The following is a 72089-nucleotide window of genomic DNA, read 5'->3' on the forward strand; positions in this document are numbered from 1 at the left end:
GAAGCACAAGACCTGTCTCTGAGGTTAATCTGTAAATCAATCTGTTTCCACCCGTCTACACACATCCCTCTAGCAACCACTTGCTGCACATACTTTCCACAATCTCCCCTCTCCCTTTTAAAAGGCATCTCGAAACGTCTCTGACCATCACTGGGACTTTGGGTAATCATTCTTGTGGTTCTCCCCCCATGCACATGGTATTTGGGAATAAACCTTTCTCTTATTAATGTACCATAATTGTGCGTTGATCTTTCAGCAAACCAACTAAGGGAAAATGGCAGGATTCTTTTTTTTTTTTAGAGACATTCTCACTTTGTCACCTGGGTAGAGTGTCGTGGCATCACAGCTCACAGCAACCTCTAGCTCCTGGGCTTAGGTGATTCTCTTGCCTCAGCCTTCGGAGTAGCTGGGAGTACAGGTGCCCGCTACAATGCCCGGCTATTTTATTGTTGCAGTTTGGCCGAGGCCGGGTTTGAACCCACTACCCTTGGTATATGGGGCCAGTGCCCTACTCAGTGATCCACAGGTGCCGCTCAAAGAGTAGGTTTCTCCTGTGATCCCTGCACAGGGCTTTGTTACACTCTTTAATCTAATTCAAGGGTATGTTTTCCTGTCTTTCCAAGGCCTTATACAAGGGTTTAGGAATCCATACCGGGCAGAAACTTGTCACATTCAGACATCTCCAAGGCTGTCTTTTAGTTGCAGGGGTTAGAAAATGTAATATTAAATTGTTTCTATTTTAGGCTCAGTGCCCGTACCAAGGTGGTTACAGTGCCAGCCACATACACCAAAGTTAGTCGGTTTGAACCCAGCCCGGGCCAGGTAACCCACAATGACAACAGCAACAAAAAATTAGCTGGGCATTGTGGCTGACACCTGCAGTCCCAGCTGCCTGGGAGGCTGAGGCATGAGGATTGCTTGAGCCCAAAAGTTTGAGGTTGCTGTGAACCGTGATGCCACAGCACTCTACCAAGGGTCACATAGTGAGACTCTGACTCAACAAAAAAAATTGTTTCTATTTTTTAATAGGCTGCATTGTCCAGGCTTTGAAAACCTGGTTTTCTTTGAAAACCAAGAAATTTCACTTTCTACAGACAGATTTGAGCTTTTTGTTTTGATACCTAAATGCCCCATTTAGCTAAATGGTTCAGTGTTAATGTTGGTTTATTTAGGCATTCCTGAGAGTCCAGACAGGTGATAAATCATTTACCTGTTTTAAAGTGCATTCTTTTTTTTTTTTGACAGAGTCTCACTTTGTTACCTTTGGTAGAGTGCCATGGCATCACAGCTCACAGCAACCTCAAACTCTTGGGTGTAAGTGATTCTCTTGTCTCAGCCTCCAAAGAAGCTGGAACTGTAGGTGCCCACCACAATGCCTGGCTATGTTTAGAGTCAGTGTCTCTCTGGCTCAGGTTGGTCTTGAGCTCAGGCAATTCATCCACATGAGCCTCCCAGAGTGCTAGGATTACAATCATGAACCACCACACCCAGCCTTAAAGTGCATTCTAAGTTCACAAATAGCTAAAGAAGATTGTGGGAGTGTTTATCTCTACCAAAATGCCTATAATTCTAGCAATCTGCAAAGTCTAGGGGGGTAGATCGCTTGAACTTGGGAGTTCAAGACCAGCCTGAGCAACGGTGAGCCCCTGACTCTAAAAAATAGCGGGGCATTGTGGTTGGGTATCTGTAGAGAGCCAGCTGTGAGGGGCAGGCCTCCTGCAGCTTGGGAGAACATCCAGGGGACAACCCCCCCTGTATCAGTCCTCCTCAACAGATAACAAATTTTCTCCAAGTTTCAACTTTTTACCCAGCAGAAGAAAAACCTATTTTCCTTAAAACTTTAGTTTTTTTTTTTTTTTTAACTTCACAGCTGCACTTCAAAGCAGTCATGTACATTTTCCAGCTAATCTTTAGATGTGTAGTATTGCCCATATTTCAGAGGTCACACAGTCATAATAGATTATGTTTACCTGGGAATTTGTGCCTGTTTCTCTTCTCATAATTAAGTTGAACATGTGTCTTACTTCCTTGAAAAACAACTTTGTAATGCCTCCTTAAAAATAAAGCTGTTCGGGCACTTGGGTGCTGGTGATAGAGAAAAAGAGCCCAGTCCTCCAATTCTGTCTTTGACACTCAATTCCACCTCTGTCTTTCACATCTTTGTCTTTCTGGTTTTATTTCATCTATTTTATTTCATTATTTCCCACTGATCCTACTCTAGTTCATTTACTTTTCTTGCTGGGTCTTGACATATCTGTAGTCCCAGCTACTTGGGAGGCTGAGGCAAGAGGATTGCTTGAGCCCAGGAGTTTGAGGTTTCTGTGAACTATGCTGCCAGGGCACTCTACCCAGGGTGACAAAGTGAAACTCTGACTCAAAAAAAAAGGAAACCAAATTCAAGAACTGATTGGGTACAGTTATGCATTGACTATCCAGGTGAAACCTTTCTGGTTTCCTAATCAGGGGATCATGCAGTTTACAATTGGTTAAGCCTAACTTAGTTCCTGCTAAGTTAATGTTGGGGTGCAGAAAATAATTCTTTTTGTTTTTTGAGAGAGAGTCTTACCTTGTCACCTTAAGTAGAGTGCGGTGGCATCACAGCTCACAGCAACCTCAAATTCTTGGGCTTAAGTGATTCTCTTGCTTCAGCCTCCTGAGTAGCTGGGGCTACAGGCACCCGCCAGAATGCCTGGGTATTTTTTGGTTGCAGTTGTCATTGTTTAGCTGGCCCAGGCTGGGCTCAAACCCGCCAGCCTCAGTATATGTGGCCAGCACCCTACTCATTGAGCCACAGGCACTGAGCCCAGAAAATAATTCTTACTTTTTTTTTTTTTCCAGTTTTTGTCCGGGGCTGGGTTTGAACTCGCCACTTCTGTCATATGGGGCTGGCACCCTACTCCTTTGAGCCACGGTGCCGTCCTTTTTTATTTATTTATTTATTTATTTTTTCACAAAATACTGGTGCCGTGGCAAGCGCCTGTATTCCCAGCGGCTTCCGGAGGCTGAGGCAGTGGGGTGCCCGCAGCCCAAGTCTGAGGTTGCGGTGAGCTACCACGCCCACTGCACTCTGCTCAGGGGCATAGGGTGGGACCCTGTCTCAACAACAACAACAAAAAAGTAAAGAAACAGAAAATAATTCTTAAAAAAATTGTAGCTTAGACAGGCTGAGTGCTTTTGAAAGTGGGAAGCTTTTTGGAAATAAGCCTGAATATCAAGGCCGTTATAACGTAGTCTTTCTCCTCTCATCACAAGAATAGGGAATGGACTCTCTAACAGATCTTTATGTAACAAAGAAAGCTTCTTCCCCAAATAAAAACAGTTGCCTTCTATTGTTTTCCTGTTACCTCCTTATCTGCTGCAGATAGAGTATTCAGCCACTCTTAATTTTATTTTTTTTATTTTTTTAATTGTTTGGGATTCATTGAGGGTACAGAGAATTAGGTTACACCGATTGCATTTGTTAGATAGAGTCCCTCATTATAATTGTGTGCCACCCCCAAGAGGTGTACCGTACACCGCGACACTGCATTCCCCACCTTCCTCCCTTCTCCCCACTTGCTGCATTCCCCTAACCGCCTTGTTTTACTTCATCTACTGCCTTCATATTAGAAGAGAGTACATTGGATTTTTCCTCCTTTATTCTTGTGATGCTTTACTAAGAAGAATGTGTTCCAACTCCATCCAGGTTAATACAAAAGATGTACAGTGTCCATCTTTTTTAGTGGCTGAATAGTATTCCATGGTATACATATACCACAGCTTGTTAATCCATTCCTGGGTTGGTGGGCATTTAGGCTGTTGCCACATTTTGGCGATTGTAAATACAGCTCCGATAAACAGTCTAGTGCAAGTGTTTTTATAATAGAAGGATTTTTTTTTTTCTTTTGGGTAAAGTCCCTCTTAGTAATGGGATTGCAGGATCAAATGGGTTGTCTAATTTGAGTTCTCTGAGGATTCTCCATACTTCTTTACAAAAAGGTTGTCTTACTTTGCAGTTCACCAGTAGTGTTAAAGTGTTCCCTTCTCTCCACATCCATGCCAGCATCTGCAGCTTTGAGACTTTGTGATGTGGGCCATTCTCACTGGGGTTAGGTAATATCTCAGGGTAGTTTTGATTTGCATATCTCTGATGATCAAGGACATTGAGAATTATTCATGTTTATTAGCCATTTATCTGTCTTCTTCGGGGAAGGTTCTTTTCATGTCTCTTGCCCATTTATACAAGGGATTATTGGCTCTTTTTTTGTTGATTAATTTGAATTCTCTATAGATCCTAGTTATCAAGCTTTTGTCCAATTGATGATATGCAAATGTATTTCCCCATTCTGAAGGTTGTCTATTTGCTTTGGTTGTTGTTTCCTTAGCTGTACAGAAGCTTTTCAGCTTACTTAAGTCCCATTTGTTTGTTTCTGTTGTTGTTGCAATTGCCATGGAAATCCTCTTCATTAAGTCTTTCCACAGGCTGATAACTTGTAGTATTTTCCCCATACCTTCTTTGAGGATTTTTATTGTTTCATGCCTTAAATTTAAATCTTATTCATCTTGAATCAATTTTTGTAAGTGGTGATAGTTGCAGATCCAGTTTCAGTCTTTTATATGTGGTTATCCAGTTCTCCCAGCACCATTTATTGAATAGGGATTCTTTTCCCCGGTATATGTTATTTGGTTTATTGAAGATCAGGTGGCTGTAATGTTTGTTTCATCTCATGGTTTTCTATTCAGTTCCAAAAATCAATGTCTCTGTTTTTGTTCCAATACCATGCTATTTTGATCACTATGGCTTGCAGAAATAGCCGAAATTCTGGTAGGGTGATACCTCTGGCTTTGTTTGTATTACTGAAGGTTGCCTTTGATATATAGGATTTCTTTTGGTTCCGTACAAAATGAACAATTATTTTTTACAGTTTTTGAAAGTATGATGATGGTATTTTAATAGGGATTGCCCTCAATCTATAGATTGCTTTCCATAGAATTGACATTTTTACTATTTTTTTTTTTTTTTTTTTTTGCTAGAGCCAGGTTTGAACCTGTCACCTCTAGTATATGGGGCCAGCGCCTTACTCCTTGAGCCACAGGTGCTGCCCAACATTTTCACAATGTTGATTCTTCCCAGCCATGAGCCTGGTATGTTCTTCCATTTGTTAATGTTTTCTACTATTTCTTTTCTTAGGGTTTGGTTTCATAATTCTGTTTGTAGAATGTCCTTCACCTCTTTTGTCATGGATATTTCTAGGTATTTCATTTTTTTCAAGCTACCGTGAAGGGAATTGTGTCTTTGGTTAGCTTCTCATCTTGGTTGTTATTGGCCTATACAAAGGCTACTGATTTGTGGACATCGATTTTATATCCTAAGAAATTGCTGTATTTTTTTTTTTTTTTTTGAGACAGAGTCTCAACTTGTTGCCCTCAGTAGAGTGCTGTAACAATCATACCTCACAGCAACCTCCAGCTATTGGGCTTAGGCGATTCTCTTGCCTCAGCCTCCTGAGTAGCTGGGACTAGAGGCACTGACCACAATGCCCAGCTATTTTTGTTGTTGTTGTTGCAGTTTGGCAGGGACTGGGTTCGAATCCACCACCCTTGCTATATGGGGCTTGTGCCTACTCACTGAGCCACAGGTGCTGCCTGCCAATTTCTTTTTTTTTTTTTTTTTTGTAGAGACAGAGTTTCACTTTATTGCCCTCAGTAGAGTGCCGTGGCGTCACACAGCTCACAGCAACCTCCAACTCCTGGGTTTAGGCGATTCTCCTGCCTCAGCCTCCCGAGTAGCTGGGACTACAGGCGCCCGCCACAAGGCCCGGCTATGCCAATTTCTTTTTTAATGGACATGGGAGCAATCTCTTCCAAGTTGCCATCTTATAAAGGTCCTTGGGAACAGAGATCTCTATGTTGGGTATTGATGGTAATGTAATCCACCCCCATGCTACTCCACCTTTATGGTGCACACTTTCTGAACACTTTTTTTCTCTTTTTTTTTTTTGGCAGTTTTGGCTGGGGCTGGGTTTGAACCTGCCATCCCTAGTATATGGGGTCAGCACCCTACTCCTTGAGCCACAGGCGCTGCCCCGAACACTCTTTCTTGAATTCATTCCTTATTATCCCCACAAGTAATTTTCCCTACTAGGTAGAGATATTCTGCCAAAATTGCAAGCAACCTTGACAATTCCTGCTGGTCCCCACTCTTACTACCCATCCTACTCCTCTCCAACGACTCCCCAACAATCCCTCCAGTCTCTCATTCTGACCTCCCTGTAAATCCTATTGTAACACTACACACTTTTCCAAATATTTCTTTTTCCCTTACCTAATCCTGAAGATACCTAGTTTATTGATAACAGTTCTTTTAAGCCCACTGCTCACTCCATTGCTAAGACAGTGTCTTTTTCCCACATTATTACCTCTATTACTTTGCCCCCGGGCACTTTCTTGCAACAACTCTTAGCCCTCACTATTAAGCTCCTTCCCATATGGCCTTACTCTGTATTCACTCCACCCCTCACAAACCCCTTTTGTAGTACTTTTAAAATAATGTATGGCAGAACTATTATTCTAGACCCTGGCCCTTTCCCAGACTCTATCATAGAAAACTATTTTTGCATCCTCCAGGAAACTAGACACGAACTTAAAATAACAATCAATCAGCTTTTACCCCAACCCTCAGCAGAGAGAGTCACAGACCATTTGGCAGGGCAACAAATTCTCCTCAAATCTCCCTTGCCCTGCAAGATTTTATCTCCTCATTGGACAGGCCCTACCACAATTCGGTACAGCATCCCCACAGCTATTCACCTTGTGGACTCCCCAGATTGGATTCACTGATCTGGAATAAAACTGTGTCCTACTGAGGCAAGAGAATAAAAGCAGAGCTAAAATCTGTCCTAGTCACTCTGTACAGGCATTTGCCACACAGTCTGTAATGCTCCTGCCTCTACTGCTGCAGATGCCTCTGTTATCTATATGCCCTTCCTTTGGTATGTAGTAACCTTCCTTTCCTAGGTAGTAAGCTTGTAACTTCCTTAACCTTCCTTCCTCTACTGCAGCAGATGTCTCTGTTATCTATATGCCCTTCCCTTGGTATGTGCTGGGTGTAGGTAGTAACCTTGTAACTTCCTTAACCTTCCTTCCTCTTTGAGGACTGGTAACCCACCCAGTACCAAAGGGCAAGGGCCAACCCGACCTTCTCTTGAGTCCCAAGACTTTCACGTCTTTCACATCTCTCACATCCTTCAAAACTTTCACATGTATCCAATCCCTAAAAAATGTATAAAAGCAATGCAAGAGATTGAGTCAGGCGGCTCAGTTTTGGGGACACTAGACTGCCGAGTCTCCGAGCCAGAGAACAAAGCCGCTTCCTCTTCCAACTGGTGCCTGGAGTCTTCTGCCTGCCCTGGTTTCCTGCTACACTACAGGAAATCTTCCAAAGCTGAAAAGCTATCATTGGAAGTCACAAGTACTATCCTGCATCACCTTAAACTCACCAGGATCCTTGAAGAATCCACTTCCTAATAAATGCAAAACACTTCTCCCTGATTTTTTCCTTTTCTCTATAACTTTTCTCAGGATGCCTGGCGACTCTCACATGTTCAAAGTGGGAACGACCTCCTTAAAGCCTCTAAAAATCTGTGGCTATAAGGCACCTTCCAAGACTTTCTCCCTGAAGAAATCCAATTTTCTTTCTTCTTTTTTTCCTTCTGGCTGCCCCTCCTATCAATTTTGGCCTTTCTCCCCTACCCATCAATCTCAATTAATGATAAAGTCACTAATTATAATCCTTCTCGTTCTGCAAGTCCTTGCTTCATCTCTTGACTTATTGAACAATCACCTGAAAACTGCTCATACCATTGCCCTATGATACCACCTAAATACCAAGCACCTCAACCTGAAGAAAAAATAAAGAATTCCTGTAAACACCATTCCTCTCCCCCTCCCATTCTTTTTACAGGCAGCCCACTCAGTCCCTCCCCGCTGCAAGAAGCCCTTGAAGAGAAGCCATGCCCATCACCCTACCTCCTTATAATAAACTAAAAAGGCTGGTATGATAGATCAGGTGTACCTGCCCAGACAGGGTCAAGTTCATAGCCCGCCCAGAGAGAGTCAGACTCCTGTCCTTCCCAGGAAATAGAAATGCCACCAATCCTGACTGCCCTAACCCTTTAAATCCCTGTCCGCCATAGCCCACGTGTTGATTTCTACCTGGTCAGGAATCTCACCCCACCTGTACTCGAGGTGGAATAAAGGCCACTTAAACTGCATGAATTGGATCTTCATTTTCCTTTCATCTCGCGTCTTGGAATGATTTTATCTTTGGGTCCGGAACCTTTCAGTAACAAGTTCACGTTTACTAGCAAATATCTTGTTTAATCTTGGACTATTATCTTTATTTGAATTATACAACCAACCTAATAATAAAAAACCCACAAGGGGGGTTCAATGTTGCTCTCTCCACATATAGCCAGTTACTGGGAGTAGGAAGTTTGTCAATGCAAAAATGCTTTATTTCAGAAGGCGCATCAAGTGGGACGGGGAGGCAGAGACACCTCAAATCCCCCTGTCAGATTAGCAGGGTCAAGGGGGTTTTACGGAGGTGAAAATGAATAATGCATAAGGGTAGTGAACCTGATAATGTTTGCGGTGGAGTGCAGGGCACACAAGCACAGTGAGGAATCATGCTAGTACATACATTCCATGAACAAAAAATGGTGGTCACATCCCTCCCCAGAGTGGGAATTTTAGTGCTATAATGAGCTAGGCTTCATAGTGGTCATTCTTTTACCCTGTGCACAGGCGCAGAGGCTCTTGAGCACAATCTGTGCTGGTGTGTCACTCATCTTGTCTTTCTCTGGACGATCGAGTAGTGTAAAGCTCTGCAGTGATCTCAGGGCTGCAAGGAGGTTCTGATGTTTCTGGGAAAAAAACTCACTAGAATTGCATCGTGGACAGAAAGTTACAAAGTTCTGCTCAGCAGTTTGTCCTGAGAGCTCTCTCTCTCCTCTCCTTTCTCTAAGGCTGCCATTGCTGGGCTGTTGGGGCCGAGATAACACTCACCGTTTCAGTCTGGTCATGTCAAGGACACTTAGCTGAGTGCTTCAGTCATAATGTGAACACTGAAAACTTTGAAATATGAGAGAACAAAGACACTTGAGAATTATGACAATTTTAGTTAAAGCCAGTTAAACTAAACAGCTGGCGTTGTGTCTGATGACTTTAGTCCCATCTACTTGGGAGGCTGAGGCAAGAGAATAGCTTAAGCCCAAGAGTTTAAGGTTGCTATGAGCTGTGATGCCTTATCACTCTACCGAGGGAGGCATAGTGAGACTCTGTCTCAAAAAAAAGAAAGAAAGAAAGAGAGAAATATTATTTGCACATTCTTTTATGAGTTTTGATGCAAATGAAAAGACACTTTTTTTTCAAATGCTTTGTTTTTTTTATGTTTTCCATTAGGTGCTGTCTTCTTTTTTTCAACCTAAGTGTTCTTTGTTATACAGTCAGAGGACACTGGCCATGATTTCATAAAATATCATACTCTGCTTCTTACTAACATTTTAAATTTTGATGCTCTTTTTTCTGAAGGGATACATGCATTTCTTTTCTTTTCTTTAGAGACAGAGTCTCACTTTGTCACTCTCAGTAGAGTGCCATGACATCACAGCTCACAGCAACCTCCAGGTCTTGGGCTTAGGTGATTCTCTTGCCTCAGCCTCCTGAGTAGCTGGGACTACAGGTGCCTGCCACAACGCGCAGCTATTTTTTTTGTTGCAGTTTGGCCAGGGCCATGTTTCAACTGGCGACCCTGGGTATATGGGGCTGGTACCCTACTCACTGAGCCACACGTACCACCCCATATATTTCTTTTTTGAGACAGAGTCTCACTATGTTGTCCTCGGTAGAGTGCTGTGACATCACAGCTCATAGCAATCTCAAACTCTTGGGCTTCAGTCTCAGCCTCTCAAGTAAGCTGGAACTAGAAGAGTCAACCACAATGCCTGGCTATTTTTTGGTTGCAGTTGTCATTGTTGTTTAGCAGGCCCAGGCCAGGCTCGGACCTGCCAGCTTGGGTGTATGTGGCTGGTGCCCTACTCACTGAGCTATGGGCGCCAAGCCTCCTTTTTATAGTTTTTAATTAATCGTCTACTCGGACGGTGCTTGTGGCTCAGTGAGTAGGGCGCTGGTCCCATATGCCGGAGGTGGCCTGTTCAAACCCAGCCCCTGCCAAAAACCACAAAAAAAAAAAAAAAAAAAAAAAAATTAATTGTCTATTCAGTAGAGCTAAAATGTTAGATGTTGCATTCTCTTCCCCTTGTCTGAAAACTGAGCAAAATAATCATTCTCCTGTTTTATGTATTATTTTCAATTCTATGTATTTTTTTCTATCTTGTATTTTTCAGAAGAAAGTTCTTTGGTGTATCTGTGTGTTCCTATCATATTTTTATAAATACTCTTGGTTTATAAATGTTTATTTCTAAAGATAGATTTTGTCACTTTAAATTTTTAGGGTAAATATTGATTTAATGTAATGCATTATGTGGGTCGCGTGACTTCTGTGGTTATAGAACTGTAGGATTTCAATCACAAAAATTAATGAACACATTACTTTAAATTACATAAAGAAATTATTTAGACTGGACACTGTGACTAATGCCTATAATCTTAGCACCCTGGGAGGCTGAAGTTGGTTAATGGCATGAGTTTAGAAGTTTAAGGCCAGCCTAAGCAAGAGTGAGACTCTGTCTCTACTGAAAATAAAAACATTTGCCATGCAGAATGTTGCACATTTATAGTCACAGCTACTAGGGAGGCTGAGGTAGGAGGATACCTTGAGGCCAAGAGTTTGAAGTTGTTGTGAGCTGTGACACCACAGCACTGTACCAATGGTGACAGAGTAATTCTCAAAATGAAAATAAAGAAGGGCAGCGCCTGTGGCTCTTTGAGTAGGGCATCCCCATATACTGAGGGTGGCGTGTTCAAACCCAGCCCCCACCAAACGGCCACAAAAAAATAGCTGGTGTTCTGCTGGGCACCGTAGTCCCAGCTAATTGAGGCTGAAGCAAGAGAATTGCCTAAGCCCAAGAGCTGGAGGTTGCTGTGAGCTGTGACACCATGGCACTCTACCGAGGGCGATAAAGTGAAACTCTGTCTCTAAAAAAAAAGGAAAGAAAAAAAGAAAATTATTTATTTTTGTTAGGTATGATGACAGTGTTTTCCAAATAATTTTTGAAATTATTAAATACAGTTAGTGAAATACCTACAAACTAAATAATGGGATCTTTTATATTTACATACCAAATAAAGGCAAGATGATAAAAATTTTGAAAGCATCTTGTTTGGTAGTACTTGTGATGGGTTTCATTATATTATTATTTCTGTGTGCATGTCTATTATATCATAAATAAAGAAAAAAGTGTTCTTTTTTTCTTTTTTTAGAGACAGAGTCTCACTTCGTTGCCCTGGGTAGAGTGCCGTGGCATCACACAGCTCACAGCAACCTCCAACTCCTGGGCTCAAGTGACTCTCCTGCCTCCGCCTCCCAAGTAGCTGGGATTACAGGCGCCTGCCATAACACCAGGCTATTTTTGGGTTGCAGCCATTGTTTAGCAGGCCTAGGCTGGATACAAACCCGTCAGCTCAGTTCTATGTGGCAGGCACCTTAGCCACTTGAGCCACAGGCGCCAAGCCAAGACACAAGTTTTTTAAAGCTAGGTCAGGAGTCTGTCTACCTTCTACTGTGAGCACCATGGACATCCTCTTCCTCCAGGCTAGCTCCATTTTTATTGCATGCAGCATTGTTTTAAACGTCAGTCTAGTGAAGGAAGGCTACCACTTACGTCATGGTTCTTGCTATGCTTGCACTTTCTAACCAAACTATTTCTTTTCTTCTCCTTCTTTTATTTTGTAGAGACAGAGTCTCACTTTATTGCCCTCTGTAGAGTTCGGTGGCGTCACACAGCTCACAGCAACCTCCAACACCTGAGCTTAGGCTATCCTCTTCCCTCAGCCTCCCAAGTAACTGGGACAACAGGCACCTGCCACAATGGCCGGCTATTTTTTTGTTGCAGTTCGGTGGGGTTGGGTTTGAACCCGCCACCCTCAGTATATGGGGCCAGCGCCCTACTCACTGAGCCACAGGCCCCACCCCAAACTATTTCTTTAATTAACTACATTAATTAGACTGATTTACCTTTTACTATTGTTGCTCTAAGTTATTTATGATCTTAGCACAACAGAACATGGGACAGGGAACACAGTCCAGGTGCAGGATGTCAAAGCAGACCTCAATTAGGCCACAGGCACCAATCACAGGAGTAGCAATTAACACTCAAGTAGCCTTGAGCTCACACAGACTGACCCTTCTGACCATACCAAGGTCCTGACAAAAGAAAGAAGATATTTTCCTCCTTATCTAGTCCAAAGTGACTCTTGTTCTCTTTAACGAGGGTTAAATATTCTGCATTCCCTAACTCCCCCCAAACACTCACTCTCTCTCAGAGGCCAGCTCCACCTGGGGCCAGCCTGGCCTGCTCACTGACCTCCCAGTGGAGTTGTGTGGGTGAAGGGGTGAGGTTTCAGCAAAACAGCCTCTATGGCAGGGGTCCACAAACTGCAGCCCGCGGGCCACATGAGGCAGTGTGATTGTATTTGTTCCCGTTTTTTTTTTTTTTTTTTTTTTTTTGTAGAGACAGAGTCTCACTTTATGGCCCTTGGTAGAGTACCATGGCCTCACACAGCTCACAGCAACCTCCAACTCCTGGGCTTAAGCGATTCTCTTGCCTCAGCCTCCCGAGTAGCTGGGACTACAGGCATCTGCAACGCTAGGCTATTTTTTGGTTGCATTTTGGCCGGGGCCGGGTTTGAACCCGCCATCCTCGATATATGGGGCCGTCGCCAAACCGCCTGAACCACAGGCGCCGCACCCCGTTTTCTTTTTTAACTTCAAAATAAGATATGTGCAGTGTGCATAGGAATTTGTTCATAGTTTTTTTTGTTTTTTTTTTTTTTTTTAACTGCAGTTCTGCCCTCCAACAATCTGAGGGATAGTGAATTGGCCCCCTGTTAAAAAAGTTTGAGGACGCCTGCCTAAGAGGCCAAGTCTCCGCATTGCATTTTGCAACAGGCTTTGGATTTTTCTTTTCCTTTTTTCTTTTCTTTCTTCCTTTTTGTAAAATTATTTATTTATTTTTTAATTTTTTTTTGCAGTTTTTGGCAGGGACTAGGTTTGACCCGCCACCTCTGGCATACGGGCCGGCGCCCTACTCCTTTGAGCCACAGGCACCGTCCCTTTCGTTTTTTTTTTTTAGACAGAGCATCACTATGTCACCCTGGGTAGAGTGCCGTGGCATCACAGCTCACAGCAACCTTAAACTCTTGGGTTCACATGATTCTTTTTTCTCAGCCTCCCAAGTAGCCAGGACTACAGGAGACCACGACAATGCCCAGCTATTTTTTTTTTTTTTTTTTTGGCTGGGGCCAGGGTTGAGTTTGAACCCACCACCCCCGGCATTTGGTGCCAGCGCCCTACTCCTTTGAACCAGAGGTGCTGCCCCCTATTTTTTTTTAAGCCTCCCTAGTAGCGGGGACTACAGGCGCCCACTAAAATGCCCAGCTATTTTTATTGTTGTTGTGGTTGCAGTTTGGCTGGGGCTGGGTTCGAATCCACCACCCTCAGTATATGGGGCCAGCGCCCTACTCACTGAGCCACAGGTGCCACCCCTGGCTATTTTTTTTTAAGAGACAAGGTCTCACTCTGGCTCAGGCTGGTCTTGAACCCTTGAGCTCAGGCAATCTATCCACCTTAGCCTTCCAAGTGCTAGGATTACATGAAGTGAGCCACTTGACCAGGACCTATATAATTTTTTTTTTTTTGTAGAGACAGAGTCTCACTTTGTAGCCCTTGGTAGAGTGCTGTGGCATCACAGATCACAGCAACTTTCAGCTCTTGGGCTTAGGCAATTCTCTTGCCTCAGCCTCCCAAGTAGCTAGGACCACAGGTGCTTACCACCACAACACCCGGCTATTTTTTTTGCAGTTTGGCTGGGGCTGGGTTTGAACCTGCCACCCTCAGTATACGGCCTGGTAGCCTACTCACTGAGCCACAGGCACCGCCCTATAATTGTTAATACCTTGTTTCCATGACTGGAAAACATGTATTTACTGTGTGTGTATATATAAACACATACATATTTATATATAATTAAAATCAATAAATTGATATATTTTATATTCAGGGTTAAATACAAATATCCGTCAGGCAGAGCTGCATCCCGGAGAAGACACAAAGCCTTGTGTAAAGAGAGCTATGGGGTTTGTTAGGTGAAGTCCATTTGGTAGCTGAGCTCTTCACCCAGGAGGTGCACCGTGTACTCCTACATTGTGCCTGTTAGTTGGGAGCTTAAATACTACCTCCTGCAATGCCAACCCCCTAGCTGGAGACTAGAGGTAATTTCACTCTTCTCTGAACTGTCATAGCCTTTGCTTGTAACTCTCAATGTTGTTCATCTGTCAAGTTACTCAGTTATTTATGTGCATGTTTTTGTTTGGAGACACAGTCTCACTTGGTCACCCTTGGTGCCATGGCATCTTAGTTCACAGCAACCTCAAACTCTTGGGTTCAATAATCCTCTTGCCTCAGCCTTTCAAGTAGTTGGGAATACAGGCACTTGCCACAACGCCGGCTACTTTTTAGAGAAAGGTGGGGGTTCTCTCTGGCTCAGCCTGGTCTCAAACCTGTAAATTCACGCAATCTGGGCCTCTCTAAGTGCCTGGCCACCTTGCCCAGCTATGTTTTTACTTAGACATCATGACGTATGTTGAAAACGCCTTCAGGCTCTGCACCTGTAGCTCAGCGGCTAGGGCACCAGCCACATATACTGGGGCTGGCGGGGTGGAATCCAGCCTGGGCCTGCCAAACAACAGTGACAACCACAACCAAAAAATGGCCAGGAGTTGTGGCAGGCGCCAGTAGTCCCAACTACTTGGGAGGCTGAAGCAAGAGAATCGCTTAAGCCCAAGAGTTAGAGGTTGCTGTGAACTGTTATGCCACGGCACTCTACCCAGGGCGATATAGTGAGACTCTGTCTCAAAAAAAAAAAAAAAAGTTTCGGCACCTGTGGCTCAAGCGGCTAAGGCGCCAGCCACATACATCTGAGCTGGAGGGTTCGAATCCAGCCTGGGCCCGCCAAACAATGACGGCTGCAACCAAAAAAATAAAAGTAGCCGGGCGTAGTGGCAGGCGCCTGTAGTCCCAGCTACTTGGGAGGCGGAGGGAGAATTGCTTGAGCCCAGGAGTTGGAGCTTCCTGTAAGCTGTGATGCCACACACTCTACTCAGGGTGACCAGCTTGATGCTCTGTCTCAAAAAAAAAAAAAAAAATGCGGCTCCTGTGGCTCAAAGGAGTAGGGTGCCAGCCCCATATACCAAAGGTGGTGTGTTCAAACCCAGTCCTGGCCAAAAACTGAAAAATAATAATAATAATAATAAAAAAGAAAGAAAGAAAATGCCTTCAAAGCAGAGTCTAACTCCTATTTAAATAATAGGTTCCCAAGTGCAGCACAGAATAAACACTCAGTAAACAGATTTTCATTCTTTTAGTTGAAATTTGTTGAACACCTACTCTATGGCGAGCACAGTGGCCCTGGAACATAGAGGTGAATAAAGTCATGGTCCTGACACCAAATTTCGCTCTTCATTAGGTTCTTGGTCTTGATGATTGGAAGAACAGATCAGTGGTAAGACAGGATTTATTTGCAGAAAAGAATACAGAAGCGCCAGAGCTCCTGGCAGAGAGAAAAAACCCAAGTCGGGAGAGAAAAGCTCTCTGTCTCTGGGCTTTTTGTCAAGGGGCACATATAGCAGTATGGGGCCCTCTGTAGTTACATTTAGCATGTCTGGGACAATGTGTCTGGGTCTTAAATGAATGGCTACAATCCTTTTCTTTCCCAGGCCTGGGAAATGGGCCCCCCTGCCCACTTTCCAGCCCGCTGGTTCTGCTGCTTGCTGCCACAGCACCAACATCGCCAAGGCGGAGGTAGCAGGTCCGCACCCCCCAGCTCCAGGAGCTGGCTGGGATGCCACTTATCGGGTAGCAGTCCCTGCTGTTAATATAAAAAAAAAAAAGTGTTGTTGTCTTGTCCCAGAGCATTCCTGTCACTCAAGGTCAGAGAGGTGGGGCTTGAGGCTATCCAGTCCGGGATGCTCCAAAGTGAACTGACTAATGAGACGCACAGCCAGAAAGAAGGAGGCGGGTCCAGCGATCGGAGCAGTTTTTGTCTCTTCTGCTGGGCCCTGAGCTGGTGTCCGCTTTTCAGCTGTTGCTACTCCGGGAGTATCTAGGTGTCTCTGCAGCAGCTCTGTCAGCCTGTGACCTGCAGGTACTGGAAGATCTGTAGGGAGGACGCCGGGACATCCGGAAGCTGGGAAATGGTGAGTACAGAAGACTGGTGTCCTGGGAGGGGGAGGGGCGTGGTTGTAACCGGAAGTGACTGTGGCTGACCTTTCAATTTCACTTCAGTTTTACAGTCTTCAGATTGAACTTTGCCACTGGCACCCTTGGCCCTCAGGACCCTGTGGGCAAGAGGTGGAGTGGGGCAGGCAGCGGGGACTGTGCCTCCGGGCCCTTCCTGGAGCTGTTACTTGGACCATGGCCCCGGGCTCTCTTTGAGCGGTGTCCCTCCCACGTGGGGACAATGGAAAGGTCCTGAGGAAGAATCCCAGCTGGGTGTGTGGGGCTTGTTCATGGGAGGGGCTGTAGTCTGTGGGGCCCCCAGTTTCTCCATTCTCCTGTTAAACGTAAACTTAGGTCCCAGGGCGGTGGCTTCCTCTGTTGGGGAACTCAAAGTCTCTGAGTTGCCTGTCGTTGTTGTTAAACGCAGAGACAGGGAATTGATTCGTAAAAAAGATTGTTGGATGTCCCGACCCGCGGGACAGCAACGGGGGACGCAGGAACCACCTAAGGGAGAAAAACAAACAAGGGGCGCGAGAAAGGCTGACAAAACAGTTTTCTTTTTTTTTTTTTTTGGTTTTTGGCCGGGGCTAGGTTTGAACCTGCCACCTCCGGCATATGGGACCGGCGCCCTGCTCACTGAGCCACAGGTGCCGCCCGACAAAACAGTTTTCTGATCAAGTCTCAAACTTTATTGAAAAACTTGTGCCTTATAAGCATTATGGGGAAAGAGGGTGTGTCTTGTCGGGAGGTTCAGAGGAGTTGTCAACTGGGGATTGGCTAAAATAAGCAAGATGGGGCATAAGGTGATTGGTTGGCTAGTTGCTGGGTGAAGTTACCGCGTAAAGGTGAAACTTTTTTACTTAAAGAGGAAGTAGGGCTGAGCTGTGCCTTATATGCCTTCCGACAGTTGGAAGAGCTAGTAATTCCGGAGAACAGTGAGAGTACATTTTTTTTTTTTCAGACAGAGTCTCACTATATCGCCCTCAGTAGAGTGCTGTAGCGTCAATTCTTGGGCTTAAGCAATTCTCTTGCCTCAGCCTCCCACGTAGCTGGGACTACAGGCGCCCACCACAATGCCTGGCTATGTTTTTTCCTTGCAACTGTTATTGTTGTTTAGCAGGCAGGGGCTGGGTTCGAAGGCACCAGCTTCTGTGTATGGGCCGGCCCCATAACTACCAGCACAGCCTGAGATTACATTTTTAAGTGTTGTTTTAGAGAGAGGATACCCGAGAAGGTCTGGGAGAACAGGTCTTCTCAAGAAGACCACAAGGATACACCTGCAGGGTCCTCTCCATGGTGACTCAGCGTTTGGGAATTTGTAGACTTAACTTCTTGGAACTTGGAAATTTCCAAGTTCAGTGAAGTCCTGTAGTTCTGTAGGGGCTGGAATAGCATCTCCCGCTTGATTCAAACTGGCCAATGAGAAAGGCACCCGTGGGGTAGAACTTTTTGACTGTCAATGAAAAGGGAAAGACCAAGCCAGTAGGGGAGCGAGGCCAGTTGGAATTCTTCTATGCTGTTAAGTTCCCAGCTGGTGAATAAAGCCCTTCGTCTTATAAACGTGGTGTTTGGGTTCCTTTTCTCTCCGTTGAGCCTCATCTTCCTGCAACATTTTGTCTGGGTAACAAATTTTAATAATTTATATAGGGGATTTATACTAAAAATATGCTTATGTGACTAACTACATGTAGTAAAGTACATGTCGCAATTAAAAAATGAATCAGGGTGGTGCCTGTGGCTCAAAGGAGTAGGGCACTGGCCCCATATACCGGAGGTGGTGGATTCAAACCTGGCCCTGGCCAAAAACTGCAAAAAAAAAAAAAAAAAAAAAAATCAAAGAAAATTATCACAAAAAAGAATCATTAAACATGCTAGTAAGTTGTTCTGTAGTGCCTCATCATTTCCTCTGCCTTTTTTCAAGATTATTTTCTTTATTCCCTATTTCTGGTTTGGCCTGTTTGACTTACTGTTCCTATGTTTTAAAGTGTATTCTCAATTCACAAATAGCTGAGAATGGTTGTGGGGGGTGTCTGTGTCTACCACATTGTCTACTTTATTTTATTTAATTTTCATATCTATAAAATCGATTTCAAATGGAAATAATTGTTATGATTAGTTATATTGACATGTGGGCTATGCTGTTTAATTTTGTTTTTAGAAATTTGTGAAACAGTAGGTATTTATTAATGGTGTACATTGCATTTTGTAACTTATTAAGAAGTCTATAACTTGCCTTGGCGCCTGTTGCTCGGTGAGTAGGGTGCCACCCACATACACCGAAGCTGGCGGGTTCGAGTCCCGCCTGGGCCTCCTAAACAACAATGACAACTGCAACAAAAAATAGCCAGGCATTGTGGTGGGCACCCATAGTCCCAGCTTCTTGGGAGGCTGAGGAGAGAGGGAAGAGAATTGCCTAAGCCCAAGATTTTGAGGTTGCTGTGAGCCGTAATGCCATGGTACTCTACCCAGAGTGACATAGTGAGACTATGCCTCAAAAAAAAAAAAAAAAGAAGAGGAAGAAGCCTATAATTTATATGTTAAGAATAACTATTAAGGCTCTGCACTGGTAGCTCAGCGGGTAGGGTGTTAGCCATGTATACCTGGGCTGGAGGGTTTGAATTGCCGGGCCTGCCGAACACTGACAACTACACAAAAAAATAGACGGGAGTTGTGGTGGGCGCCTGTAGTCCTAGCTACATGGGTGGCTGAGGCAAGAGCCCAAGCTCCCAAGTGGCCTCACAGCTCACAGCAACCTCAAGCTCTTGGGCTTAAGTGGTTCTCTTGCCTCAGCCTCCCAAGTAGCTGGGACTATAGGTGCCTGCCACAATGCCTGGCTGTTTTTTGTTTGTAGTTGTCATTGTTTGGCAGGCCAGGGCTGGGTTCAAACCCTCCAGCTCTGGTGTATGTGGCTGGCGCCCTAGTCCTTGAGCTACAGATGCTAAGTCAGGACTTTACATTTTTTTTTTATACCAGCCTCAGTTTTTACTTCCAGGAGACACATTACTGTTTAGCCCATCAGATGCTGGTATTTGGGGAAAATGTGCACAAATTATTTCTGCTCTCTAGATTTCCAGATATTTCAAGGGAGGAAAATTATCCCAAAGGAAAAGAATGACCCATCCCCCTTAAGGTGTTTTCAAAACTTGCAACACAATTCACACTTGTGCATTGAAAGCTAGGTTGCAGTTTCTCCTGGGAGGGTGGCCATTGAGTAATTCTGTGAGCAGGCTGAAGGTGGAAGGATGTCTCAAGGGATAGAGTGATCTTACTTGACACTTGAGTGAGACATGTCTGTATTTCAGTCAACAGTGACACTCCCTGAATTTCAAACCTTGAAAAGCTTTGTTTCTTTATTTCAGCTTAAATTTTTCATTAAGTGCAATTAAGTGTAATACATCAATAGAACTGAAAGAAAAGAAAATGTTCCTGAAAATGCAAGACAGAACTGGAGTTGAGAAAAGGAAATTAAATATGTAGTTATATTTCAGTAAAAAAGTTGGTTTTACCTCTTTTTTTTGTTTTAAGAGACAGAGTCTCAAGTTGTCACCCTGAGTACAGTGCCGTGGCATCATAGCTTACAGCAACCTCAAGCTCTTGGGCTTAAGCTAATCTCTTGCCTCAGGCGCTGCCACAACACCCCGCTACTTTTTGAGACAGGTCTCGCTCTTGCTTAGGCTGGTCTTGAACTCCTGAGCTCAATCCAATTGATCCACCTACCTGGGCTTCCCAGAGTGCTAGGATTACAGGCCTGAGCCAGCACGCCCAGCCCTGCTTTTACCTTTTTTTCTTTGAGTGAGTGTTGTAAGGTTTTGAGATATGTTATTGTCTGAGGGTGATTTCAAATGGAAACTCAGTTTAGCTTTGCAATGATACCCGAAGAAGAAAGAGACACAGTTTTGATTGCTTTATGATGCATAAAAATGAATACATTTCCATATGAAAGTGTGGTAGATCATTTGGTGAATTGTAAATATTGACAAGACATCAGTTCCTCTTTTACACAGAGTGGAGATCTGTGACAGTAGGTAACTTTGTTCTTTATTATTATTTTTAAATTTGTATATATATATATTTTTTATTGTTTTGGAGACAGAACCTCAAGCTGTCTTGAGTAGAGGGCTTTGACATCACAGCTCACAGCAACCTCCAACTCCTGGGCTCAAGTGATTCTCCTGCCTCAGCTTCCCAGGTAGCTGGGAACATAGGTCCCTGCCACAATGACCGGCTATTTTTTGGTTGCAACTGTTATTGTTGTTTGGCGGGCCCAGGCTGGATTCGAACCCGCCAACTCAGGTGTATGTGGCTGGTGCCTTAGCTGCTTGAGCCACAGGCCCTGAGCCAAATTTTGTTCTTTGAAGGTGGAGTTTAATGCTATATCCTATGGAAGGGGACCTGCAAACTTCCAGAGATGTTCTCAAATGACTGTTTACTAAATGATTTGTTTTCATTTAATAATTAAATGACATCACTATTGTCTCACAAAGTAATTTTGCTTTTCATGTTAACATAAGATTTCTTATCCAAAAATTCTGTTGGATTTCTCAAACACAACTGGGAACCCACAGGCAGGTGTGGTTGATGGAAGGTAAGGGTGATGAGATGCCCTTCTTGAAGGTGTAATTGGCATTGTTGTGGTGGGTGGTGTTTTTAGACACTGTTCAATAGAACAATTTTGAAATTACATCTTATTGTCCAATAAGATGATTTTTTTCTTTATTGTAAGGAAGCATTGCTTGGGGAAAAGCACCAAGTACAATTGTAAGTATTTTACAATTTCCTGCTATTATATAAGCCTCAACACTGAGTTTGCAGAATTTTGCTGGATTTCTCAAACACTTGCTGTTCTCTTTGAGTCAAGTGACTAAGACAAGATCAACCTTGGTGCTCCAAAAGATGGTCATCGAGGGCCCAGGATCCGTCTCTACAGGTTTTCAGCCTGTTCATACCAGCTATGGGAAGAACCCTTTATATGGACAAAGGCGCAGAGCTCTGGAAAGCTGGGGACTCACAGGCAGATGTGGTTGATGGAAGTGGAAGGTGATGAGATGCCCTTCCTGAGGTGTAATGGGTCTTGTTCTGGGGCTGTTTCTAGACATTGTCCAACAGAATAAATTTTAAATTCCATCTTATTGTCCAATAAAATGAATTCTTCATTACTGAAGGAAGTATTGCTTGGGGAAAGCATGAAGTATAAAATCTGCAAGCATCACACACAAGGGCTTTCTTTCATAAAGAGGCGTAAACGTGTAGAAACAAGGTGGGAGATGGGGGCAGAATGGAGGGTGGAGAAATAATCTGCCAGGTCAGGACATGTTTCATCCTGCAGTCAGACAGTTCTTAGGAGGGGCATAAAGAGGGGCTAGATGTTAATTCTAAGTCAGACGTAGAATTGGCCAAAGGTCAGGGGCTGGGGGGAAAAGAGTAACTTCAGCAAAATTTGATGAAGAAATATTTTGTGTTGACTGCTGAAGAAACAACTGTTCAGCTAATTGTTTATGAGCAATGAATGGGAATTTGCAGAGCCTGTGCCTTGCCTCATCATAGGTAAAATAGGTAATATCACCTAAGTCATCATGGGAAGAGTTGTTTTTTGCAGTGAGCTTCTCTTGAGAACACAGAGCATGAGGAATTTTTTTAATCAGAGCTACTTCCCAGGATGAGCTATGCTCCCCAACATCTCCCACCACTATCCTTTGTCCTATACATGTCTTCTTTCTGCCTTTTTCTTTGATTATAATTTTTTTTTCTTTTTCTTGCAGTTTTTGGCCAGGGCTGGGCTTGAACCCACCACCTCCAGCATATAGGACTGGCACCCTACTCCTTTGAGCCACAAGTGCCACCTATTTATTTTTTTCTTTTTAAGACAGAGTCTCACCCTGGTTTTTACTATTTTAAGTTGCACACAAACTTTATGGACACCCTGTATAACCAATGGTGCTGTCAGGGTTTGTTTTTTTTTTGCAGTTTTGGCCAGGGCTGGGTTTGAACCCACCAACTCCAGCATATGGGACCAGCGCCCTACTCCTTTGAGCCACAGGCACCGCCCAAGCAGAGTCAGCTGTCATGTCTTCTTCTTGAGGACTAATTACAGTGACTTAATTCATCTTTGCAATCTCTTAAATTGTCTGAGATGCACATCACATTCTGGTTTAATTGTATAATATGACAGTTCTTTCTCTGTCTACCATTGTGATGGGTTATTCTGGAGTTGGAAATGACTCTGTTTTTAATTATAAATTATTTTTACACACCATCCAGAATTACCAGATATGACATGAACATAGATGATGCCCACTGAGTGTAACTCCAGAGGGAGCTTTGCATCTCAACCTTCCAGTCACAACACATAATTGTACAGCAAAGTGCATGTTGTCCCAAATGATGAAGTTACAATGTAGCTTCTTGAGCAGTTATAGTACACGGTGTCACAAAAGTTGCTCCTACAGTCACCATACAGAGAAAAAAATGGAAATTGTAGCACTATGTACTTTTATTTACAGCAAAATTTTATAATACATTTACAAACTATTTTCTATGTTTGCCACCTCTTTACAAAATTTGGTAATGAGTATTTTGTAAAGGTATAGCTAGCTATGATTTTCAGTTTTTCCTATGTATGGTGACTTTGGAGACAACCTGTAGATTTTTACAAACTACCTCTATTTCAGGCGTCCTTAAACTTTTTAAACAGGGGGCCAATTCACTGTCCCTCAGACCGTTGGAGGGCTGGACTATAGTTAAATATATATGTATATGAACAAATCTCTATGCACACTGCACATATCTTATTTTGCAGTAAAAAAACAAAACAGGAACAAATACAATCACACCGCCTCATGTGTCTCATGGGCCGCAATTTGAGGACCCCTGCGAGTGCCAGCCATTCTCTCTCTGTCTTTCAATTATCCTGATATCTTTACACCTAAAATTGATCAGAGACTATGAGGCCCGGAAATCAACCTGGATCACAGATAAGCATTGAGTACACCTGAGAATGCCCGCATTCCCACTTTTCTGTTTCTGTAATTCTCATGAATGTACACATGGGACTACCTGCATCCCCACGTGTGCAAGAGACACTGCTGCCTTCTCTGACCTCTGGAACCTTTAAAGTGCTAGAAAACTATGCCGTGCTTCAAAATTGTGATTGGTGATCTTCCTTGAACCAAAGATATGTTGGTTTTTAAAAAGTGTCGAGGCTCTGTACCTGTAACTCAATGGCTAGGGCACCAGCCACACCGGATCTGGCAGGTTCAAACTCAGCCCAGGACTGCCAAAGAACAATGACAACTACAAACAAAAAAAGAGCCGGGCATTGTGGTAGGCTCCTGTGATCCCAGCTACTTGGAAGACTGAGGCAAGAGATTTGCTTAAACCCAAGAGTTTGGGGCTGATGTGAGCTGTGACACTACGTTACTGCACTGAGTGTGACAAAGTGAGACTCTCAAAAAAAAGTGTTGAGCAGACGTGTCTCTGTGCTGTGTTTGCTTTCTCTAGGTGAGTGCTGCTATAGTCTAGAAGTAGTAACAGCAGCAATAGGGGGATTATTAAAGAAGCTACTTCATAGACTCACTGAAAACCTGTATTTTTTTTTTTTTTTTTTTGGTAGAGCCAGAGTCTCACTTTATCATCCTCGGTAGAGTGCCGTGGCATCACACAGCTCAAGCAACCTCCAACTTCTGGGCTTAGGCCATTCTCTTGCCTCAGCCTCCCAAGTAGCTGGGACCACAGGCACCGAACAATGCCAGGCTATTTTTTGTTGCAGTTTGCCTGGGGCCGGGTTTGAATGCACAAGCCTTGGTAAATGGGGCCGGCGCCCTACCCACTGAGCCACAGGCGCTGCCTTTTTTTTTATTTTTTAGATACAGAGTCTCATTCTGTTGGCCTCAGTACAGTGCTGTGCCATCACAGCTCACAGCAACCTCCGGCTCTTGGGCTTAGGCGATTCTCTTGCTTCAGCCTCCCAAGTAGCTGGAACTACAGGTGCCCGCCAGAATGCTGGGATATTTTTTGTTGCAGTTTGGCTGGGGCCGGGTTTGAACCCACCACCCTCAGCATATGGGGCCGGCACCCTACTCACTGAGCCACAGCTCCCGCCCCCAAACCTGCAAAATGTTAAGCAAACCCAAGGTTGACTGTTCATTTGTGAAAAGGTAGAGTCACAATGCAAGAGTTGGTGGATGAGAAAGTAGTTTTTTCAAGAGCAACATAAGGAGATGGCTGACTTATGTTGGAAAGACCGCCTGATGTTCCTCAGCTGACCAGAAGGTGGTGAAAGGGGAAAGGAGTGTGGGAAACTACGTGTAGGAGCTTTCTTTTCTTTTCTTTCTTTCTTTTTGTTTTTTTTGAGACAGTCTCCCTCTTTTTTTTTTTTTTTATCAGTTTTTGGCTGGGGCCGGGTTTGAACCCACCAACTCTGGCATTTGGGGCCAGCACCCTACTCCACTGAGCCACAGGTGCCACCCGGAGCTTTCTATGTGTGGATCTCCATGTCTCATTCAAAAGGTTTCTAGCCATCTGGCAGTCTGGCTGACATGATATAGATCAAAACAGAAATGTGGGTTAACTGCTCACTATTTTTCTTGATGAGGAGTTCTGAAATCTTGGTTCTATAGTTAATGGCTCAAAATCATTCCTGAAATTCTTGTTTTTAAATTCTGTTTTGGAGACAGAATCTGACTTTGTTATCCTCCGTAGGTTGCCATAGCATCATAGCTAATAGCAACCTCAAGCTCCTGGGCTCAAGCCATCCTCTTGCCTCAACCTTTGAATGAGCTGGGGACTCCAGGTGTGAGCCATGGGGCCAGGCTTCTTCTTGAAATTCTTAAACAAGGACTTAAACAAGTATTGTTAATAAAATGTGATTATTTGTTTGAAGATAGAGTAACTGCTGCTGTTGCAGAATCACATACTCAGAATGGGCATAATGTGAAAAAACTTATATGCATATTAAAGCCTGAGAGGTGATGCTTAGCTAAATGTTTCTCATCCCAGGCTTCCAGTTAAGATTCCATGGCCAGTTTGAAGAAGTAGCATCTCTGTCATTTTGTCTGCACACTCATTCTATTAGTCTGGGTTGTGTCATCAGTGTGGTTTTAATTAAGTGTCCCCATGTGATGCTAAGGTTAGGCCAGTATCAAGCATGAGGGTTTCCATATCTATTTAAGACAGCTGAGTTTATTTATTTATGTATTTTTTCAGAAAGAGGTTACAGGTCACATATTCCCATTTGCATGGCAGAAATTGCTGGCAAGGGAGGGCACTGGAGGCCAAGAAATAAGAAATGCACACTTTGGTCTTTATGTGGAATCTCCTTCTTCCTGACTTTCTCTGTGATAAAGAACAAGGAAGGGTGAATTTTTTTCTGTACTTAGTGGTCTCTCTGACTGTGGATGTGGTAGCAGGTGAAGGGGTTGCGCTGATGCCTTTGTTGCAGAAAGATGAGGCCAAACAGAGAGAAAGAGCACCCACATGCCACGTTTAAAAGAGGAAGGGCTTTATTCACCAGCCGGTAGCTTACGGCATAGAATTCCAAATGGCTGCGCTCCCCGACTACCTTGGTCTTTCCCTTTTTATTGACAGTCAAAAAGTTCAACCCCACAGGTACCCTTCTCATTGGCCAGTTTGAATCAAGCGGGAGATGCTATTCCAGCCCCTCCAGAACTACAAGATTTCACGGAATTTGGAAATTTCAAAGTTCCAGGAAGTTAAGTTTACAAATTCCCAAGAGGTTAGTCACCATGGAGAGGACCCTGCAGGTGTATCCTTGTGGTCTCCTTGAGAAGATCTGTTCTTCCAGACCTCACCCTTCTCAGTTATCTTCTCTCGCCTTTAAAGCCGAGATAAAGCCGATAAAGATATTGTCAAGATCCAGGTGGAATGTATCCAGATAATCTCATGTGAGAAGGAAATCTAGGGAAGGAGGAGGAGGAAATGATTGCTTCTCAGGTAAATGTGTCCAAGGTCCAGGGCTGTGCCCACTTTTTCTCCTGCAATATCATGTTCTTAGAATTTGCAAGCCTTTACTTCTCTACTTGTGATGTTCCTGCCTAATGAGTTTGTTTCAAATACTCTTTTAACTATTTCTTATTGCCAAGAGCAATAAGAGTATGTGATTCTGCAACAGCAGCAGTTATTCTATCTTCAGTTGCCAAGAGGTCTGAGAAATCCTTCTCCCCTACCTATACAGCAGAGTCTTCTCTCCATTCTCTCCATCAAGGCTTCCCAGGTGCCCTGCAAAATTCCCAGTGTAAATTCATGTTCTGCAAAAATAAAAATGTGTTCTGCAATACTGCAAATGTTCCTTTTGTGCCTTTTGAAAATGGAACAATGTGGATACTCAAGGTTCCCATTGTGGATGAGGTCGGATCCTTGGATATTAGCAGAGAAGGAGAATATGTTTTGTTTAGCTTCCATGTGGAAGCTCCATCAGTTCTACATAGAATGAGATGAAGCACATGCACTTTTACAGAAGACGGCATTAACTGCCTAAAGTAACTCAATTTTCTGAAAAACAGAATCATTCGAAAAATGCTTTCTAGAATGCTTAGAAAGACATGTTTAAAGACACGATTTGAGATTAGAAAACATTCCAGATATCTATAACTCGAACTTTGCCAAAAGTGTTTTTTTTTAAACTAGCTTTTATCAGATTATGATGTAGTTTTTCTTGCCAGTACTATCACAGCAGTGATGTGTTTGCGTTTGTGAATCAGCACCTGATACTTATTTGTCCTGTTACAGTTGAGGTTAACTTTATTCACTCAGTTAGGGTGCTCTTTGACACATATTCCATTGTAGAGTTCAGTATATCTTCTATATTATTTATTTATTTATTTATTTTTGTAGAGACAGAGTCTCACTGTACCGCCCTCCGGTAGAGTGCCGTGGTGTCACATGGCTCACAGCAACCTCTAACTCTTGGGCTTACGTGATTCTCTTGCCTCAGCCTCCCGAGCATATCTTCTATATTATTAATAAGTACTTTGGCGAGATTTATCAACTAATGTGCACAAACCAAAACATCTATTGATGTGCCTCTTTCTTCTTAGATTCTCTTTCATACCTTGCTTTGGAAAGTAAAGGTTGTCATCTTTGTTTACTGGTTCAGAAATCAACTGGGGAAATCCAGAAATCCAGTTCATTGTATGTTTCACATAATATTATGCTGGAATAAAAGCATTAGCATTTTTGTTGAGCTTGTTGAAAATTTAAAAATGGAATCTTCACCACATATCTTGAGACCAAAACTTTGCATTTTATCAAGATCTACAGTTCTTTCTTGTACATGTTAAAATTTTAGAGGTTCCATTTCACTCACCATGACATTTTCTTGTAAAAAACATACACAACTTATACTGTATGTTGTAAAGAAGGCAGAAAGATACACATCCCAGCATATTTCTACTCTTGTCAACCAACAGTGTCTAGGGTCTACACTCGTTTTGTAGATGTTGTGCCCTCCCCTTTCTTCAATTAGAGAACACATGAGGAAATTTATCTCTTCGATTTCTTCTATACTTCCCTTATTACATAATTCCAGTCACTCATATAAGTCAGCAACAGTTCTCTTCGCTCATTCAATTAAAAGTGAAGTTTAAACTCCGCTTGGCTTCTTGGTTAATATGTTTGTTTTTCAGGGAATGTTGACATTCAAGGACGTGTCTATAGAGTTCTCTATGGATGAGTGGGCCTGCCTGGACCCTACTCAGCACACTTTGTATCGGGACGTCATGTTGGAGAACTACAGACACCTGGTCTTCCTAGGTGAGGATAACTGAAATACACAGTTCCTGGTCTACACTAAGCAAGTCATATTCTCTCTTTGTAGAAGGTTTTTATACATTTTCTTGAACTGCATGGGTATCAGATTCTTGTTTCTAAGGTAAACTTAAGGATATCTTGGTATAGAAGAGAAAATTCTGGAGATGCTTTACTTTGGCATTAATCTTACTCTTTTTTTAGATGATTTATATCCTTCACTAGATTAATGGTAATTTCAGAAATTTAGCAGCATAGATTTTTACTCATACTTTAAAGTCTAATTTCTAGCACCAAATTGTATTTTAATAGTACTGGGTAGTGGAATTAAGAATCATCCAACTTTGGGCAGCGCCTGTGGCTCAGTGAGTAGGGTGCCAACCCCATATACCAAGAGTGGTGGGTTCAAACCCAGCCCCAGACAAACTGCAACAAAAAAAAATAGTCGGGCCTTGTGGCTGGTGCCTGTAGTCCCAGCTACTCAGGAGGCTGAGGCAACAGAATCGCCTGAGCCCAGGAGTTGGAGGTTGCTGTGAGTTGTAACGCCTTGGCACTCTACCGAGGGTGATAAAGTGAGACTCTTGTCTCTAAAAAAAAAAAAAAAAAGAATCATCCAACTTTAAATACATTTTAAAGATTATCAAATTTCTGTAAGGATAATTATTTCACGATCTTCTAAAATGTTCTTTTCTCTGCTTTAGCAAATTAATAGATTGCCAATTGGAGAATCCACATAAGAGTCATGTTTCTTTTTTCTAATAAAACAGGTCTTGCTGTCTCTAAGCCAGACCTCATCACCTGTCTGGAGCAAAGCAAAGAACCCTGGATGGTGAAGACTCACCAGACAGTAGTCAAGCACCCAGGTAGGGGGGAGTGAATGAAGCAGATAACTCTGGTCAGAGATCCAAAGTTGAAGGAGGAAACCACACAATGCAATGTGATTAGGGAAGCTCAGCTTAATTGTAAATGATTTCTGAGAAGCCTGGGTTTCTTTCTCTTGTTCTTACATGAGGTCATCTCTGTTCTTGTTTTTTTTTTTTCTTTTCTTTTTTTTTGTAGAGACAGAGTCTCACTTTACGGTCTTCGGTAGAGTGCCATGATGTCACAGGACTCACAGCAACCTCTAGCTCTTGGGCTTCCGCGATTCTCCTGCCTCAGCCTCCCGATCAGCTGGGACTACGGGCGCCCGCCACAATGCTCGGCTATTTTTTGGTTGCAGTTCAGCCGGTGCTGGGTTTGAACCCGCCACCCGCGGTATTTGGGGCCGGCACCCTACTCACTGAGCCACAGGCGCCACCCTCTGTTCTTGTTTTTATTATTATTTTTTTATTTTTATTTCCTTATTGACACAGAGTCTCACACTCTTGCCTCACACTAGAGTGCCATGGCATCAGCCTAGCACAGAGCAACCTCAAACTACTGGGTTCAAGTGATTTTTCTGTCTCAGCTTCCAAATAGCCTGGCCTACAGGTTTCTCCACAATGCCTGGCTAATATATTTTTCTATTTTTCTTTTTTAAGTAGAGAAGAGGTCTCATACTTCCTCTGGCTGGTCTTGAACTTCTGAACTAAAGCAATCCCATCTTGGCTTCTGATAGTGCTAGGTTTTGTTTGTTTTTCTTTTTTTTTTGCGTTTTTGGCCAGGGCCAGGTTTGAACCTCCACCTCCCATATATGAGGCTGGCACCCTACTTCTTTGAGCCATAGGTGCCGCCCCAGTGCTAGGTTTACAGTTGTGAGCCAGTAGGCCTGTTTTAGGTTTTAATTTCCAGAAGGACTTAATTTTCAGTGATATCCCTTCTAGGTTACAGTGAGAATAAAACAACTTTCTAAGGCTTACAAGTGACTGCTAGAGGTGACTGCTCTTCCATTCCTTTTAACGACATAAAATATTTGTGTATTTTTGACTATATCTGTGAAATATACTTTTCTTTTTGAGACAGTCTCACTATGTTGCCCTCAGTAGAGTGCTCTGGTGTCATAGCTCACAGCAAGCTCCAACTCCTGGGTTCAAGTCATCCTCTTGCCTCAGCCTCCGGAGTAGCTGGGACTATAGGTGCCCACCACAATGCCCTGCTAGATTTTTTTTTGTTTGTTTGTTTTTTTTGAGACAGAGCCTCAAGCTTTCGCCCTGGGTACAGTACCACGGTGTCACAGCTCACAGCAACCTCCACTCCTGGGCTTAAGTGATTCTCCTGCCTCTGCCTCTGCCTCCCAAGTACCTGGGGCCAGGTGCCCACCACAATGCTGAGCTATTTTTTGGTTGCCACGGTCATTGTTTGGATTTGAACCGGACAAGTTCAGGTGTATGTGGCTGGTGCCTTAGCTGCTTGAGCCACAGGCACCGAGCCCCATGCTAGGTTTTTATAGAGATGGCATCTCGCTCTTGCTTAGGCTTGATTCAAACTCCTGAGATCAGGGAATCCACCCTCCTTGGCTTCCTAGAGTTCTGGGATTACACATGTGAGCCACCATGCCTGGCCCTTGAAAAAAAAAAATTTTTTTTAAGCTGGTAAAATTTACAAATATTTTAATTACATACACCATATTTTTTTTTTAAAACAAAACATATACATATTAAAAAGAACCAGCTTCAGATTTCTTTCAAATTTGCTTTTAGGTATAGGAGAAAAAAAGGAGATAAACTATTGATTTCTTATTGTCCAACTCCCATGAAATATTCGAACCTATATTCCTATAAGAAGATAAGGAATGAGGCACACGTGAAAAATTTTTTTTTGGCTAGGCACCTGTGGCTCAAGCAGCTAAGGCGCCAGCCACCTACACCTGAGCTGGTGGGTTCCAATCTAGCCCAGGCTCGCCAAAGAGCAATCACAGCTGCAACCAAAAAATAGCTGGGCATTGTGGCGGGTGCCTGTAGTCTCAGCTACTTCAGAGGTGGAGGCAGGAGAATCGCTTGAGCCCAGATGTTGGAGGTTGCTATGAGCTGTGATGCCAGAGCACTCTACCCAGAGTGACAAGCTTGAGGCTCTGTCTCAAAAAAAAAAAAAGAAAAAATTTTTAAATATTCTTTAGTCTGCTTGTGGTGACTCAACCTAGCTCTATGGGACCCAAGGCGGATGACTGCTTGAGCTCAGGAGTGTGAGACCAGCCTAAACAAGAGACCCCATCTCTATGAAAAGTAGAAAACTTACCGAGTCATTGTAGTGGTTGCCTGTTGTCCCACCTACTAGGGGCTTGAGAAGCTTGAAAATTGCTTGAACTCAGGAGTTTGAGGTCACTGGGAGTTAAACTGATGCTATGACACTTTAGCCTGGGCAACAGAACAAGTTTGGGTATGAAAAAAAGGTAGTTTCTTTAGTATCATATTCAAAGTAGGTGAGTGAAGTAGTGATAGTAGTATTTGGTTCAGAAATGCCAGAAACACCACAAATAGTTGTTGTAGTTTTTCTGTTTTATACTTTTTTTTTTTTTTTTTTGGAGCCAGAGCCTCAACTGTGGCCCTGGGTAGAGTGTTGTGGCATCACAGCTCACAGTAACCTCCAACTCCTAGGCTCAAGCGATTCTCGTGCCTCTGCCTCCCAAGTGGCTGGGACTAATGGTGCCTGCCACAATGCCCAGCTATTTTTTGGTTACAGCCGTCATTGTTGTTTGGCAGGTCCAGGCTGGATTCCAACCCGCCAGCTCTGGTGTATGTGGCTGGCTCCTTACCCACTTGAGCCACAGGCACTGAGCCTGCTTTATACTTTTTTATGCTATGAAGGTTTCAAATAAGATTCTACAGAAATTAATACTCAGTAATTTTATGAGAACACTAAGAAATCTCCTCAAATGAAGGAAAAAGCTTATTTTACATAGTTTGACTTATCATATTTTACAAAGTTTGTATTTTTAAATGTAAGGCCTTTGATTGCTTCTAATGAGTGAATTAAACCTTTTCTGTTTTTGTACTGCTAGCAACATATTAATAGCATGGTAAAATTATCTTTACTATTTATTTTTTTTAGAGACTGAGTCTCACTTTATCACTCATGGTAGAGTGCTGTAGTGTCACAGCTCACAGCAACCTCCAGCTCTTGGGCTTAGCCTGAGCCTCCCAAATAGCTGGGTCTATAGGTGCCCACAAGAAAGCTGGGCTATTTTTTTGTTTGCAGTTTTTGGCCGGGGCTGGGTTTGTACCTGCCACCTCTGGCATATGGGGCCGGCCCCCTACTTCTTTGAGCCACAGGCGCCGCCATTTTTGTTGCAGTTTTTGCCGGGTCAGGTTTGAACCCGCCACCCTCAGCATATGGGGCTGGCGCCCTACTCACTGAGCCATAGGTACTGGCCTTTCTTTACTATTTTTAGCACCTGTAATCCCAGCACTGTGGGAGACTGAAGTGGGAGTGTTGCTTGAGCTCAGGAGTTAGAGGCTTGTCTGAGCTAGAGTGAGACCCTGACTCATGAAGAAAATGGAAAAACCCAGCCGGCCACCTGTAATCCCAGCGTCTTTGGAGGCGGAGGCAGTGGGATGCCCACAGCCCAAGTCTGAGATTGTAGTGAGCTAGAATGCCATTACACACTGCTCAAGGCAAATGGTAGATCTCTGTCTCAACAACAATAAAACAATTATCTTTACTATTTTTAAATGTTTACTTATTTACATTTTCTGATAAGTACCTCATTTCAAAAATATTCAGTATATTTGTTCTCTTTCAATAAAATGTATTATTTCATTTAAAATAATATTAAGATTTATCTTTATTACAGATGTTAGAAGATTTCCTGATTTTTAGAAGCTTAATAATACTCTATCATTTTTATAGTCTAAATTATATTTCTCCATTTATTTATTGAGGCAGATGTGGATTTCTTTTACCTAATGAATTATGTGAATAAAGCTGCAATCAATATGTGTGCAAATAGCTCTTTATTTGACCATGTATGTGAGGGTTGTGTATCTGTCCTATATTTTATTTATTATGTATTTTATATATATGCAGAATAATAAAAATAAATTATAGGTTTCTAACAAATATGCCCTTGTAGTATTATTTAATATTCTTTACCTTTTGAGGCAATTTTGACTTAAAGTATATTATATGAAATAAGACAAGTTTTGCCTCAGAATATATTCAGCCCTGGCTGCATGCAGGGGCATATATCTATAACACGAGGTATCTGAGATGAGAGGATATCTTTTTTTTTTTTTTTTGTTCGAAAGGTTTTTATTGGAGAGGGAGGGCTGCTGCAGAGCAGCACCAAGGAGGAGAGAAAAGGAGAGAGGAGGGGGAGAAAAGAGAGAGAGAGGAAAGGCGATGGGGAGGAGAGAGGAGAGACCGAGAGAGACAGAGAGGAGGAGAGAGGAGGGGAAAGAGAGCAATGAGAGGATATCTTGAGCTCAAGAGTTGGAGACCAGCCCAAGCAAGAGCAACACCCAGTCTTTCCAAAAGTGGAAGATAAAATTGCTGGAATCATTGTAGGCACCTGTAGTCCCAGCTACTCAGAGGCTGATTCAGGAGCATTGCCTGAACTCAGGAGTTTCAGGTTTCTGTGAGCTAGGCTGTTGCCATGTCACTCTAGCCTGGGCAAAAGTGTGAGACTTTGTTTCAACAGGTGTGTGTATGTACACATGGACACACACACACACATACGTACATATACATGTCTCCTTAATATAATCTCCCTTGTTCTCATAATACTAATACTTGAATTAAATATATTTCTGTCCTAAACTTTTTTTATTCCATTTGTTGTCCTTACATGTAAGATGAGTATCATTTAGATATTATATAGTTCTATCTTGACTTATTTTTTATTTCATTTTTTTTGGCCGGGGCTGGGTTTGAACCCGCCAGCTCCGGCATATGGGACCGACGCCCTACTCCTTGAGCCAAAGGCACCGCCCTTATCTTGACTTTTTATTTATTTATTTTTGAGGCAGAGCCTCAAGCTGTTGCCCTGGGTAGAGTGATGTGGTATCACAGCTTACAGCAACCTCCAACTGCTGGGTTCAAGCAATTCTCCTGAATCCACCTCCCAAGTAGCTGGGACTACAGGCGCCCGCCACAACACCCAGCTATTTTTTGGTTGCAGACATCATTCTTGTTTGGCAGGCTTGGGCTGGATTTGAACCCACTAGCTCAGGTGTATGTGGCTGGCACCTTAGCCGCTCAAGCCACAGGCACCAAGCCAACTACATATTTTTTAAATCACTATCTTTTTTTAATGTCTGTCATTTGATTATGAAGTTTAGTCCATGAATACCGTGAATACATACATAAATTTTATTTTTTTCTTTTTTTTCAGTTTTTGGCCAGGGCTGGATTGAATCCGCCACCTCCATCATATGGGGCCTGTGCCCTACTCTTTTGAGCCACAGGTGCTGCCCCATAATTTTTTTTTTCTTTGAGACAGAGTCTCAACCTGTCTCCCTTGGTAGAGTGCCATGGCATCATAGCTCACAGCAAGCTCCAACTCTTGGGCTCAAGCAGTCTTCTTGCCTCAGTTGCTCTATTTTTTGTAGAGGAGGGTCTCAATCTTGCTCAGGCTGGTCTCAAACTTGGGAGCTAAAGCAGTCCACCCACCCTAGCTGCTGAGCTATAGGAACCGAGCCAGGCTCTTATGATTATGATTATTTACAACTTATTTCCCTTTTCATTTTATTTATTTATGTATTTATTTATTTGAGACTGAGTTTCTTTTATTCTGGGTAGAGTACTATGTTGTCATAGCTCATAGCATTCTCAACCTTCTGGGGTCAAGAAATCTTCCTGTCTCAGACTCATGAATTGCTGAGACTACAGCCATGTGCAACCATGACCAACTAAATTTTCTATTTGTGGTAGAAAGGGATCTCACTTTTGTTCAGGTTGATCTCAAACACCTGTGGTCAAGTAACCCATTCACTGCAGTTTTTCAGAGTTCTAGGATTACAAACATGAGGCAATGTGCACAACCTCTATGTTATCTCTACAAGTTGTGCTCACATGCTGTGCTGCAAATTCCTACCTGGTTTTTAGAATTTCCCAAAATGCAGTGTATATATGCAACCTTTATTTATCTTTAACATAATTAGTGCCTATGTTCTGTATTATGCCATCCGCCTAAGGTTCTTGACATGACTTTGCAAACACAATGTGTTGTATATATTTACTCAGTTGTGATAAAAAGTCTGTGGCTAAAATTGTTATTGTTTAAATTTTTTTCAGATGTATCTAATCATTCTACCCAAGACCATTTCCAAGAGCTGGGCACAAATATATTATACCCAGAGATAACACTGAGAAGATATCAAAGTTGTGGCCTGGAGAACTTAAACTTAACAAAAGACTGGGAAAGTGTTTCTGAATGTACTCAGCAGAAAGTATGTTACAGTGGATGTGACCAATGTTTAACAGCTAGCCATGGCAAAGTCTGCCAATGTAGTAAATATACGAGAGTGTTTAGACATTTGTCAAATCTAAATAGACATAACATGATATATACCATCGAGAAAATGTTTAAGTGTGAAAATTATGGGAAAGCCTATAACCACTGCTCACACATTGCTAAATGTAAGATAATGCATATTGGAGAAAAACAGTACAAATGTAAAGAAGGTGGCAAAGGCTTTAAATTTTGCTCAAGCCTATCTAACCATAAGAAACTCCACCCTGGGGAGAAACTCTATAAGTTTAAAAATTATGGGGAATGTCTTAGGCATAGATCAAAATATTATAACCATAAGAGTATTAATACTGGAAGAAAAGCCTACAACTATAAAGAATGTGATGAACTTACCAATCAGTACTCACATCTTTCTGGACATGAAAGAATTTATTCTGGAGAGAAACACTACAAATGTCAAGAATGTGGCAAAGCCTTTAACAATAGTGTAACCCTTACTAAACATCAAAGAATTCATTCTGGGGAGAAACCCTACAAATGCGAAGAATGTGGCAAAGCTTTTAAGCAGTACCCAAGTCTTTCTAGACATAAAAGAATTCATTCTGGAGAGAAACCCTACAAATGTGAAGAATGTGGAAAAGCCTTTAACTGGTACTCAACACTTTCTGTACATAGAAGAATTCATTCTGGAGAGAAACCCTACAAATGTCAAGAATGTGGCAAAGCCTTTAATTATAATTCAAACCTTACTATACATCAAAGAATTCATTCTGGAGAGAAACCCTACAAATGTCAAGAATGTGGCAAAGCCTTTAACCGGCACTCAAACTTTTCTGTACATCAAAGAGTTCACTCGGGAGAAAAATCCTACAAATGTGAAGAATGTGGCAAAGCCTTTAAGCAGTACACAAGTCTTTCGAGACATAAAGGAATTCATTCTGGAGAGAAACCCTACAAATGTCAAGAATGTGGCAAAGCCTTTAATTATAATTCAAACCTTACTATACATCAAAGAATTCATTCTGGAGAGAAACCCTACAAATGTCAAGAATGTGGCAAAGCCTTTAACCGGCACTCAAACCTTTCTGTACATCAAAGAAGTCACTCGGTAGAAAAACCTTACAAATGTGAAGAATGTGGCAAAGCCTTTAAGAAGTACCCAAGTCTTTCTAAACATAAAAGAATTCATTCTGGAGAGCAACCCTACAAATGTCAAGAATGTGGCAAAGCCTTCAACCGGCCCTCAAACCTTTCTGTACATCAAAGAAGTCACTCGGGAGAAAAGTCCTACAAATGTGAAGAATGTGGCAAAGCCTTTAAGCAGTACCCAAGTCTTTCTCAACATAAAAGAATACATTCTGGAGAGAAACCCTACAAATGTCAAGAATGTGGCAAAGCCTTTATCTGTTACTCAAAACTTTCTGTACATAGAAGAATTCATTCTGGAGAGAAACCCTACAAATGTGAAGAATGTGGCAAAGCCTTTAACCAGTACGCAACCCTTTCTAGACATAAAAGAATTCATTCTGGAGAAAAACCTTACAAATGTGAAGAATGTGGCAAAGCCTTTATTGTATACACAAAGCTTACTAGGCATAAAAGAATTCATTCTGGAGAGAAACCCTACAAATGTCAAGAATGTGGCAAAGCCTTTAAGTGGAACTCAATCCTTTCTGTACATCAAAGAATTCATTCTGGAGAGAAACCCTACAAATGTGAAGAATGTGGAAAAGCCTTTACTCTGCGTTCATACCTTTCTGTACATAGAAGAATTCATTCTGGAGAGAAACCCTACAAATGTCAAGAATGTGGCAAAGCCTTTAAACGGAACTCACACCTTTCTGTGCACCAAAGAATTCATTCTGGAGAGAAACCCTACAAAGTCAAGAATGTGGTAAAACCTTTAATTAGTGTGTAACCTTTCTAAAATACAAGAATTCATTCAAGGGAGAAACCTTATAAACAGAACACTGTGGCAAACCCTTTATTCACATTCAAACCTCACTGTACATAAAATAAATCATACAGGACAGAAACCCTACAAATATGAAGAATGTGGAAGTATCCTTACCTGGTGTTCATAGCTTGCTAAGGATAAAAGAATTCACAATGGAGAGAAATTCTACAAATGAGAACAGTGTGGTAATGCCTTTTACTGGAGCTCAAACCTTACAACACATAAGAAAATTCAGATTGGAAAGAAATTTTACAAATGTGAATGATGCGGCAAAAATTTTCAGTGGTCTTCAGCCCTTAGTAAAACATAAGAGAAATCATAGCAGAGAAAAATGGTAACATTATGAAGATGTGGCAAACCCTTATGCCAGTAGTGACAGTTTTTTTACATAATAGAATTCTTTTTTTGTTTTTTGTGACAGTGGCTTACTATGTCACCGTTGGTAGAGTGTTGTGGCATCACAGCTCACAGCAACTTCCAGATCCTGGGCTTAGGCAACTCTCCTGCCTCAGCCTCCCAAGTAGCTGGGAACACAGGCACTGGCCACAATGCCTGGCTATTTTTTGTTGCAGTTTGGCCAGGGCCGGGTTCAAACCCGCCACCTTCAGTATATGGGGCTGGCACCCTACCCACTGAGCCACAAGCACTACCCCACAAAAAAATTCTTATTGAATAAAAACTGTACAAATGTGAAGAACTTGACAAGTGTTCAACTTGTCCTCAAACCATTCTATATATGAAAACTTTATATAACAGAGAAAAATCCCTACAAATTTGAAGTGTCAAATCCTGTAATCTCACACATTTCAGTACCTGACAGAATTCCTAGCAAAATTCTATATATGTGAAGAGTGAGAAAATGTTTTTAAATATTCCTCACACTTTTCTAATCATAATTCATATGGAAGAAATACTCTAGAAATGTCCATCATGTCTCAAGGCCTTAAAATTTTGTTTATACTGTTCAATAGGTCTAAGGAGAGACAGGGGAAATGATAAATGATACTGGGAATTTTTTTGTCCTTAACAAAAAAACACATTGACTAGGGGGGCCTTCCATGGAAAAAACGTTGGCATTTGAAGAAAGCTTCCAAAACCTGATGTTTTCCCTACAAAAAATGGGCCTCAGAGGTAGAGAGGCCACAAAAAGGGATCTTTGAAGCAGGTATACAATTAAGGAGACGGCAGCTGCAAGTGACCTATTTTCTACAGTATAATAAAATTCACACCACTTCTATCACACTTTACAAATAAAACGACAACATGTGGATATGGATTATAGGGAGCGAAATGGGAGGACTCTCCATTCTGGAAGATTTTTCCCTTTCCAGGAAAAATCATGAATATTTTACCCCCATACCACTTAACATAGTATTGGAAAATCTCTATAAAGGGGAAAAATCTTACTAAACCCAAGGTCTTCTCTACATGAAAATGTAGTGTCTTCCTTCTCTAGAGTGTCCTTTAATAAACTGACCTTTTGTTTGTTTATTTATTTATTTGTTTGTTTATTTATTTATTTATTGGGAGGACTGGTTCTTTATTTCAAAAAGACATATATCAATATTCAGTATCCAACCAGTTGCACTACTGGTTTTCTCTTTGTCCCCATTGGCCCCAAAGACACCACACGAAAGGAGAGTACATTTTAAGCCAATAAGCTGCAGAATGTACACCTAACAGGCCTCCCTCAGAGAAACCTCACCAAAAAGCGGGGACTGGGCAGGGAAAGAAACTTGAAAAGGTTTTCAGTACACTGCCAGCTCAAAGTAGAGAGCTCTCACAGCCAGTTGCGGGGGCCAGGGTGCCCCAAACCAAACGAAGCAAGGTTTCAAATAATATAAAATTGTTAGAATCTTGTACATAAGCCATTCAAGCTTTCTCCAGCACAGACTGTTGCAAAGTACAAGGGTATGGCACTTTTTGACATAGCAGCTTCAGACCCAGAAAGGGTAATGAGATGAGTTTCATATAACTAAATGAGTGGCAAAAACAATTTTCTTTAAGAAGACAGGAGAGCAGTTATGTGGTCCACTCAACATAAGGAGCACATGATCCATTCTCTAAGTCCTTGGCAAGGGGGTAGAGACAGGATAAATATCTGGTCTCAGAGGTCTTACCATCTTAATTTGGTCACTTCTAAGGAAAAAAATAAAAGTTGTCCAAAGATATCTTAAAGCTGAAAACCTCACAGCATGTTTTTGTTGTTTGGCTAACTCCTCCTGGGATCATCTTGCTGGTTTGTCTGGTACTTTGAGAAGTGAGGTTGTCCATAGAGGAGTCTCTCCCTGGGCTCTGGTGCTCAGTAAGGCAGGCCCATACCTTCCCCCCCCCTCTTTTAAGAAGAGGGCAATATGAATTAAACTGAAAAGTCATCTTTCAAAAGTGAGAAAGGGATTAGATTGCTGCTTCAAGAGCTGGGGAAGTATCTGGAATGTTTTACAAATGGTTGCCAGAACAACAAAAAAAGGTAGTTACAAAATGTGTACATCACAACATGCTTTTAAAGACATTTGGCATTGTGCTGACGTTCCCTTAAATGTTGTTCCCGAGGATGCTCAGCCTCTAGCCCAGCTGGAATTTCTAGGAAGAGACAGAGATAGTTTGCCAAAAAAGACATGGCAGTGGGGTGGGTAGGGGATGGAGGGGGCGGAGAAAGGAGAAAGCAGCCTTCCAGTTAAAGATCAGCCCTCAGTTTAAAGGTCAGCTTCAGGCAGGCTGGCCTCAGGAGGAGTCAGGGTCAGAGGGAGAAGTGGCGCAGGGGGGACTGGGATGTTCTAGTCATTCAGGTCAAGCAGAGTCCGGTCCAGCATCCTTTGTGTACAGAGATGCTCCTCTTTGGTACATTTCAGTTTATCTTCCAAATCATCGATTGTCTTTTCCATCTTGGCTACAGATCTCTCAGCAGACTCAGCACGGGTCTCTGCCCCCTTGAGTTTATCAGTAAGAGTCTTTATCTCTTCCTCATATTTGTCTTCTTTGTGAGAATACTTTTCTTTCTTTCTTTCTTTTTTTTTTTTTTTTTGTAGAGACAGAGTCTCACTTTATGGCCCTCGGTAGAGTGCCGTGGTGTCACACAGCTCACAGCAACCTCCAACTCCTGGGCTTAAGCGATTCTCCTGCCTCAGTCTCCCGAGCAGCTGGGACTACAGGCGCCCGCCACAACGCCCGGCTATTTTTGTTGCAGTTTGGCCGGGGCCGGGTTTGAACCCGTCACCCTCGGTATATGGGGCCGGCGCATTACTGACCGAGCCACAGGTGCCGCCCTTGAGAATAATTTTCTTCAGCAGTGTTCAGACACCTGAGGTTCTGGTCCATCAGTCTGATCTGCTCATCCATCTCTCGGCACCGAGACTCCACCAGCTCGGCTTATTCCTCTGTGCGTTCTAAGTCTCCTTCAATAATGACCAACTTAAGGGCCACCTCTCGATATTTCCTATCTGCCTCTTCTGCAATATGTTTCGCTTCTTCGAGCTGGATTCCCTGCAGTTCCATCTTCTCTTCATCTTTTACGGCCCGGTTTTCAATAACCTTCATACCCCTCTCACTCTTGTCAGCAGCTTTTTCTGCTTCCTCCAACTTTTGCAGGGCAGTGGCTAGGCGCTCTTGGGCACGATCCAGCTCCTCTTCAACCAGCTGGATCCTGCGGTTCCAGGAGGCCACCTCAGCCTTGGCCTGCTTCCGGGTCCACCTTTCTCCCTCCACTTTCCGCTGGAGACACTTGGCTCTGTCCTCTGCATCATCGGCCTGCTGCTGCGGACCTTGATCTTGCGCAGGAAGGATAAGGACAAATGGCCAGAAGAAATCAACACCCAGGTAAACTTTTCTGTCTGGGAAGAGGGTATCCCTAGGAAAGTCCCCAGGACCACTTCATCTGAGGTCTACTTTCAATCTGAAGCTCAACCACCACAAAAAGCCTATACCCTTTTAAACATGAAGCATTAATAGACATAGTCCCTTTGATGGACAACTTTATGGGGTATGGGCCCATGAGGCCCTACCAATCTTCATATAACACCCCTATAGTTTTCATTGAAAAGCCTGGAACAGATGACTACTTACTGTCCAAGACCTAAGGGTAGTAAATGAAGTAGTATCGGATTCTCATCTGATGCTACCTAACCCTTCTATTCTTTTGAAATTGTATCTTTAATATACAATTACTTTGTGTTCTACTTGGTGTCTCTCTGCCTGTATCCCCACGGATACACGCTCCATTTTCAGTCCATTTTGTACTTGATAACAGGAGACTTGCACAAAAACGAGTTTGGTGGAAGAGAGAAGTAATCCTTGGCTTTCTCTGTCCTCTGATTCCCCTTTGCAGATGTTAGGTTTATCAAGTGAGCTGGAGCAGTGGTGGGTTTCTGACTAGTTTTCACCAAGAATGTTTCTTATCCTATAAAGATAATCATCTCATTTTTTTTTATTTTTTATTTATGTATTTATTTACTTATTTTTTGCAATTTTTGGCCGGGGCTGGGTTTGAACACACCACCTCTGGTATATGGGACCAGTGCTCTACTCCTTTGAGCCACAGGCGCCACTCATCATCTCATGTTTTGCAGCAGTGACTTTTCTGCCTTAATTTTTTTCCTTGGCTTTCACAAATTTGTGCTGTGAAAATAAGAAATGCTACAAATACAGATGAAAGTCAATTTGTTACCCAAATACCAAATGGTAATAACCCTTACTTTTTAATCTTTTTCTCATTATAAAGAAATTCATTTGAGGGCGGCACCTGTGGCTCAGTTGGTAAGGCGCCGGCCCCATATACTAATGGTGGCGGGTTCAAACCCAGCCCCGGCTGAACTGCAACCAAAAAATAGCTGGTCGTTGTGGCCGGCGCCTTTAGTCTCACCTACTCGGGAGGCTGAGGGAAGAGAATCGCTTAAGCCCAGGAGTCGGAGGTTGCTGTGAGTTGTGTGATGCCATGGCACTCTACCGAGGGCCATAAAGTGAGACTCTGTCTCTACAAAAAAAAAAAAAAAAAAAAAGAAATTCATTTGAGATCTGCCACCGTGCACTTCCAGTGGCAGCAGCGTTCAAACAACTCTGCAAGGTTTTCTAATCTTGGTGTATCAGGGCCTCACAGTTGTGTTTTCATTCACATGTGTTGGTGTCTTGCTGGGTGATGTTTATTTTTGTTCTTGGATGGTGTTTTGTGGGTTTTCTTTTTTTTCTTTTGAGACAGAGCCTCAAGCTGTCACCCTGGGTATAGTGCCGTGGCGTCACAGCTCACAACAACCTCCAACCTCCAATTCTCTTGCCTAAGCCTCCCAAGTAGCGGAGACCACAGGTGCCCACCACAACGCCTGGCTGTTTTTTTGGTTATAGTTGTTATTGTTGTTTTGGTAGACCCAGGCTGGATTTGAACCTGCCAGCTCTGGTGTATGTGGCTGGCACCTTAGCTGCTTGAGCTATAGGTGACGAGCCAAGAATTAGAACAATCTTATCTGAAAATCTTGGTTACCAACTCTTGGGTCTAACATCATGACAGTGTACCAGTTTATATGACATTGTCTGTGAGGGAGTAGTTAGCCAGTGAACAAAAGTAACTGTATTGGAAAACCTTCTTTACTCCCCTGATATGGCCCCCAATGACATTTTTGTTGTCTGAAGATAAAGGAAATATTGGGAAAAAATAGACAAGTAGTGATATTGAGAATATCAAGTGTAATACAACAACAGCTTTGATGGAATTCAAAGGAATAAAAGAATTCCAAAATCACTTGGAAGAGTACATTAGGCACTGGCATCAGGATATAGCTTCCCAAGGGGAGTACTTTGAATATGAATATAGTGATATTTAGGAATGAGATATGTAGCAGAGTCTACCATAAAAAAGGCAAATTACATAGATTTTCATGAGGAGAAAATCTCCCCTTTTCTCCAATGTCACTTTATTCATAGATGACTCTGTTAAGAGTTAGTGTTGGGCGGCGCCTGTGGCTGAGTTCGTAAGGCGCCGACCCCATATACCGAGGGTGGCGGGTTCAAACACGGCCCCGGCTGAACTTCAACCAAAAAATAGCTGGGCGTTATGGCGGGTGCCTGTAGTCCCTGCTACTTGGGAGGCTGAGGCAACAGAATCGCTTAAGCCCAGGAGTTGGAGGTTGCTGTGAGCTGTGTGATGCCATGGCACTCTACCCAGGGCCAGAGTCTCTACAAAAAAAAAGAGTTAGTGTTTATTCTTTTGGATAATTCCTATGAATTTATAAATGGACATATTTTTATAAGAATAGGTTATATCATTCTCTATTGTTCTTTTAATTACTATTTTCCAAGATGTAGTTAATTGATATCTATGGCAGTTTGAGATCAGAACTGAAGCCTATTTCATAAATTCTCAGGCCTGCTCTCTATTAGTAGCTCATCAATTCTTACTGTTAAACTTCATGTCCCAACACAACTATAACATGTAAACTAAAAATTGTATTGCACATGTAGCTTGTATTTGAAGAAATGTTCTGATTTTAAACTGATTTCTTGTTTATCATCATTAAATTATTCTCATCTACCGGAATGATAAAATGCTATCTTACAACTACAAGGAGAGCTGTGGGTTTGGTAAACTCAAAGTGAGGATGAAGAAGTGAAGAGACATCAGACCTGTAACCCACACATGCAGTTACAACAAATGTTATTGTATAAAATGCAAAATTACCTAAATTTAAATACTCAAAACCATTAATGTTTATCTCATGCTCTGTAATCTGGAAATTATTTGGCAAAGTACAAAAGAAAGCCATGTGCTATTTTTTTTCCTACATCAAAATTTAGTACACTTATAAATATTGGATAATCCCAGTGTCAAATGCCTATAAAAATGTGTAAATAAAATAGAACAAATGTGGCCAGGCACAGAGGCTCCCACCTGTAATTCTAGCACTCTGGGAGGCAGAGACAAGAGATTGCTTGAGCTCAGGAGTTTCTGACTAGCCAGCAGAAGGAAACCCTGTCTCTACTGAAAATAGAAAAACTACCCAAGGCTGGTGGCATACCCCTGTAGTCTCAGCTGCTCAGGAGGGTGTGGAAAAAGAATTGCCCTAGCTCAACTGTTTGAGGTTGCTGTGAGCTATCATGATGCCATGGCACTCTAGCCAGGGTGACAGAGTGAGACTCTATCTCAAAGAAATATACACAATAAATGTCACACAAATGGCAATAAATAATTAGGTTTAATATCCTATAATAAAATAAGATCAACCAAAATAAATAAAAAAGCTTAAAACTAGGCAAATATCATTAACAAGGTAGAGAATTTCTTTTGTTAGTAACCAATATTAAAATTATAGAGGGGTTGGTCGAGGGGGCTTACACCTGTCGTACCGTGGGAAGCTGAGGAGGAAGAATTGCTTGAGCTTAGGAGTTCAAGACTTGCCCGAGTGAGAGTGAGGCCCTGATTCCTAAAAAAATGAAAAATCCAGCTGGGCACCTAGGTGAGCAGCTGTAAACCCAGTGGCCTCCGGAAGCTGAGGCAGCAGGATGCCCACAGCACCTAGTCTGAGGTTGCAGTGAGCTATGACGCCATTGCACTCTGCTCAGGGACTCTGTCTCAACAACAACAATAAAAAAAATAAAATTATAGAGGGAATGCATATTATCAATAAGCATTTAATATACCTTATGATAAATTTGTAAAAAGAAAATGTAAATGACAATAACATGATTTCACCACGGTTTCTTAAGACAGAAAAAATGTAAACATTTCTCCCTAGAATGTGCTCGCAAAGGTTAGTGGATAACAGTGCTTCATGTACTGAGAGTGGAAGAGTAAAGATCTCCATCATTTTCTGTAGTAGGGAACGAGAATAACAACATGTATTCACTTTGCTGCTTCCTATGGTATACAGAAATGTATGAACAATTAAACCCTCATATGCTTTTATTTTTTTTTATTTATTTTTATTAAACCATAGCTGTGTACTTTGTTATGATCGTGGGGCACCATACACTTGGTTAATAGATCGTTTGACACATTTTCATCACATTAGTTAACATAGATTTTGTAGCATTTTCTTAGTTATTTTGCTAAGACCTTTACATTCCTCATTTACTAGGATTCACATATACCCTTGTAAGATGCACCGCAGGTATAATCCCATTAATCCCCCTCCTTCCCCCTCCCTCCCCCCTCCCTCCCCTCCCTTTCCCCTTTCTCCCTATTCTTAGGTTATCACTGGGATACAGCTTTCATGTGAAGGTCCTACATTAGTTTCATAATAAGGGTGAGTACATTGCGTACTCTCTCTCCCATTTTTGAGACACTTCACTAGGAAGAATATGTTCCAGTTCCATCCATGCAAACATGAAAGAGGTAAAGTCTCCATCTTGCTTTAAGGCTGCATAATATTCCATGGTGTACATATACCACAATTTATTGATCCATTCGTGGATCGATGGGCACTTGGGCTTTTTCCATGACTTAGCAATTATGAATAGGGCTGCAATAAATATTCTGATACAAATATCTTTGTTATGGTGTGATTTTTGGTCTTCTGGGTATATGCCCAGTAGGGGGATTACAGGATTGAATGGCAGATATATTTTTAGATCTCTAAGTGTTCTCCATATCTCTTTCCAAAAGGAATGTATTAATTTGCATTCCCACCAGCAGTGCAAAAGTGTTCCCTTTTCTCCACATCCAGGCCAACATCTGTGGTCTTGGGATTTTGTGACATAGGCTCGTCTCACTGGAGTTAGATGATATCTCAAAGTAGTTTTGATTTGCATTTCTCTGATGATTAAAGATGATGAGCATTTTTTCATATGTTTGAAGGCCATGGGCCTGTCTTCTTCAGAGAAGTTTCTCTTCAAGTCCCTTGCCCAGCCTGCAATGGGATCCCTTGTTCTTTTCTTGCTAATGTGTTTGAGTTCTCTGTGGATTCTGGTTATTAAACCTTTGTCGGAGACATAACCTGTAAATATCTTCTCCCATTCTGAGGGCTGTTTGCTTTCTTTACTTACTGTGTTCTTGGCTGTGCAGAAGCTTTTTAGTTTGATCAAGTCCCAATAGTGTATTTTTGAAGCAGCTTCAATTGCCCGGGGGGTCCTTCTCATATAAAACTCGCCCAACCCAATTTCTTCAAGGGTTTTCCCTACACTCTCTTCTAGTATTTTTATAGTTTCATGTCTTAGGTTGAAATCTTTAATCCAGTGAGAGTCTATCTTGGTTAATGGTGAGAGGTGTGGGTCCAGTTTCAGTCTTCTACAGGTTGCCAGCCAGTTCACTCAGCACCATTTGTTAAACAGGGAATCTTTTCCCCACTGAATGTTTTTAATTAGCTTGTCAAAGATTAAATAACGGTAAGTAGCTGGATTCATCTCTTGGTTCTCTATTCTGTTCCAGACATCTACTTCTCTGTTTCTGTGCCAGTACCATGCTGTTTTGACCACTATCGATTTCTAGTATAGTCTGAGGTCTGGTAGCGTGATTCCTCCTGCTTTGTTTTTATTTTTGAGTAATGTCTTGGCTATTCGAGGTTTTTTCTGATTCCATATAAAACCAAGTATTATTTTTTCAAGATCTTTAAAGTATGACAGTGGAGCCTTCATGGGGATTGCGTTGAAATTATATATTGCTTTGGGTAGTATGGACATTTAAACAATGTTGATTCTTCCCAACCATGAGCATGGTATATTTTTCCATTTGTTAACATTCTCAGCTATCTCTTTTCTTAGAGTTTCAAAGTTCTCTTTATATAGGTCTTTCATGTCCTTTGTTAGATAAACTCCCAAGTATTTCATCTTCTTTGGCACTACTGTGAATGGGATAGAGTCCTTAATTGTTTTTTCAACTTGACTATTGTTGGTATATATAAAGGCTACCGATTTATGAATGTTGATTTTGTAACCTGAGACACTGCTGTATTCCTTAATCACTTCTAAGAGTTTTGTAGTAGAGTCCCTAGTATTTTCCAGATATACAATCATATCATCTCCTAAGAGCGAAAGTTTGATCTCTTCTGACTGTATGTGGATACCGTTGATCGCCTTTTCTTCCCTAATTGTGGTGGCTAAAACTTCCATTACAATGTTAAAGAGCAATGGAGACAATGGGCAGCCTTGTCTGGTTCCAGATCTAAGTGGAAATGGTTCCAATTTAACTCCATTCAATATGATATTGGCTGTGGGTTTGCTGTAGATGGCCTCTATCGGTTTAAGAAATGTCCCTTCTATACCAATTTTCTTAAGTGTTCTAATCATGAATGGATGTTGGATGTTATCAAAAGCTTTTTCTGCATCGATTGAGAGAATCATATGGTCTTTGTTTTTTAATTTGTTTATGTGCTGGATTACATTTATAGATTTACGTATACTGAACCAGCCTTCAGACCCTGGGATAATACCGACTTGGTCATGATTTATGTTTTGTTTGATATGTTGCTGGATTCTGTTTGTTAGAATCTTGTTGAATATTTTTGCATCTATATTCATTAGTGATATGGGTCTATAATTTTCTTTTCTTGTTGGATCTTTTCCTGGTTTGGGGATCAGGGTGATGTTTGCTTCATAGAATGTGTTGGGTAGTCTTCCTTCTTTTTCTACCTTTTGGAACAGGTTGAGTAGTATAGGTACTAATTCCTCTTGAAAGGTTTGGTAGAATTCTGACGTGAAACCATCTCGTCCCGGGCTTTTCTTTTTGGGGAGATTTTGTATGGTTGATGATATTTCTGAACTTGATATGGGCCTGTTCAACATTTCCACTTGTTTTTGATTAAGTCTTGGAAGGTGATGTGTTTGTAAGTAACGGTCGATTTCCTTCAGATTTTCGTATTTCTGAGAGTAAAGTTTCTTGTAATATTCATTAAGGATTTTTCGTATTTCTGAGGAGTCTGTTGTTATTTCGTCTTTGTTATCTCTGATTGATGAGATTAGAGATTTTACTCTTTTTTTCCTGATTCGGTTGGCCAAAGGTTTATCTATTTTGTTGACCTTTTCAAAAAACCAGCTTTTTGATTTATGGATCTGTTGTATTATTCTTTTATTTTCAGTTTCATTTAGTTCTGCTCTGATTTTGGTTATTTCTTTTCTTTTACTGGATTTGGGGTTGAATTGTTCTTCCATTTCCAGTCTCTTGAGATGTCCCATTAAGTTGCTTACTTCCTCTTTTTCCGTTCTCCTGAGGAAGGCTTGCAGTGCTATAAATTTCCTTCTTAGAACTGCCTTTGCTGTGTCCCAGAGGTTCTGATAGTTCGTGTCTTCATTGTCGTTTTGTTCCAGAAATTTGGCAATTTCCTTCTTGATCTCATCTCTGACCCAGCTATCATTCAGCATAAGGTTATTTAACTTCCATGTTTCTGTATGTGTATGAAGATTCCTGTTGTTACTCATCTCAAGTTGTTTTTTTTTGTAGAGACAGAGTCTCACCTTATGGCACTCGGTAGAGTGCCATGGCGTCACACAGCTCACAGCAACCTCCAACTCCTGGGCTCAAGCGATTCTCGCGCCTCAGCCTCCCGAGTAGCTGGGACTACAGGCGCCTGCCACAACGCCCGGCCATCCCTTGGTTACAGTTTGGCCGGGGCCGGGTCTGAACCCGCCACCCTCGGTACATGGGGCTGGCGCCCCACCGACTGAGCCACAGGCGCCACCCTCATCTCAAGTTTTAATCCATGATGGTCCGAGAAGATGCATGGAATAATTTCTATCCCTTTAAATTTGCTGAGGTTAGACTTGTGACCTAAGATGTGATCGATTCTGGAGTAAGTTCCGTGGGCTGATAAGAAGTATGTGTATTCAGTTTGTTGGGATGAAATGTTCTGTAGATGTCAGCTAAATCTAAATGCTGGATGGTTAGATTTAAATCTAGAATTTCTTTACTCAGCTTTTTGTTGGAGGAATGATCCAGCACTGCCAAAGGAGTGTTAAAATCTCCGACTATTATAGAGTTGGAGGAAATCAAGTTGCTCATGTCTGTTAGAGTTTCTCTTATAAATTGAGGTGCATTCTGGTTGGGTGCATAGATATTAATAATTGAAATCTCAGCATATTGAGTCTTACCCTTAACAAATATGAAGTGACCATTTTTGTCCTTCCTTACTTTTGTTGGTTTAAAGCCTATTGTGTCTGCAAATAAAATTGCAACTCCTGCTTTTTTCTGGTTACCATTTGCCTGAAATATGGATGACCATCCTTTCACCCTGAGTCTGTATTTGTCTTTTAAGTTAAGATGTGACTCTTGTATGCAACAAATGTCTGGCCTGAGCTTTTGTATCCAGTCAGCTAACCTATGTCTCTTTAGAGGGCAGTTTAAGCCATTCACATTAATGGAGAGCATTGATAAGTTTGGTGAAATTTGGGGTATTGAGTTTTTTGAAAGTCCAGTGGCCATTTTTAATCCTTTTGCCATTGTGGAAGTTAGAGTTTGATCAGAAGTTTCTGAGTGAGTTTACTTTTGTAGTAGAGGATTGGGTTGGTTATTATGGAGGATAGGTCTGAGAATATCCTGAAGAGCTGGTTCAGTTATGGCAAATTTCTTAAGCATATGTATGTCATTAAAGTATTTAATTTCTCCATCGTAAATGAAACTCAGTTTAGCTGGGTACAAGATCCGGGGTGGAAAGTTATTTTGCTTGAGGAGATTAAACGTTGATGACCACCCTCTTCTGGCTTGAAAAGTTTCAGCAGAGAGATCTGCAGTCATTCTAATGTTCTTCCCTTTGAAGGTAATAGATTTCTTTCTCCTGGCAGCTTTGAGAATTTTCTCCTTCATATTAACTTTAGTGAAGTTAATTATGATATGCCTGGGGGATGTCTTATTGGGGTTGATTCGTGCTGGGGTTCTGAAGCTATCTGCTGTCTGAATTTCAGGTTCTCTAGCCATGTCTGGAAAATTCTCTTTCACAATTTCCTGCAGAAGGGCCTCTGCGCCCAGTGAGGCCACTTCATCTGTTTCAGGAATTCCTATGAGACGGATATGTGTCTTCTTCGAGTTATCCCAGAGCTCTCTGAGTGAGTGATCCATTTTTGCTCTCCATTTCTCTTCCTCTTTGAGAGTTTGGGAGCGTTCAAATGCTTTATCTTCGATGTTGGAGATCCTTTCTTCTGCTTGGTCCATTCTGTTGCTAAGGGATTCCACTGTATTTTTCATATCTTTGAGGCTGCAAATTCTTGTTTCAGTGTGTCTAAGTCTTTCATAGTTTTGTCTTTAAATTCTTGAGACAGCTTTTGAATTTCTCCATGAATTCCTAATTCCATTTTGTTAATCTTGTTTGCCATCCAAATTCTGAATTCGATTTCTAACATCTCAGCCAGTTGTTTGTGAATGGGATCTTCAATTACATCTGCCGTATTTTTCCTTGGGGGGGTTGTTCTATTCTGTTTATTCATGTTACCAGTGTTTTTCCGCTGATTCCACCCCATGATTGTTTTACTCCCTTTGATTTTCCTCTGGTGTTTTGTCGAGGACCCGTTCAGTGCTGTGGCCTGAGAAACTGGGGCCCTGTTTGGTGTAGAGGGGCTAAGTGGTTCTGACTTGTTTTCAGCTGGTTTCTATGTGACCCTAGTGAAATAGTTACTCTGGGTTGAAGTCTCAGCTGTGGAGAAAAACCAGCAATTAAGTCACCCCACCCACCACAGGCAACAAATGGAAAAGGAATATCAAACCCTCCTATAACCACACACCCAGGGCACCACCTGGATAGTCCCCAGGTGAGTGACTCAGTTCAAAAGGTCCAAGTCAAATGTCTCAGTCAGCAGCTTCCTCGGGTGGGAGAGTTCAAGAGGTCCCTGGGAACTGGGTCACAAGTGTCTGGTGACTGCTCTAAAATGGCTTGCTCCAGTGTTGCATGGAGTCAGGAAGAGCCACCAGTAAATAGATCAGTCTGGGAAGATTGATGCCTCCTTCCCCACCTTGCAGCTCTGTCACACCCAGTCTCTGCTAGCCCCACAGGGCTGTGACCCAGTCAGTTGTCTGCAGTAAGCAGATACTCCAGGGGTTTTCACCTGCCTAAGTCACAGGGTAGTCAGTGTCTGCTTGACTAGACCACTATTCTCTGTCTTTATCCAGTGGGGAGTGGTGTGGCCTGTCAACCTCGGGCACTTGATGGAGGCTGGAGGTGTTCACTCAGTTCCAGCCCCACCCTTAGTTTATGTTACTGGGTGAAGGGTACAACCCTGTGGGAGTTTGTTTCTGACCTTGCCAGATTCCTCTGCAGAGGACAGGCTGATCTGAGTTCCCAGAACCTGTGTCTCAGGCCCTGTCTTTAGATCTGCAGGTGTGTATTCGCAGCACAATCAGTTGTTGGCTGTAGCCCCTTGGCCTCTTTTGTCTATAGGCTGGTTATCCCCTAAGGGCCAGGTGCATCTTAGGCTCAGTAGAGCTGTTCTCTGGATCAGCCCCACCCTAGGAGTTTCCCGGCTCTGCGGGTGTGTTTTCTAGTCCCCATGTTCCACCCAGGTCGGTACCATCTCAGGAAAACCCTTTACTCACGGGGCCTGTGTTTCAGTCCCAGGACTGTTCCATGGTGGTTGCCATCTGAGAAGATGCTCGGCCTCATCTGGTTGCACAGGAATACTGGAGGAGAGGCTATGGGATATCTGGGGGTGGGCCTTGTTATTGCTGAAGACGGCTGTTGCTCTGCACCTCGGGGCACCACCGCTCCAGTGTAATTCCCTCTCAGCCGACCGTTGTCTTCTTGCTCCTTTGCTACAGAGTCAGCACTGGCCAGCTGCTGTCCAGGTCCTGTCTACACCTCTTGAGAGTTCAGCCAAGAATCTGGACTCCTGAGGGGGCAGGTCTCCAGATCAGGGAGTGAGAGTGGAGGGGGGTGTTAGGAGCTCAGGGTTACAGGTCGTAACACCAAGCTCATTGAGACCAAATGAACAAATAAACAGATACAAAGTTTACCAGGCACATGGGCCCATACATACAGAGACAGATGGAAACACATGAACATACAAGCAATAGCCACGACAACAGCAATATAAGAACAACTGCAATAAAAATAGTGATAATCGTAAAATAATTGAAAGAAAGGAAAAAAAGAGAAAAAAGTGGTGTTAGAAGGAATGTTAAGTGAGAAGAAAGAAGAAATTAAAATTAGAAGACATAGAAATAAAAAATATATCTATATAAAATGTAATAATAAAAAATTATCGAAATCTCCTCTAAGAAAATGGTGAGGAAAAATCAGACAAAAAGAAAACAACAGCAAAAAAACCCAAAAAAACCCCCAGGAAAACGAAAAAAACAAAACAAAACAAAACAAAAAAAAGGCACCAACTGCAAAAATATTCTTGTGGTCGAAGTATATCTATAAATGTCTATATGTCTGCTGTAGGGATCCACTTTCGTAGGAATATATTCAACTGCAATATACTTTCTGGACACCAGGCGGCGCTGTGAGTGGTTTCGAGACTTACACCTGGTTCACAGTTTATACCGTTACCATGGTTACCACCTTCCAGGGCCGATCGCCATTTTGGAGTTTCTGTAAAAGTTTGTCGCCTAAGAATTGTGCAACCTTGGCACACTTGCGATTGACCCTCCCACACAGTGCAGGTGTCCACGCTTCCTAAGTCCCTCCACTCTGCTCCCATGTTCCCCCGCAAGCTGGCGACTGCAATCGGCCATAAGGGGAGTGGTGCTGAGTTCGCGCGGTATCTCCTGTAGCTGGTTCACGGGGCTTCAGTAGCTCCGCGGCTCCAGAAGCCAAAGCCTGGTCCTAGCCTTCAAGCCGTTCCGTGGTTGGAGCGCTCAGGGGATTTATTCTGAGTTTTATGGTTCAGAGTTTTGGATGGGCGTCCGCCAGTTCGCTGGGCAGCCTGAACCGCCAGCCCCCTCCAACACCTGGGGGAAAGGTGCCCGCCCTTTTGGGTAGTTCAAAATGTCTGTTTCCCGGGCAGGATCCCTTCCCTTCAATTGTCCAACAGTTTGCCCAGCTCCCTGTGGTTTTGTGTGGCTCTCCTTTCCGATGCCTCCCTCAGTTCAGGATTAATTACTTGTCAATTGGATTTTGTCAGCATTTACAAGCTGCTGACCTCCGTGGGGAAGGGGCCTGCTGGCCGGCACGGCCCAGCAGGGATGAATCTCTACAACAGAGTCTGTGATTTTTAAATTACCCCTCATATATAGCAAACCGCCAGTTCGCTGGGCGTCTCCAGCTGTCTGTGCACTTCAATAATCCACATACAGGGAAGGTCCAGACTCCCTTTCCTCTCACCTGGTGGCTTGGGAGAGGTGGGCTACACGTCTGTCCTGTGTGCCATCTTGCTCCGCCCCCCTCATGTGCTTTTAATTAAAAAGAATGTCATGACTCTCATAAAACAACCAGTGGACATCAATTATGTTACATTAATATAAAATTTGTCAGTCATCCTAATCCTCAAGGACAGACGGACTTCAACTTTCTGATTATTTTGTTCAAATTCTTTTACTAAGACTTCCACTACTCCTGTCATTTTTTAAGTGTGTGTCCAAAATTGTGAAGCTGGTCATCTGGAAAAATCTGAGAAGTATCAGGTCTTTGACCTTGCACCCAGAGCTGCATCCTCTGCTGAATAGGGTCAGGGATCCCCCAGCTCAAGTCTCATCTTCTCCACTGACAGGCTGTGACCTCCTCTCCAGGGATGGGGTATGCCCAGGTTTTTCCTGGGAGGAGCTGTATGTTTCAGATCTCTAGGATCAGGCAATGTAGAGGAACAGCCCTCAGCAAAGAAGACAAAGGCCACTTGGGTGGCCATGGCATAGGTCTGCACTGCTGTGTTCACAGGCTCCTGTAGCCAGCTGAGCTCAGAGAGCTGCTCCCAGATTAGGAGAAAACATATCTGTTGTGACCACAATCAGGCTATGACTTGATAAATGGTCTCAGACATAGCACTGAGGGAGGTCACCATTCTTTCATGACAGCACAACAGGTGATCTTTGGGGAACTGCAAACTGGGGCATTTGATCCTGAAATCTGGGCCACTCGGAACTGCAATCTAGAATTTTTGTGCCCAGTATGGGCCCTTAAGGGACCCTTACCATAGGCATAACAGATCCTCTCTGTGTCACCTCTGTGTATAATATCAGAGACCTTTAGTTTCTTTTCCAAAATCAATCTGTGCTCATCTTGTAGACAGTTCTCTGTGCAGGAATCATGTGAGTGAGAGACTCACCAGAACTGTTTCCAGGGTTGCTCAGTTGCTCAGTCTGGAATGTTCTCAGGCACCGTCAGGTGAATCTCATTTATCTCTTTTACTCCCTGAGCCTGTCATTCTCCAGAAGGCTGATCCTCCCCCACCACGCTCAGTGCAGGATGCTAAAATCCTCTCACCATGGAGAAACCCACTTTCTCCCAAACCTCTTTAAAAGTTATGTGTTTGTCTTTGTCTACTTTGGGTACAAAGAAGCAAAATTCTACCTGCTGCTTTATCTTGGAATTGACCATGGAAATGATTTTCTTTTTTCTGGAATTCCCCCATCTGAGCTGAAATTGTATTTTGAGGATAAAATGAGTGTTTGACTGAGTGCCTCTATGTGAACACCTCAGAAGCCCTCGTCTATCCTGGATAATTAGGAGCAGCAGTTGTCAACAAATGTTAATTCTCCTTTTCCCAGAGTCCAGAGTCTGAGTGCTCCCAGTGTCAAAGAGCTCCCAGTTCCCTTGCCAGGGAATACTGTGTTAATCCCTACCCTGTCACCTGGAAAAATCAAATCTTATCTGGTCTAACAGTGCTGTTTCTGGCTTTGACCTTATTTTTATTTTATTTTTTTATTATTTTGAGACAGAGACTCGGTTTGTCACCCTTGGTAGAGTGCTGTGCCGTCACAGTTCACAACAGCCTCAAATCATTGGGCTTAAGTGATTCTCTTGCCTCAGCCTCCCAAGCAGCTGGGACTACAGGTGCCCGCCACAGTGCCTGGCTATTTTGTTGTTGTTGTTGCAATTGTCATTGTTGTGTAGCAGGACCTGGCCAGTTTAGATCCCACTATCCCTGGTATATGTGGCTGGCACCCTAACCATTGAGCTATAGGCACCGAGCCATTATTTTTCTTTTTAATTCTCTTTTTCATATGCACTGGGGTCTGATCCTGGTGCAAAAGCAACACTAGAAGACTCCCTTGTCATGAAGCCCAGAGCCCATAGTCTACCCTTGGTGCATATTTGTGAGTTATTCTGTTAGCTGAAACTGTTCAGATGTATCAAAGTAAAGAGGAAGAATACTCATCCAGGGGATCACTGCTACATTCCTTAAAGCCCCCTGATGGCTATAAGCCATTTTCCATTTCCAATCTCAGAATGAAACACTTCCAAAGACACACACTCACTATTCCTGACTTCCACCATCCTTCCAGACACAGTATGAAGAGTCCAATCCCTTACCGTGCCTATGAATGTGGTTCTTCTCTTTCTCTCTTCTTTGTTTTTATTCAGACCCAGTCTCTATTAAAAAAAAAAAAAAAATAGAAGGCGGCACCCACAGCTGAGTAGGTAGGGCGCTATCCATATACACCCAGGCTGGCGGGTTGCAACTAAGCCTGGGCCTACTAAACAACAATGACTAATGCAACAAAAAAAGATTTTGAGATTGTGGCAGGTGCGTGTAGTCCCACCTAGTTGGGAGGCTGAGGCAAGAGAATTGCTTAAGCCCAAGAGTTGGAGGTTGATGTGAGCTGTGAAGCCACGACACTCTACCAAAGGCAACATAGTGAGACCCTGTCTCAATAAAATAAAATAATAGAAAAATTATCTGGGCATTGTGATGGGCACCTGTAGTCTCAACTACTTAGGAGGCTGAAGCAAGAAGATGGATTAAGCACAAAAGGTTGAGGTTTCTGTTAGCTGTGATGTCATGGCACTCTACCCAGGGCAATAGAGTGAGACTCTGTCTTTAAAAAAAAGAACCCAAAGTGTATATCCTTACAAGTTAGAAATGATTTGATATAGAGACCCCTGGGAAAAGAACATCTCCACAATCCACAATTCATCACCTGTCAAAAAAGTTTTCTTTTCTTTTCCATTTTTTTTTTTTTTTGAAACAGAGCCTCATTCTCACCTATACTAGAGTGCCATGGCATCAGACTAGCTCCCAGAAACCTCAGACTTCTGGGCTCAAACAATCCTCTGGCCTCAACCCCCAAAATATGTGAAACTAGAGGTGTGAACCACGTCCCAGAGGTAATTTTTTTTTTTTTATCTTAGTACAGATTAGGTTTTACTACCACTCAAGCTTTTGTCTTGAACTGAAGAGCTCCTGTAATTCTCTTACCATAGCCTCTCAGAGTACTATAATTACAGGCATGACCCACCAGGCCCAGCCATTTTTCCATGAACTTCACTGCACACACAGATCTCTATGTAACTTCCCCTTCCTAAAACAACTGGTCCTATTGGATTAGAGTTTCATTATCATGACCCCATTTAACTTTAATTATGTCTTCTAAATATTGCAGCTTCCAGCTCATTTATATTTTCTTATACTAAATACAAACTGACAATCAAACCTTTTTAATATTAGTCATGGCTTAATGTTTATCTTGCCTAGACCAACAAGTTCACATTTACTAGCACAATAACAAATTAGTTGATTAATTGTGAACTATTATCTTCATTTGAATTGTACAATCAAACTAATGTTGACAAACCAAGAAGGGGGGGTTCCATGTTGTTCACCCCACAAATGGCAAATTACTGAAACAATGAGGATTGTCAAAACGATTAAATTTAAATTTAAATTTCTAGGCTAATTTTTTTTTTTTTTTGTAGAGACAGGGTCTCACTGTACCGCCCTCGGGTAGAGTGCCGTGGTGTCATACGGCTCACAGCAACCTCTAACTCTTGGGCTTACGCGATTCTCTTGCCTCAGCCTCCAGACCAGCTGGGACTACAGGCGCCGCCACAACGCCTGGCTATTTTTTTGTTGCAGTTTGGCCGGGGCTGGGTTTGAACCCATCACCCTGGGCATATGGGGCTGGCGCCCTACTCACTGAGCCACAGGCGCCGCCCTAGGCTAATTTTTTTTAATGTAATGCATTAAGCGGATCATGCAACTTCTATGGTTGTAGAAGTGTAGAATTTCAGTCAAATGTCGCACCTGTAGGTAGGGCAGGTAGGGCATCAGCCACATACACTGAGGCTGGACGGTTCAAACCCAGCCCGGGACAGCTAAACAACAACTGCAACAACGACAACAAAATAGCTGGGCCTTGTGGTGGGCACCTGTAGTCTCAGCTACTTGGAAGGCTGAGGCAAGAGAATAGCTTAAGCCCAAGAGTTTGAGGTTGCTGTGAGATGTGATTCCACAGCACTCTACCCAGGGCGAAAGCTTGAGACTGTGTCTCAAAAAAAAAAAAAAGAAATTTCAGTCACATATCTTAATTTTTTTTTTTTTTCAGTTTTTGGCCGGGGCTATGTTTGAACCCACCACTTCCAGCATGTGGCGCTGGCGCCCTACTCCTTTGAGCCACAGGCACCACCCCCATATGTCTTAATTTTAAGTAAAGGAATTACTTAAGTTGGGCACAGTGGCTCATACCTGTAATCCTAGCACTCTGGGAGGCTAAGGCTGGTGGATTGCCTGAGCTTAGAAGTCCAGCAAAGCAAGAGTGAGACCCTGTCTCCACCAAAAATTAAAGAAAACTCACCGGGGGCAGCACCTGTGGCTCAGCCCGTAAGGCGCCGACCCCATATACCGAGGGTGGCGGGTTCAAACCTGGTCCCGGCCGAACTGCAAACAAAAAATAGCCGGGTGTTGTGGCGGGCGCCTGTAGTCCCAGCTACTCGGGAGGCTGAGGCAAGAGAATCGCTTAACCCCAGGAGTTCAAGGTTGCTGTGAGCTGTATGATGCCATGGCACTCTACTGAGGGCAGTAAAGTGAAACTGTGTCTCTACGAAAAAAAAGAAAACTCACGTGGACTAGTGGTGCACACCTATAGTCACAGCTATTAGGCTGAGATAGGATAGCTTAAGGTCAAGAGTTTGAGGTTGCTGTGAGCTCTGACACCACAGTGCTCTAACAAGGATGAACAGAGTAACTCTCAACAAGAACAAAATGGAATTATTTGTTTTTGTTGGGTATGAAAACAGTGCTTTCCATAAGAATTTTTGAAATCGGCCAAGAGCAGTGGCTCACACCTGTAATCCCAGCACTCTGGGAGGCCAAGGCTGGCGGATTGCTTGAGATCAGGAGTTGAGATCTGCCTGAGCAAGTGAAAAACTCTATCTTTAAAAATATATATATATATATTGTGGGCTCGGCGCCTGTGGTTCAAGCAGCTAAGGCGCCAGCCATATATACCTGAGCTGGCGGGTTCGAATCCAACCGGGCCTACCAAACAACAATGATGGCTGTAACCAAAAAATAGCCAGGCATTGTGGCCCGTGCCTGTAGTCCCTGCTACTTGGGAGGAGGAGGCAGGAGAATCGCTTGAGCCCAGGAGTTGGAGGTTTCTGTGAACTGTGATGCCACAGCTATCCACCCAGGGCAACAGCCTGAGGCTCTGTCTCAAAAAGAAAAAAAAAAAATTATGTAATCCTCTAGACTTAAGACCCCTAGAGAGCCCATGTGGAGACTCCTAGGGAGTTCTTCAGTTCTTTCCCCCTTCCAGAAACCCTGGTGCTTTTTACTGATTCTGTATTCCATTCTAACTTCTAATAAAAGTCCTATCTTACCATTGGAAAAAAATAAATAGCCAGGTGTTGTGGTGGGCGCCTGTAGCCCCAGCAACTTTGGAGGCTGAGGCAACAGAATTGCTTCAGCCCAAGAGTTTGAGGTTCCTATGAGCCATGATGTCATGCCTCTACCAAGGGTGACAAAGTGAGACTCTGTCTCAAAAATTAAAAAAAAAAATTGAAATTATTAGATATAGTTAGTGAAATACTACAAACTAAATCATGCTATCTGTTATGTTTACTTTAAAATATGACTAGGATGGCTGATGTTGGTTTTTACAAGTAAAGGCAAGACGATAAACATTTTGGAAGCATCTTGATTGGTAGTATTTGTGATGGGTTTTAGTATATAAATGTTTCCATTTATATGAAAGTGGGCATGTCTATCATAATGCTTAAATAAAGAAAAATGTATTTTAATAAAAATGTATAACATACTACTCATCCCTTTGCAATAAAAAATTTTATCCTGTACATTATAATAGTAAATGTTGAGGTTTGTCACTAGACAGTTTTGCATTAGAATTGGGAAGAGAATTCCCTAAATGTCCCTCCAAGTATGGATAGTAAAGCTGCCCAAAATATTTGTGCAAGATTGTCTATGTGGGTGGTACCTTTTTTTTTTTTTTTTTAAGACAGTCTCACTTTGTTGCCCTTGGTAGAGTACCGTGATGTCATATGTACAGCAACCTCAAACTCTTGGACTCAAGAGATCCTCTTACCTCAGTGTCCCAAGTATGTGGGGATTACAGGTGTTTGACACAATGCCCAACTATTTTTTTTTTTTTTTAGAGATGAGGTCTCGCTCTTGCTCAGGCTGGTCTCGAACTCTTGAGCTCAAGAATCTACCCATTTCAGCCTCTGAGACGGTTAGGATTACAGGCATAAGCTGCCATTCCCTGGCTGTATGTCAGTCTTATTGATGACACCATTATATTTTCCTAACAGTCTATGAGTTAGAGCAGTGTGTCTTCTATTTTTTTTTCTTTTTTTTGCAGTTTTTGGCTGGGGCTGGGTTTGAACCTGCCACCTCCAGCATATGGGGCCAGCGCCCTACTCCATTGAGCCATAGGTGCGGCCCTAGTGTGTCTTCTAGAAGTTAAAGAAGAAGGAACCCTGTGATGTGCCGGGCCCACACCCAGGTGCTGAGTCCTGCCTGGGAGCAGGGCCAGAACAGCCTTTACCTGCCATTTCTCCTGGGTCTACATTCCTGGTTACCCAGCTCAGCCCTAAGGTCTCTTCTCCTTGGTGCAGGCCAGAGGGGGAGGAGAAGCTGGTGTTGTGCTCACCAGGATTCAGTTTGGAAACTCCAAGCCTGGAAGGTTGGATTAATTAGTGGGGGTAACTATTCCCCTAAGGTTACGAATGTACTTATCAGACTTCAGCTACCTTCAGAAACCTAGATTTCACACCCAACCTGCCCTGTGCAGTCACAGTGATCACACGTCTTATGTTTATGTCCCATGCTTTGTAGTGTTGTGAAGAGTTACGTAACCAAAATATTGAGGTTTCTTCTTGGAACCCCACTAATTTTTGCTCACTGTATGATACTAGAAACGTAGATAGGCATGCATCCACGAAGCAATGCATGAAATGCGTGTCCATCAGTAGACATTTCTTGCACACAGTCCTCTGCTCCCAATTGGGGCTCTGTTTGTCCTACCCTTGGATCTGAAGAGAAATAATGATAGGTAGTAGAATGTTCCCTTATTCTAAGAACAAAAAAGTATTGCTTCTGCAAGTCATGTCTCTGAGGTTAGAAGGGTCAGAGCTATATTTCAATGTGGCTGAAAATGGCCACATGCTCTTCTGAACAGAGATGTGCTATACACTTAATACAGAACGAATTTTTTTTTTTTTTTTTTTTTGTAGAGACAGAGTCTCACTGTACCGCCCTCGGTAGAGTGCCGTGGCGTCACACGGCTCACAGCCACCTCCGACTCTTGGGCTTACGCGATTCTCTTGCCTCAGCCTCCGGAGTAGGTGGGACTAAAGGCGCCCGCCACAACGCCCGGCTATTTTTTTGTTGCAGTTTGGCCGGGGCTGGGTTTGAACCCGCCACCCTCGGCATATGGGGCCGGCGCCCTACTCACTGAGCCACAGGCGCCGCCATACAGAACGAATTTTAAAGAAACATGACCAAAGTAATTCATTAAAATCTTTTTATTGTTCAATTATGACAACAATAATATCTTTGGATATATTAGATTAAATAAAAAATAACTATCAATTTAGGGCGGCGCCTGTGGCTCAGTGAGTAGGGCGCCGGCCCCATATGCCGAGGGTGGCGGGTTCAAACCCGGCCCCGGCCAAACTGCAACCAAAAAATAGCCGGGCATTGTGGCGGGCGCCTGTAGTCCCAGCTGCTCGGGAGGCTGAGGCAGGAGAATCGTGTAAGCCCAAGAGTTGGAGGTTGCTGTGAGCCGTGTGACGCCATGGCACTCTACCCGAGGGCGGTACAGTGAGACTCTGTCTCTACAAAAAAAAAAAAAAAAAAAAAAAAAAAAATAACTATCAATTTAAACTCTTTCTTTCTTTCTTTCTTTCTTTCTTTCTTTCTTTCTTTCTTTCTTTCTTTCTTTCTTTCTTTCTTTCTTTCTTTCTTTCACCTCTTTCTCTCTTTCTTTCTTTTGAGACAGATTGTCACTATGTTGCTTTTGGTAGAGTGCTGTAGTGTCACAGCTTACAGCAACCTCAAACTCTTGGGCTTAAGTGATTCTTTTGCCTCAGCTTTCCAAGGAGCTGGGTCTACAAGCACCTACCACAATGCCCAGCTATTTTTTGTTGCATTTGTCATTGTTGATTAGCAGGCCTGGGCTGGGTTCGAACCCACCAGACCCGGTGTATGTGGCTGGCATCGTAACCACAGTGCTGTGGGTGCCGAGCCAATTTAACCTATTTCTTTATCTTTTCTTTGATGTGCCTACTAAAAAATTTGAAATGACACATGTGGCTCTCATTTTATTTCTATTGGACAGGGTGGATTAGAGGACTCTCTTCCCTTTCAAAAGTTCAGGCTGCTTCCTCAAAAGATCACACTTCAGAAAAATTAAACGAAATCTCAAACTTTAAAAGAACTGTGGCTTTTCACAAGATGGCACCCAAAGGAAGCTCTTCCCCCTCCCAAAGCCAAAACCGAAGCCAAAGCCAAAGCAAAGGCATTGAAGGCCAAGAAGGCTGTGCTCAAAGGCAACCACAGCCATACAAAAAAAAGAGTATTTGTATGTCACTCACATTTTGGCGGCCTAAGACACGTAGCTCCTCCAGATACAGCCCAATATCCCAGGAAGACCTCCCCCATGAGAAACAAGCTTGACCTCTGTGCCATAATCATGTTCTCCCTGACCACTGAGTCCTCTATAAAGAAGAGAGAAGAAAACAACTCACTCATGTTGATTGTGGATGTCAAAGCCAGCAAGCACCAGGTCAAAAAGGCTGTGAAGAACATTGATGTGGCCAAGGTCAACACCCTGAACAGGCCTGATGGAGAGAAGAAGGTGTATGTTCCACCGGCTCCTGATTATGAAACTTTGGATGTTGCCCATAAATTTGTGATTATCTAAACCAAGTCCAGCTGTTTAGTTCTAAATACAGAATGGACACAAAGTTCGTGTGCAATTTAAATAGTAAACTACTTTAAATTTAAGTTTAAATAGAAAAGTTTTAAGTTTAATTACTAAAGTATTTTAAATTGCACACAAACCACCCTGTATATATAACTTCTCATTGTAAAAAATATATGTATAATTGTTAATATTTTGTTTCCATGAATGGAAAATACGTATTTACTGTGTGTGTACGTATAAACACATACATATTTACATATACTTAAAATTAATAAATGAATATAATTTATTTTAGGGTTAAAAACAAATATCCCTCAGACAGAGCTGCGTCCCAGAGAAGGCACAAAGCCATGTATAAAAAATACCTACAGGGTAGGTTAGGTAAAGTTCACGTATTACCTCAACCCTTCACCCAGGAGGTGCACCATACGCCCCTACCTTGTGCTTGTTAGCTGGGAGCTTAAATACCACCTCCTGCATGAAGCTTCCTGAAGAACCCCCTCCCTGAAGAATCAGAGTAATTTCACCGTCTCTGAACTGCCATAGCCTTTCCTTGTAACTCCCAATGTCTTTCATCTGTCAGGTTACTAAGTTATTTCTGTGCATTTTTTTTTTTTTTGGAAACAGAGCCTGAAGCTGTCACCCTGGGTAGAGTGCTGTGGCATCACAGCTCACACACAGCAACCTCCAACTCCTGGGCTCAAGCGATTCTCCTGCCTCCGCCTCCCAAGTAGCTGGGATTACAGGCGCCTACCACAACGCCCGGCTGTTTTTTTGGTTGCAGCCGTCACTGTTGTTTGGCGGCCCGGGCTGGATTCCAACCTGCCAGCTCAGGTGTATGTGGCTGGTGCCTTGGCTGCTTGAGCTTCAGGCGTCCAGAATCTGTGCATGTTTTTACCTAGACACCGTGATGTATATTGAAAACTCCTTCAAAACAGAGTCTAACTCATATTTATTTATCTATTTATTTATTTATTTATTTTAGAGACACAGTCTCACTTTGTCGCCCTGGGTAGAGTGCAGTGGCATCACAGCTCACAGCAACCTCCAGCTCTTGTGCTTAGGCGATTCTCTTGCCTCAGCTTCCGGAGTAGCTGGGACTGCAGGCGCCCGCCATAACGCCCGGCTATCTAACTTCTATTTAAATAACAATTGTCCAAGCCTAGCATAGACTAAACACTCATTAAATAGAGTTTAATCGAAATTTGTTAAACAGTCACTGCATGGCAAGCGTGATGGCCCTGGAATATCCAGATGAATAAAGTCATGGTCCCTGCCCTTAATTTAAAACGAGAGAAAAAGAATAAAATAGTGCTGCAGTCAAGAAACCGTTAGCATTCTGGTCTCTTTCAGCCTCTTGTGGATGGCATGCCTGTCACTCAAGGTCACAGAGGTGGGGCCTGAGAGCCTATCAATCAAGGATGCTGTAATATGAACTACCCAATCAGATGCGCAGACAGAAAGAAGGAGGCGGCTCCAGAAATTCGGAGCGGAGCTGGCCTCTTGCTGAGCTCTGAGCTGGGTTCTCCTCTTCAACTGTTGCATCTCCCGGAGAATCCAGGTGTCTCTGCAGCAGCTTCTGTCACCGTGTGACCTGCAGGTCCCGGGAGATTTGTAGGGAGGACTCCGGGACATCCCGGTAGCTGGGAAATGGTGAGTCTAGGAGACTGGGTGTCCTGAGAGGGGGAGGGGCGTGGTTGGAGTCAGAAGTGGCTGCAGCCGGACCAGGCAATTTCACTTCAGTTTTTAGAGTCTTCAGTCCGAACTTTGCCACTGGGACCCCTTGGCCCTCAGACCCCTGTGAGCGAAAGGTGAAAAAGGGCAGATATCTGGGACTTTGGGACTCTGGGGCTCTTTCCTGGAGCGGTTACTTGGACCAAGGCCCAGAGCTTTCTTTGAGCAGCTGTGTGGCTGCAGCGCCGGGCGTCTCTCCCACGTGGTGACAAAGGAAGGATCCTCGGGGAAGAATCCCAGCTGGGTGTGTGGGTTTGTGCCTGGGAGGGGCTGTAGTCCCTGGGGCTACTCGTACCTCCATTCTCCTGTTAAAAATAAATTTAGCGCCGAGCGCTGTGGCTAAAGCTGTTGCGAACCTAAAGTGGCTCGGCTGCTTGTTATTGTAGTTAATCCCAGAGACAGAGAGTTGGATTAGTGAGAAGTCTTTATTCGCAAGGCTAGTAATTCCGGAGAACAGCGAGAGTAATTTTTTAAATGTTGTTTTGTCTATGTAACAAATTTTAATAATTTATATAGTGGATAATTTAAAAATTATACTAAAAAAGTTCTTATACTTATGTGATTAACAACACGTAGACAAGTTCAATACATATAACACTTAGAAAACTAATCAAAGAAAATGGCCATCAAAAAAAAAACAAAAAAACCATAGCTCACTGAGTAGGGCGCCGGCCACATACGCCGAAGCTGGCAGTTCGAGCCCGGCCCTGGCCTGCTAAACAACAACTGCAGCAAGTGTTGTGGCAGGCGCCTGTAGTCCCAGCTACTCGGGAGGCGGAGGCAAGAGAATCGCTTAAGCCCAGGAGTTGGAGGTTGCTGTGAGCTGTGTCTATGCGGCACTCTACCAAGGACAATAAAGTGATGCTCTGTCTCAAAAAAAAAAAAAAAAGAAAAGAAAAAGAATAAGAAATTTGTGAAAAAGTGGGTAGGTACGTATTTTATACATTGTATTTTGTAATATATTAAGACTAGGTAATGTTGGGTAATTATGACAACACTTTAAAAGGAAATGTTGTATATTCTGAAAAATCTTGTTCGTTGTATTATTTGGACTATGTCTTTTATACATTTTAACTTTTTTTTATGAGTTGGAAACAGATGATTTGAACCAGTATATATTTTTAATGTTTTTACATCCTCGATTGTGTTTTAATAATAATGGCTGCTTGATTTTTTTTTTTTTTTTTTTTAAGTACAGCTCCTCAAGCTTGTTTTAATTCAATGCTCAGCGCATTTATGGCTTGAGAAGTTGTATTAAGGGCCTTGAGGATGGCACAGGCCAATGGACTAACTTTCAAATCGAGTCCAATAGCTAGCGTTGGTACGACACAGATGTGTAAAGTGGTGTATTTAGCAGTGCTAAAAAGGTGTAGTTGGCTGATATACGTTTCAGGGAGGTTAATGTTTTTAGACAGGTTGCACTTAAAGTTTTATCCCCGGAGTAGAAAAGTAGTTAATCTCAGTGAACAAGGTTTCTCTGTGTTGTAGCAGGGATATATGAAAAAGACTGGGTGCCATATAATAAGAACCGTCTTTGGGGTGGCGCCTATGGCTCAGTGAGTAGGGCGCCGGCCCCATATGCCGAGGGTGGCGGGTTCAAACCCAGCCCAGATCAAACTGCAACAAAAAAATATCCGGGTGTTGTGGCGGACGCCTGTAGTCCCAGCTGCTCGGGAGGCTGAGGCAAGAGAATCACGTAAGCCCAAGAGTTAGAGGTTGCTGTGAGCCGTGTGACGCCACGGCACTCTACAGGAGGGTGGTACAGTGAGACTCTGTCTCTACCAAAAAAAAAAAAAAAAAAAGAGCCGTCTTTGGGGTAGCTTGCTGTGTCTATTGGCATAAGGTACAAAGGTGGTTAAGTTACTTTTAAGAAAGGAATTATTAAGGTTAGTGTATCAGAATGGGCACCTTTTATTATGACTAGTAGTTACAGTTTTCTGTTGTTTGGAAAATGTACCTTTTTTCTTGACAGTAGTGGTTGTTTTTTAACTATAAATATTTGAGTATGTGATAATCTTCTGGATATATGGGGAAAATGTGACATTTCTGATTAGTTCTAGCAGGTGCACATCTTCATTAGGCATGAAGTAAATAGCTGTTCTACATAAATACTTCTAGTAAGATAGAAAGCAGACATATTTATGACATTTTGGGCTAAATCAGGCTATACATTTTTATTTCATCCAAATGGGACAAGGTTCTGAGGTGTATGTTTATAGTCGATGTTTATAGTCTATAGTCTGCCGTGTATAGTCTTAAGAGGAAGATGACGGGATTGTATTTCTTCAGTCTTAATGTGCTGTTTTCTCCAGAAGAGGCCATCTAGTTTTTGTGCGCATTAGCTGATTCTGGAGTGAGATACGGCTTTGAGTGGAGTATGGTGGGCCCAGGCTTCTAGTCCTGCAAGTTTCATTGCTGTGGGTGTCATCAATAGAACATCTTCTGGACTAGTCTACTTTTTAAGCTGGACTTGGTTACTAGGGTAAAAGGGATGTAAACTTCCTGTAGGGGTTGACTGAGGTCTAGGAAGAGAGAACTTGTGAATAAGGAATACTACTTTCTCCATTTGTTGTACGTACTTTTGTACTTTAGGATTATATTCCACTTGTCCTGACATTTGAATTGAGACTGCCTGGAAGGGTTTCTTACAAACAACTTTGTGAGGATTAGTGGCTACCTTTATTCGAAGTAATTTGAGGGGCCATACCTGGTTTTAATGTAAATGGATCTTTTGGCATAGTTTGGCAGTATTTTGTGTCTAATTTATTTATTTTTTTCTTTTCCTGGTGACTGAGGTCTCCAGGCTATATGCAATTTGTTTACCTCTATGTAGCTTCTGCCATGGAAGACAGACCATTATTACTTTGAAGACTTCTGGGGAGCTCATAAGGGGAGGTGGGGGATGATGTTTTTCAGAAGGACATTTATTACTTATGTAGTTTTGTTTGCGTGGGAAAGGCTTTTACTTATCTTGAAAGAGTAACCATTAATCCTAGTAAATATTTCAGACTGTTTGATGAGAGTATTTGAGTGAAGTCTATCAGCTAGTTTTCTTCTTTTTTTTTTTTTTTTTTTTGTAGAGACAGTGTTTCACTTTATGTCACTTAGCAGAGTGCTGTGGCATCATACAGCTCACAGCAACCTCCAACTCCTGGGCTTAAGCGATTCTCTTGCCTCAGCCTGCCGAGTAGCTGGGACTACAGGCACCTGCCACAACGCCCGGCTTATTTTTTGTTTGCAGTTCAGCTGGGGTTGGGTTTGAACCCAGCACCCTCGGTATATGGGGCCGGTGCCTTACTGACTGAGCCACAGGCATCGCCCTATCAGCTAGTTTTCAAACAGCATTATCTTCTGGTCTGGTCAGGGTGGTTTTTTAGATCTGTTGTCTGTTTGGGGGTTGTTTCCTGTACAAAGCAAACACTGAGTATTTATTTTTTATCATCTGGATAAGTTGCCCATTTACAACTTATGGGGGAAGGAACTCGGTTAAAGTTTTTTTGTGAGAATGTGTCATCTCATAAAGTTGTTTAGTTACCTGAGGTGTTAGACTTCTGGGTAGCATGATGTTGTCCCTGGCTGTTGATGAGTCAAACTATTTTTTTTTGTCACAGAATTTTTATTTTTTGTTTCTTTTCTTACAGGTCAGATTGAAATCAGATAGGTTTAGAGGTGGCATTAAGGGGGCTGTTACTGTCAGTCTTGCAATTTTTGCTTTACCACGTTGTCACTCTGGTTTTCTGTTGGTACAGGATTAAGTCTTTTCTGGTGTCCTGGACAGTGCATGACTACCAGCTTGCGTGGAAGCAAGGCAGGTTCTAGAAGCAGGTTGTACAGCTGCTGAACTTGTTTTGTTTTTTTTTTTGCAGTTTTTGGCCGTGGCTGAGTTTGAACCTGCCACCTCTGGCATATGGGGCCGGCGCCCCACTCCTTTGAGCCACAGGCGCCACCAGTTCTAATGTTGTAGTTAGAACAATTAGTTCAGCATTTGGGTTGAAGTCCCTGGTGGAAGGGCTTTCATTTCTCCCAGCCTTTCTACAGTCACTACAGTACAACTTTCCCTTCACATTTCTTTTTCAACAAACTGCTTCCGTCCATCCACAGAGTCCAGTCTACCTCTTTGGAAGGGTTGTCTGACACGTCTCCTTGGCTAGAAAAAGACTTGTTCAATTACCTGTAGGAATTGGAGGTAGAGGGGCTGGGTTCAATCCAACGATCACTTCTAACCATATTTCAGGGTTATTAAGTAATATAGCTTGATATCTTCTCATCATACTTGTAGTTAACTAAAAGTTTCTTTTTTGCTGAAGTAGGGACAAGACCTGATGAGAGGCATAAACTAGAGTCAGTTGTCTCAAGGTTTCTTTTAAAACATCACAAGTTGCCACCCACTAGCTGTAAAGTCTAATTGATAAGGTAAATATGGGACGATCTGGGGATAGTGCCAATTGTTTGCATCAGTCCTGCAAGGCCAAACCCCTGTCTTTCCTGCACATATAGAAAGAAAGATGTTGTTAACTTAGGCAGGCCTGTAGCAGGAACCGATGCAGACAAAAGACTCCAGGAACCGGTTGGAAGAGGAAGTGGCTTTTTGCACGGGCCAGAAGACTCTGCGGACTAGTATCCAAAAACCACGCCCACCGACTCAATGTCTTGCCTTTCCTTGATACATTTTTCGGGCTTGGGTGCACGTGAAAGCCGTGAGAGACGTAAAAGTCTTGTGATTCAGGGGAAGGTCAGGTTGGCCGGCGCCCTTGCTACCAGGCTACCTGTCCTCAAAGGCGACAGACGGTTAAGGAAGTTACAAGGTTACTACATAGGTCCAGCACATCCCAGGCAAAGGGCTTATAGATAACAGAGACATCTGCTGCAGTAGAGGTAGTAATTAGTGGCTTTCGTATGTGTCACAGACTGGCTAATGCCTGTGTGGAGTTTCTAGACAGAATTTAGCTTTGCTTTTACTCTCTTGCCTCAGGCCGAGAGCAGAGACCTTGAAAAGGCTTTTACGTTTGTGCAGGTGAAGGAGCAAAGGAAATTTTACCCCAAAATATGATTCCTTGGTATAAAGAATATTTTGAATTAAAGGCCATTTATGAACAGAAAGCTTTGGAAGAGGCCTATTCTCTGTGTACGTAAAACGTGAGCAACCTGATTTAAAATCAGTAGGGGCTGCTGATTTCCTTATTGCATACAATAGACATGACCCTGAGGTCATTTGAAGCACAAGACCTGTCTCTGAGGTTAATCTGTAAATCAATCTGTTTCCACCCGTCTACACACATCCCTCTAGCAACCACTTGCTGCACAGACTTTCCACAGTCTCCCCCGCTCCCTTTTAAAAGGCATCTCGAAACGTCTCTGACCATCACTGGGACTTTGGGTAATCATTCTTGTGGTTCTCCCCCCATGCACATGGTATTTGGGAATAAACCTTTCTCTTATTAATGTACCATAATTGTGCGTTGATCTTTCAGCGAACCAACTAAGGGAAAACGGCAGGATTCTTTTTTTTTTTAGAGACAGTCTCACTTTGTCACCTGGGTAGAGTGTCGTGGCATCACAGCTCACAGCAACCTCTAGCTCCTGGGCTTAGGTGATTCTCTTGCCTCAGCCTTCGGAGTAGCTGGGAGTACAGGTGCCGGCCACAATGCCCGGCTATTTTATTGTTGCAGTTTGGCCGAGGCCGGGTTTGAACCCGCTACCCTTGGTATATGGGGCCAGTGCCCTACTCAGTGAGCCACAGGTGCCGCTCAAAGAGTAGGTTTCTCCTGTGATCCCTGCACAGGGCTTTGTTACACTCTTTAATCTAATTCAAGGGTATGTTTTCCTGTCTTTCCAAGGCCTTATACAAGGGTTTAGGAATCCATACCGGGCAGAAACTTGTCACATTCAGACATCTCCAAGGCTGTCTTTTAGTTGCAGGGGTTGGAAAATGTAATATTAAATTGTTTCTATTTTAGGCTCAGTGCCTGTACCAAGGTGGTTACAGTGCCAGCCACATACACCAAAGTTAGTGGGTTTGAACCCAGCCCGGGCCAGCTAACCCACAATGACAACAGCAACAAAAAATTAGCTGGGCATTGTGGCTGACACCTGCAGTCCCAGCTGCCTGGGAGGCTGAGGCATGAGGATTGCTTGAGCCCAAAAGTTTGAGGTTGCTGTGAACCGTGATGCCACAGCACTCTACCAAGGGTCACATAGTGAGACTCTGTCTCAAAAAAAAAAATTGTTTCTATTTTTTAATAGGCTGCATTGTCCAGGCTTTGCAAACCTGGTTTTCTTTGAAAACCAAGAAATTTCACTTTCTACAGACAGATTTGAGCTTTTTGTTTTGATACCTAAATGCCCCATTTAGCTAAATGGTTCAGTGTTAATGTTGGTTTATTTAGGCATTCCTGAGAGTCCAGACAGGTGATAAATCATTTACCTGTTTTAAAGTGCATTCTTTTTTTTTTTTGACAGAGTCTCACTTTGTTACCTTTGGTAGAGTACCATGACATCACAGCTCACAGCAACCTCAAACTCTTGGGTGTAAGTGATTCTCTTGTCTCAGCCTCCAAAGAAGCTGGAACTGTAGGTGCCCACCACAATGCTGGCTATGTTTAGAGTCAGTGTCTCTCTGGCTCAGGTTGGTCTTGAGCTCAGGCAATTCATCCACATGAGCCTCCCAGAGTGCTAGGATTACAGGCATGAACCACCACACCCAGCCTTAAAGTGCATTCTAAGTTCACAAATAGCTAAAGAAGATTGTGGGAGTGTTTATCTCTACCAAAATGCCTATAATTCTAGCAATCTGCAAAGTCTAGGGGGGTAGATCGCTTGAACTTGGGAGTTCAAGACCAGCCTGAGCAACGGTGAGCCCCTGACTCTAAAAAATAGCGGGGCATTGTGGTTGGGTATCTGTAGAGAGCCAGCTGTGAGGGGCAGGCCTCCTGCAGCTTGGGAGAACATCCAGGGGACAACCCCCCCTGTATCAGTCCTCCTCAACAGATAACATATTTTCTCCAAGTTTCAACTTTTTACCCAGCAGAAGAAAAACCTATTTTCCTTAAAACTTTAGTTTTTTTTTTTTTTAACTTCACAGCTGCACTTCAAAGCAGTCATGTACATTTTCCAGCTAATTTTTAGATGTGTAGTATTGCCCATATTTCAGAGGTCACACAGTCATAATAGATTATGTTTACCTGGGAATTTGTGCCTGTTTCTCTTCTCATAATTAAGTTGAACATGTGTCTTACTTCCTTGAAAAACAACTTTGTAATGCCTCCTTAAAAATAAAGCTGTTCGGGCACTTGGGTGCTGGTGATAGAGAAAAAGAACCCAGTCCTCCAATTCTGTCTTTGACACTCAATTCCACCTCTGTCTTTCACATCTTTGTCTTTCTGGTTTTATTTCATCTATTTTATTTCATTATTTCCCACTGATCCTACTCTAGTTCATTTACTTTTCTTGCTGGGTCTTGACATATCTGTAGTCCCAGCTACTTGGGAGGCTGAGGCAAGAGGATTGCTTGAGCCCAGGAGTTTGAGGTTTCTGTGAAGTATACTGCCAGGGCACTGTACCCAGGGTGACAAAGTGAAACTCTGACTCAAAAAAAAAGGAAACCAAATTCAAGAACTGATTGGGTATAGTTATGCATTGACCTTATTTGGACTATCCAGGTGAAACGTTTCTGGTTTCCTAATCAGAGGAGCATGCAGTTTACAATTGGTTA

General features: G+C 42.8%; 1 protein-coding gene and 1 pseudogene across 1 annotated transcript; one reads left to right on the forward strand and one right to left on the reverse strand.

Annotated features, from left to right (window-relative positions):
- Positions 1–14791: 14791 nt before the first annotated feature.
- On the forward strand, positions 14792–39355 carry LOC128572581 (zinc finger protein 724-like). Its single transcript, XM_053572576.1, has 6 exons — positions 14792–14796; positions 15934–16072; positions 16324–16413; positions 28075–28201; positions 28963–29058; positions 35345–39355. The coding sequence occupies exons 1-6, from the start codon at positions 14792–14794 to the stop codon at positions 37438–37440; spliced, it is 2553 nt and encodes an 850-aa protein (XP_053428551.1). The 3' UTR covers positions 37441–39355.
- Positions 39356–39554: 199 nt separating this feature from the next.
- LOC128572955 (tropomyosin alpha-3 chain-like) lies at positions 39555–41459 on the reverse strand (annotated as a pseudogene).
- Positions 41460–72089: the final 30630 nt, after the last annotated feature.

The sequence above is a fragment of the Nycticebus coucang genome, chromosome 20 (genome assembly GCF_027406575.1).
Source record: "Nycticebus coucang isolate mNycCou1 chromosome 20, mNycCou1.pri, whole genome shotgun sequence".
Taxonomy (NCBI): domain Eukaryota; kingdom Metazoa; phylum Chordata; class Mammalia; order Primates; family Lorisidae; genus Nycticebus; species Nycticebus coucang.

Coding starts and splice junctions, on each gene's coding strand:
- LOC128572581 (XM_053572576.1), top strand. Junction 28,202..28,962: donor CAGACACCTGGTCTTCCTAG/GTGAGGATAACT, acceptor CTAATAAAACAG/GTCTTGCTGTCTCTAAGCCA. Junction 29,059..35,344: donor GACAGTAGTCAAGCACCCAG/GTAGGGGGGAGT, acceptor AATTTTTTTCAG/ATGTATCTAATCATTCTACC.